General features: G+C 31.7%; 3 protein-coding genes and 1 pseudogene across 5 annotated transcripts; 3 read left to right on the top strand and 1 right to left on the bottom strand.

Annotated features, from left to right (window-relative positions):
- Positions 1–14,308: 14,308 nt before the first annotated feature.
- LOC123221812 (origin of replication complex subunit 3) lies at positions 14,309–29,397 on the top strand. 2 transcript variants are annotated; one of them, XM_044644729.1, is made up of 17 exons: positions 14,309–14,531; positions 14,798–15,016; positions 15,118–15,292; positions 15,883–16,052; positions 16,153–16,283; positions 17,069–17,342; positions 17,477–17,554; positions 18,345–18,412; positions 18,519–18,609; positions 20,181–20,386; positions 21,173–21,242; positions 23,593–23,678; positions 25,831–25,920; positions 26,407–26,482; positions 27,598–27,725; positions 28,049–28,225; positions 29,142–29,397. In XM_044644729.1, exons 1-17 carry the CDS (start codon positions 14,457–14,459, stop codon positions 29,245–29,247), a joined length of 2,220 nt encoding a protein of 739 aa, XP_044500664.1. In that variant the 5' UTR covers positions 14,309–14,456; the 3' UTR covers positions 29,248–29,397. The 2 variants fall into 2 exon arrangements, with proteins under 2 accessions (XP_044500664.1, XP_044500665.1); XM_044644730.1 differs by lacking the exon at positions 14,309–14,531 and having other exon boundaries at positions 14,903–15,016; positions 15,097–15,292.
- Positions 29,398–51,517: 22,120 nt separating this feature from the next.
- LOC123220127 (protein CDI) lies at positions 51,518–53,177 on the top strand. Its single transcript, XM_044642153.1, has 2 exons — positions 51,518–51,660; positions 52,114–53,177. The coding sequence occupies exon 2, from the start codon at positions 52,124–52,126 to the stop codon at positions 52,895–52,897; it is 774 nt and encodes a 257-aa protein (XP_044498088.1). The 5' UTR covers positions 51,518–51,660; positions 52,114–52,123; the 3' UTR covers positions 52,898–53,177.
- A 4,743-nt stretch (positions 53,178–57,920) lies between these two features.
- Positions 57,921–60,271, top strand: LOC123220265 (tocopherol O-methyltransferase, chloroplastic). 2 transcript variants are annotated; one of them, XM_044642366.1, is made up of 6 exons: positions 57,921–58,362; positions 58,702–58,868; positions 58,946–59,050; positions 59,227–59,430; positions 59,803–59,905; positions 60,010–60,271. In XM_044642366.1, exons 1-6 carry the CDS (start codon positions 58,002–58,004, stop codon positions 60,111–60,113), a joined length of 1,044 nt encoding a protein of 347 aa, XP_044498301.1. In that variant the 5' UTR covers positions 57,921–58,001; the 3' UTR covers positions 60,114–60,271. The 2 variants fall into 2 exon arrangements, with proteins under 2 accessions (XP_044498301.1, XP_044498300.1); XM_044642365.1 differs by having other exon boundaries at positions 57,922–58,362; positions 58,699–58,868.
- Positions 60,272–64,681: 4,410 nt separating this feature from the next.
- On the bottom strand, positions 64,682–70,162 carry LOC123221444 (annotated as a pseudogene).
- Between the last annotated feature and the right edge of the window lie 1,927 nt (positions 70,163–72,089).

Raw genomic sequence — 72,089 nt, 5'->3', positions numbered from 1 at the left:
AATTTATAACCCCGACCACCCAATGTGCGCAGTTGAAGTTTATAGGGATGTAAGTCTATAAATAGTGACAAAATACAATTGATTATAAACTAATTCAACGTAAAATGTTATGAAAATACATATATACTATACCTTATCGACTATCCCTCATGGTTTGTAAAACAACCCCGAGGTGTACGCTGCCTCAACCATCCTCGTGAAAAGGGCCAAAAACTCAAACTCCTCATATGGTGTGGTCTACCAACTCTTCCAGGCCATCTCAATATGGCCTCCAAAGAATGTGTGGGTAGTCATCCAGCGCTATGAAACAGTCGCACGGTGATCATCCTGGTGTCGACATAACATAGCTAAAAAGGAATCTACATGCTAAAATGGTATAAACAACTTCAAATGTGTTAGTTATTGGCAAATATATCAAATTTTTAACCGAATTTTATAGTATAAACAACTTACATCATCAGTCAGCCATTGACGCAAATCTACCACAAGCCGCCAAAAACTATCCTTCGACTTTGACCCGATGAAGTAAACATCATGTGCATCGGAAGCCACAACTCTGGTGTACCACATGAGGAAAGATTCCTCATGCTCTGGGGCAGTGGATGGAATGGTCCTGAGTTATCGTTTCGCCCTCCCTCTGAGTGGATTTGTATATGGGGTGCAAACTAGCAGACCCTTCCAGAGGATTCGACCGTGTGCTGTACGAATTAGCTACAAGTTCCAAGAAAGTAATAATTCATCATTTCATCCTACATAACAATTAGGCATTAATCGATTAATGTTACCTTCTTCATGTATGCGAGAGGAGGTTTGGTTGGAGAATCCTGAAGTCCACCGTGTGTGCTCCCTCGACGGACTGCAAAATTGTAATTTTGTTCATTCGTGACCAATATATATGAATATTTATATACTAATTATAAATACTCGATACCTCAATGTGGATGGCCTCAAAAACGTTCTCCTGGAAGTCCTCCTCTAGTGAACTAATATCCACTATCATTTTGTTTGAGCTCGGGATATCAACAAGTAACCATAGTCGTTTGTCCTAAAAAAGAGACAAAACATCATTAAATAAACATTATAATTGAAAAGAAAAATCAATCAATGCCATTTCTTAAAGAAACATAACCTCAACTTCCAGGGAAGGTATTCGGGGAGAACCCTCGATTGATGATATCTCAATACGGGTTCCCTACAGGCATGAAAAGGACAAAATGGTAAATGATATGTAGATATAAAATATAATATCTATAATAATTTTCATACCTCAAATGAATGATCTGAAGTAACCGAAGATCCGACTGAAAGGCCTTCATAAGGAAGACCCTATACGAATATATAAAATGAATTAATTGATAACAAAACAATCATAAAAATAAAGTTTCATCGATAAGTGACATATTTTAGCTCGGACAAATGATGCAACAGAAGGGTCAACCAGTGCCCCCTCCTGACGACTACCCTAAGGTAATAGTAATAATAACTTAATCAGTGACATTTCATATATAATAATATTATAATATAAAAACAACATTTAACATTAAATATAATTTTGAAATTACATACGGACCTCATGTGGCTGATGGGATGGTATTGCGGTATCAATGGGGGAGGTCATCCTAAGATCATCGTCCCTCTCCTATACAAATATAATTATAGTTATCAGAATAATAACGAAATACAATTTTTATAAGTAATAAATTAGAAGTGGTTTGACAACCTGAACGACGAGGGCTGGACATATGCGCATGATGATGTCCTCTAAACGAGTCATACGATCCTGTAATTGAGCCACATCGTCGCGTAATTGAGTCATATGTAAATCCACATCGTCACGTAATCGAGTCATCTGTGAAGACATATCATCGCAAAAACTTAAAATCTCACGCAAAATCGTAGTACCCTGATGCGTCAATGTAACATCTAATATAAAAATACTGGGTGATACAGATGGGGGACACTACTTGGTGGCATGATGGGTAGTACAAACCTCCACTCCAAGATAGTCTATGGTCAGTAGGCTCTGAACTACAAGGGGACATATAAGTTGCTCCACAACAAGAGGCTGAATAGGTTTTTCATGTGTCTTAGAAGTCTCAACAGGTACATCTAAAGGTCCTGAGGCTGGAGAAGCCTCGTCTCCTATCTTGAGAGGAACCGAAGATGATGAGGAGGAATCAGCATAGGGTAAACCGGTGTACTCACGAATCTCAGCATACTATGGTAAACCCTCCTTCATCGGTGATGTACGAAAGGGGAATGTGACATCCTCCTAATGATAAAGATATATGAGTCAAAATAATTACAACATTCAATGAATTAATCGACTTATTAATTAACGAGTACATACCAGATCACCATAAAAATATGACCTATATGAGTCCAACTAGGGACGTCCCGCATACGCTAACTAAATATCTATGGGGACGCATCATTGAGAGTTCCCAAGTCCAACAAAGAGGCTATTTGTTTTTAATAAAATAGTGAGAGCATTTATTTGATGAAAGATCATGCTAAATAAATGTAAAATAAAAATATGACTTTATTTTTGTTTTTGTAGAATGGACTTAACAACTGACCCAACCATTGAAAATATATTTGAAAATGAGTTTGGGTTGAACATTGGATATCTTGATTAATACTGACGTCAACGGACTATACTAGAAAAGAAATAAAATCTTATATGTTATAGTACAAGACTTACCTGTTGTACTCAAACATGGTGCTAAAATGAGAGAATATGATGCTTTTGAAAAAAATGAAAATAATGTAAAACTTGTATCGAACATCATATTATCTTTATTGACTCTTTATATGCAAACTAATGATTTATCTGATAAAGACATAATTGACTATTTGCATAAGATTTTTCAAGGTCATGTTCATTTAGAGCAATATCAAGGAATGAAGCAAATCCTTAATCAAAAAATGGATAACAAGGTGGAGACTAGAACTCATATGTTTAATATAATTAAATTGATCTAGAGAACTAAAACTTTAAGCTCACCTATAATAAATAAGATAACATTCAACCTTGTTATCTCGTTTCTACTTAAACCTCACACTAAGTTCTTCATGGACTTTCTAAAGGATAACAAATGAGAATCTGTGAAAGGACTATTAAGGATGATAGTGCTATAAAGATTTTAGGGCACTGTTAACCGGTAGCATAGCGAAATTAAAAATTTTAAAATTCAAACAATCTTTGAAAAACATTAACCAAGATACCTATTTTAGACATATAATTCATGAACAAGGAAAAACACTCATAAGGTGTTTTAGATTTATACAAGCATTGATAGCTCCTTCAAAACTTCATGTGGCTTGAGATAGTATGTTATTCAACCCTTGGGAAGTGGTATATTGGTTTCCATGCAGAGCACAAACATAAAAGAGGAAATCTAAGCGAAATCTCTATTAAGGCTCTTGATTGGATGCTTAGTATTCACGAGAAGGAGAAGATAGAGAGTTACTGTGGCTAAGGTTTTATGCATGTTTTGTATATTTAATCACAAATGCACGCTTTAATTTATATGCACAGGTATTCAAGCATGACTAGAAGTTTAATCAAACACGACATTTCTCAACACACACATGCACAACTAGCATGAATATGCACATCTGACATACCTCAAAGCTTGCACAATTAGCACCACATGTGTGTGCCAGTCGGCATCACGTATGTGCATGGTTAGCACTTACTCCCACCAAATGCACAATTGACATACTATATGCATGGTTGTGCACTTGGTCAAAACGTGGTCAAATTAGGTTTTTTTAACCCTAATAGGCAAACCCAGTTTATTTGAAATATTTCTCTCATCCCTAAACATCTGAAATGTCAACAAATAATCCTTACTTTTGGGTTTGATTTAACTCCTTTAAACGTATAACCTATAACCTCTCTATCAAGCTAGTAGTGTTTGAATTCAAGGTAAATCTAAATACATATCAAGATTGACCCCTAACAAAGCGTCATGACTACCTGGACGATAGAATATTAATAGATATCTATTAAGCTTTTACAACATTATAGTTACATACAATTAAATCTTTTCATCAACTAATATCTTTTAATGTTAAGACATAGAAAAGTGTCTATCTTAATGGTTCCTCAATATGAACTGACACACATCAACAACCAAAATAGACTAGGCTACAACCTTATCTTATTATGGCCACATATTTAAGCAATCATAGATGTCATTCAGTATTCTTGTGTGATATATGTTCTCTTGTGCTCAAAAGTGATAAATCATTTATTGATCAACCATAATCTCTATATATCTTATAATATGACCGTTTACTACATTTATGGTTACCCTAAATATGGTGACATGTTAGATAGTATCGAACTAGACTGATCCTTACATAAGACGGTCCAGGGACCTCGAGTCAAAGGATCACATGCATTCGTAGTGTTCAAAAGATTTATTTCATAGACACTAGAGCAACCATCCATATAGATATCCTTTAGTCAGGTCAGTTTAGTGAACATATCTACAAAGTGCACCCATGTATTACACCAAACTATCTATAAATAGTTTTGACACATGAGAACTATAGCCACCTTTTGGTGGGGTAGCTCAATACTATGATAATCTCATTATCATCACATGTGCCCTTGTTTATTGTAATGTCAGGATTATGAATGTTTTTAGAATGACCACTTATGTGTACATAAGGTTCCCATAATAAGTTGTTTGATCCCCTTGTTATATTTCTATCATTCTAAGGGTATGTTATTCGTACGATCATATAATTAAACACATATGAGTTGAATAACAGTAAATCCTTTTATTAATGATTGATATAAAATTACAAGAACAAATGTTAAATGTGATTGGCTCTAGGGCACTTACCTTAATAATCTTCCACCTGCATTATAACCAATTGGTCATATATCTAATGTCATATCTAGCAACATGTCTATCTTGCTTTTATTGCGACAGAGGCTTTGTCAATGGGTCAGCCAAATTGTTATCCATATCAATCCTCGCTATTTTTATGTCACATTGTTAAATGATCTTTTGGATCAGATGATATCATTTGTGTTTAAAATTGATCATGACTTGATTTACATAAATTCTCTGCAAAATGGATCTAGATATTCAAGATTTGTATCTTAAGGTACTTTGTTTTGATCCATAATTCATGTGTTTTATTGCATAGTTTGCAACTTCAAATTTCTTAAAAAAATCATATGTCAATAATTTTTTGCAAAATGTTAAACGTTTCTCAAATCGAAATTGCTACATATACACCCCTGTGTGCTTTTTGCTCAAATTTTTTTCAAAATTTGAAATACACAACCATGTTAGTTGAGTACATACTCATGTACATTTGGGATTTTTAAATTTCAAAATTTGCATGAACACACGCCCATGTATCACTCTTTTTATAAGAAAAATCTGTATTTTTTATTCTTCATTTTCGCACAAATTCACACCCTAGCAGTCGTTCCCTTTACCTCTCATCGTCTCCAGTAGCCAGTTTCCAACCAAATCAATTTCGACCAACACTTCTTCAACCTTATCCATTAGTAAAGTCAGCTTTACAAGTCACGATTCTTCAAAATCTATTGAAACTTCTCTTGACTCTAGCCGTCTTTCGATCAAATTGGCATTGAGCTTTGTGTCTCTAGTCACTAAAAGTCATAGCCATCATGAAAAATCATCTCCTTGCCTCGACTCACCCAATTTCATCCTTCATTGCTCAATTTTGCCTTAAATCCAAGAATTGAAAATAGGTCCAAGAAGAAAAATGGTTGCTCAATGGACGTGCAACAATTTTGGGATTGAAACGAGGAACACGACAAAAAGAAACAAGCTTCGAGAGTCCAAACAAGAGGTACTTTTAATGGTCGTTGCATTGATATGGATATTATGAATAATATTGGTGTTGGAAATGAATTAATTAAAATTATTAGAAGGATGAGATGAGAAACATTATTTTTCATGCATTTGGATGTTTATGAAGACTTGGTTTATGAATTCTATAGTTCTTTATCAATGTTTATAGATGAACATAATAATATTATTGGGTACACCATGAGGTTTAGAATGAAAGGAGAAGATTATGAGATAATGCTTGAAAATTTTGTTGAATGGTTGAATTGTGATAATAAGGGTATTTTGAACACTCCTATGGATTGTATATCGGACTTTTTGTGGCGTGATTTTGGTGGCATTGGGCCTTATTATATAAACATGACTAAATCAAAAGGGTTTAGTCATCCTATAGTAAAAATTCTATGCCAGATGATCACATATTCATTGTATGCCAAAAAAAGTAAAAGTAGGCATGTATTAGTGCAAGATATGGTTTTGTTGAAAGTTGTCGTAGATGGAAGGCAAGTGGACATAACTAAATAATTTATTTGTAGATTGCTCGAGATTTGTGATGATAAGGTTGAGATCTAGTTTGCCATGATTGTCACATTTATCACTTTGAAATTAAAGATCACTTTCGATGATAGTGATTGAGTCTATTTGAGGAAATTCAAAATGACCCATTGGATAAATGTCAATGCTCTATCAAAGATGAGAATGATTGAAAGAGTTTAAAATAGTGGATGGTGTTTTATTATGTTGGAGGAAATAATGAAGAAGGTTAAACAAGAGAAAATTAGATAGGTAAAGAGCTAATTAAGGAAGAATGAGAGTTGCCTACTATGCCCAATGATCCTACAATGTCAAAATCCAGCTCCATATAGAGTAAAAAGACAATGACCGATAAGGTTGATGAGGATATGCCTCCTAGTTGTGTGGATCGACTAATTAAGTATATTGGGAGAAGATTCAACATTATTGGGAAGATTTGATACAACTAAGTTATCCTAGAGTGCTATGAATATAGTGATCAATGATCTTTAGGGTCAGTTTTCTAGTCATAGAAGAGAATTCTATTGGGGATCTGACATCTAGACAAAGAGACGACTTTCCCCCTTCACAACCATGACACCCATTCATACATTTTATTTTGTTTTTACTCATTGCATATTACTACATCTTGAGGGACATGTTTATCAATTCTCAAACTTATTATCATGTTTATCTTGTTAATTATCATGCTTATCTTGGTATCTTGTTCATTTTGTTGATTATCATGTTTATAATTGTTGATGATATTGATAACTATGTATCAATTTTGGATTTTTGTATAAATACCTAGTTGACATAAATTTTAAACATATAAAATGAACATGAAATACTTATGTTATAATCATGTGAGGAAAATGACAAGATAAATATAAAAAATAAGTGATATAAACCTCTAATTTGTTGTATTATGTTTAATTTTTTAAGGGTGTAATTGTCATTTTTAAAACTATTGATAGACATTAGAATTTTAAAAAATTCAAAATTTTTTGAAAAAATCATTAACACCCCTAAAATTTTCAAAAATTACAAAACACCACTAAACATACAATTATGCGTCATTAACACCATTTTTCTCAAGTTTGACACAAATGAAAAATGATATAGTTCAAGTTTAGCTCGAGTTCATTGAGCCAAAATTAATGGTGGCTCAAGTTTGAATCGAATAAAAATAATTCGGCTTGATTTAGCTTGAGTTTGAGTTAAATTCATAGTTTAAATCAATTATTTGAATTTATGCCTCAGTTCAGTTTGAATTTATAGTTCGAATGGATGGTTTGAACTTTTGGATTGGATATGTGGCTCAAGTTAATAGCTCATTGACAAAACATCACTTTGTCCTACTAATAAGCAAAATCACCAATTTGAGTCATGCATTTAAGTAGAATCAAACAACGAATTTAAACCATCGATTCAAACTAAACAGTGCCACGAATTTGAACAATAGATTCGAACCAAGAATTCAAATTGAACTCAAACCGAACTGAGTTGAATATGTCCTAACTCAAGTTTAGCTAAGTTTAAAAAATAAGTTGAATTTTTCAGTTTGAATTCATTTAATTCAAATTCAAGATAAGACAAATCGAGTTAAGTCATCTTCCAAGAGTGAGCTAGCTGGGTTTATATCTAGCCTACTTGTACATGTAAATTTATTTCTATTTTTAATTATAATTAATATAAATTAGGGATACAAAAATTATTTAATAAAAATTTAGGGATAAAATGTTATTTAACTTAAGGGTTTTTTTTTTGGTGTCTTTTCAACAATTTCATAAAAAACCAATTAACAAAATTTTTAATAAATTTAACATATGAAAGAGAAAATGACCTTTTTTTTTTTCAAACTTAAAGGATAAAAATATGTCATTTCATCAAACCATGGGTGGGAAATAGTCATTGGCCTATATATATTAAAAAAATTAGATTTATAGTATGGTTGGATTTGGAAACCACCAAAATCGTAACTTAACCTGTAAACTGTCTTTTTCAAAATTTATCAACCTAAATTAAACTGTTTTATAAATCAAATCAAATCAAATTATAATTTTTGAACAATGCAATCTAGTTATACCGTGAGAACTGAATTATGCACACTCCTAACAATAACAAACTTCATCATTACTAGAATTTTGAGAAGACATTTTAAAAAACATATGACACTTTTGTCATTAGAGAAACAATATTTGAGACTCCAAAAAGAATGTCAATTTGAAAGAAATCTTACCTTGACAAGGAGAAAACAAAACAAGACTAAAGATGCTTGGATTGGAAAGATTAGGGTAGCGAATGTAAACATTCTACAACTCCCTTTTAGGTAAATGAGGGAAAAAAGGGGAAATTTTTTCACCATTCAAAAATGCCCACATATATGTCTCAATCATCAATCTAAAATAAAAAAATGTGACCTTCAAGAAATCATGATTTTTTAAGTGATTCGACTGGCTCAAGCATGCAGTGCATTAAATGCTTATCACCTTTTGCCATTCAGCTAGTTGAAATCTTGATCATCCATGTAAAGTCTTATTCAACAAAATGAAAGCTTTAGCAACTTTATTAGCATTCCTAAAACTAGAGGCTTAGTTAGTAAATACAGGAATGAGAAAAAAAATGGTATGAGAATTATACGGGTATGATACAACGAATAGTGAAAAATATGTTTGCAGAAAAAAACACCCCTAAATTTTGCACACAAGAAAAGTACAGAACATATATATATGAGTTTAATACGACATATTGTTAATAATACGTTTCTAAAAATATAACAATATTAATAATAATTTTAATACTTTTCACGAATCTCCTAATTAAAATCAATATAATAATTCAAATGTAAAGTATTTAATTAACTATTAAACCTAATATAACATAATATATAATCAAAATTCAAATTATTGTCTCGAAAGAGTCAGTTATACCAAAAGATAATATTACAATCAAAATCCTCTATATATAGAGCTTTCAGAATGAAACAAGGGAAGATATTAAGTTATCAACAAAGGAAATACTAAATAATAGAGAGCAAAACCAACTCTTTTTTTCAGAAATTGTATACAGGCACAATATAGACAAGATTCAATCATAGTCTCAACTCTCACACATATAATATAAATAAGATTCAAATTACAAGCACATAAAATAGACAAGATTCAAACTACAAACTCATAATCAAACAAGAGTTTCAAACATGTAAGACAACCAAGATTCAAATTATAACATAATCAATATTCAAATTGTAGTCCATAACAAGAAATATATAAAAACAAACAATAAAAACTTAAAAAGAGCATCATCCAATCAAGAAAGGTCATCATAATTTATCAAGTCATCAATCGTTGGTGTAGAATTAGAATCATCATCTATATTAATTTCTTCATGCTCTGAAAACTCCCCTAAATTATCAAGATCTATTGGTTCCAAATCATGAGCCATTGTGGAAGTGAACTTATCTATCATCATTGTGTTCATCCTTACATAGACTAGTGTGTCTAGCATTTCATGTGACAAGCTATTCCTATTTTTTGTTTGAGCAGCTTCAAAGGCACTCTAATTTCTCTCACATGATGAAGCGCTACAAGGTTGACTTAAAATTTGAACAACATACTTTTTCATCAAGGGAAGATCATCTTCATTGTAATCCCCCCATACTCTTGCAAATGACATAAAAATCTTCTTTAAATATAAACAGAGAAGCAACATAACAAAAAAATTTGAATTTCTTAAACTTACGAGGATGACTTGTTCTTAACATCATTTTTGTTATTGAAGTAAATAATGTGGGCGGCCTACTATGATATAATTGAACCTCTCTCATAAATGACAACTTTTCCTCTACTAAAAGCAAGTTTTCATGAATGTAATTGATGTTATCTTTCATCTCCTTGTCCGTTTTAAAATTTTCAGAAAAAAATATATATGATGGATTAAGAAAGGCAATTGCAGCATATATCTGATGAATGATTTATTAACCTGACAATTATTAAATAATTCCAAAATATGTCCATACTTGTTCTCATCACTATTACATCGTTCCTTAATTGAAACTTTTGCTCTCGTCATTGCTTCATATAAATAACCAATAGTAGATCCATTACCATAACCAAACGAAGAACTCGAATCAACAACTCAAGAATATTTGTAACATCCTTTCCTCTAACCCAAAAATCACTTTGAACAATTCCAGTGACCCTTTTACTTGAATTAGTCTTACAATAATCAAAACCTTTCCATTCAGATGAAGCAACAAAGAGGCAAAGTTTATCCTCCATATCCAACACAGATTGAAGCATTAAAAAGTTTGAGGCAAATCTTGTAGTACAAGGTTGTCTTAATTGTCTATCTTTGGTTTGAACTTTTTCATTGCTGCATGAAGAACTGTGTGCCATGTTATGAACATAACTATCAATCTTTCTTCATCAGTGGCAACTTTCACCCAATTAACTTCAACATATATGTCTTTTAATAGAAGTTGGGTTCCATGAGCAGCACCTAGTCTTATACATACAAGGATACATGCCAATGAGTATGTTACTTGCAAATGTGAAATTGCTACCATTGTCAGTTATGAATTGTACAACATTTTCCTGGCCAATTAATTTAATCACTAAGGAAACAATATCTTTCAGATAAATCCCAGTTTTTTTTCTCGAGAAACGTCTAATGATTTCAAAAATACTACACCACTAGGTGAATATGCAATAAGATTAATAAAATATTGATGTTTCAAATCAGTCCATATATTAAATATTATAGTGCAACCAAATGTCACCCAAGAATGTTTTACCATAACAATATACTCATCAACACTTTTCCTATATTTTGGAATTAATTTAGCTCGAAGAGTTGAATAAGATGAAAGCTTATATGCTGCACCATATTTAGTCACTGTCTTTACAAGATCACTAAAAACACTGGTTTGAATAATATTAAAAGCAATATTGTTCACCACAAAATGCTTAGCAAGCATTTTATCAATTAACTCCTTATCATTTTTCTTATTCATTTGTAGTAAGGATGCTTGACAACATGCTCCCAAATTCTATCTTTTTTTCGCACCATATTGGTTAAAATCTATATGTAGAAAAATTGAATTAGGCAAGACTAAAGTCACAAAACAAACAAAAACTATTTGTTAACCTAACTTTCATACGAAATAAAGATTCAAAATAACTTTTTGAAGCATCCATTCGCAATTCTAATCAAGCAACTACATAACCAATTAGTGAAATCAGTTAGACAAGGATTAACAATCAAGTTTCAAGACAAAAATATATTTAAATCGTTAGTGGTATAAAATGACATAACAGTGAATTTACAATCATGTGTTACTGGGTTTCTATAAGAACCATGGACATTAAAATTATTGTCTAGCTTGCAAAATGCTGCATTAGAAATTTGTAATAGAACAAACTTAAAAATTATATTACTGAAAACCCATATGTAACACTTTAAGCACACTACTAGATGGTGTTTGATAATAAGCCAAAGAACCAGAATCATTAAAATAATTTTCAAAATCTTTAATATTTTATAATGCACATAAAGCGAACAAATAATAATATAGTTTCATTAGCAAATTAAAGCCATAAAAACAAGTAATAAATCTCACAATCAAAACCATAAAACCAAATTCTATTGTCTTCTAAAGTCAGAGAAGTAAAAGAAAAAGGCCCACATGAAATAAAAGAAAATTTGGTTGAGTGAGGCAAAGTTACATCAAAATTTGAAGTCCAGAAAATAACTGCTATAAATGAAAAATAAACATAAAAGTTAAAACAACAAGATTCACAAATAATTGAAACAAATTTCTAAAGCCCTATCTTACAAATAAATAAAAAACAAAAGTTAAAAATTGAATCAAATCCATTTAAAATAAGCAAAGAAAGACATACCTATGAATATTGGTATAAACCATTTAAAGAGAATCTTTCAATAAATAAAAAAGTAAGAAAAGAGCAGATCCAATGAATATTGGTGTAAAACAACCATTTTTTTGTGTTTCGTAGAACGTGAATGGGAAGGAAAATGCACAATTAGGGATTGAGAAAGAAATATATTGAGTTTTTTTTTTAAATGACATTATCATAAATAATTAAAAATAAAAAGGATAATTTTGTACTTTAACCTTAGCAAAAAATTCAAAAATATGGCAAACATAAAATACGGTCAAATAATTCAGGTTTAATATGGGAAGCGCATAAAATAAGCGTATAATACGTTTTGGTATACTTCTAAATGTGTTTAATATATTAATAATATGGGAATACGAATAATACACATATTTACTAATTAGGGCTAGAGGTAATTGATATGCAGTCAAAATTTTTGCTTGAAGTCAACCCTCAAATATTATCTAAGAGGACAACAACTGAATGACTTGAGATTAGCATGAAGCAATCTTGAGTTTAGACAGGCAAAAACTCGAGGACCACTTACCTTCTAAAAGCCTTATAACAAAACGCCCATAACCACTATACCACGACTTCACTAACGGATAAGTTTTCAATTATCATGAAACCACCCCTCCTAGTATTTAGCAATAAATCAGCGTTAGTGTATTTACTCTTTCTTATGTTTCGACAATTATGATCATATTATAACTCTTAATTATTGTATGTATTACCCTCAATATAAAAAGAGAAGACAGTGAATAACTAAATATAGGACAAGAAAGAGAGAAAAAGTATCAACAATAAGGCAAGAAAAAACTCTTGTTATTTTTTTAAATTTAACTTATACTAACAGTTACACACTTTATTTAGTTCTTTGGCCAAATCATATAAAAAGTCATATATTTCGAAGCAGTATTATGTATAAAAATAATACATATAATTTTATATATAAATAATATACATAATTTCATACATAAAAAATAATGTATTACCACATGATTAAAAAATTTTAATTTAAAAATAAAGTAACATATATATCATTGTTTATAAATAAAGTTATACACATAATTTTATCATATGTCTTATCACTATATGTTTTAACTTTTCATATTTTGCATCCAAAGTTTACTTATTTAGTGTACTTCTTGTCATTGAAATTTTTTGCATCAACATATATTTTTAATTTTATTCACAAAAAAAAAATTAGTACTTTCGTTTTGTTTAGTTTGTGTCACAGTTAGTGTCTATGTCATTTCGATAACGAAAAAAAATAATGAATTATGTCATAGTTAGTATTATAATTTACCGTAAACATAAAAAGACATTTTCAGTAACATATTGTTAACCAAACACATTGATTAGTTATTTACACATAAGTAATATTATATTTAAAAACAAATTTTATTAATTTATCATGTGTTAACCTAGATTGAGTAATTTTGAAATAAAAAAATAATTAATCAAATCATTCAATTATATAATATTATGTAAGTTTTTACATATAGAATAGTAAATTTTATTTATACATATGTTATTATTTTTTATATATAAGAATTTTAAAAAGCAAATATTTAAAATTCTTTTTAGTAGTAATAAAAGAATATTCACAAAACTCTATACCAAGGATTTGAAAATCAAACCAGATTGATCAGTTGGATCAATCAGATCATCGATCAAAGGAAGAAGAGAAAATAGTTTATCAAAAAACCGTTTTGAGATTTGAACCGAATTTGCCCACAGTCAGATCGATGATTCATCACCGATTCACGATTGAATACTATTCAATTACTTGTTCATAACAATTCTAATAAAAAAATAAAATGAAAAATAAAGAACTGTTGTATTATAAAAAGAAATAATACAATTATATACACAAATATTGATATTATCTTATCTTAAATTTAAAATTATAAAATCATATAATAATATGTTATTATTTGCATACAAAATTATACATATTATATAAGAAATATTACTAAAAATAAAACGGCAACGTTTTCTTTTTATATGACATGTCACCCAGAACAAGAGGGCAGACGTCCGATCGGACCGGGAAAGTGGTCATGGTCCGGTCGGTTATTAAGACAGTGCCCTGTACTCAAAGCGTCTTCCCGCCTAAAACAAGATAGAGAAGATGGCTTAAACCCTGAATCGACGCAAACTGTTCTCTCTTTTCACTCCGTCTGTCATGGCGCCATCTGCAGAAGCTGCCGATTCTTCGCCTCGTCTTTCAACCTGTGGTGCCACGGAAAATCATCTTCAGGTTCACTTCCTCATTCACAACTTTCCTTTTTATATATCACAACTTGCACTTCGTTGGCAAGCCTTTTGTTTCTTTTTTTGTAATCTTCATCCATGTTTGAATTTTTTTATATCTCCTGGATGCCTAATCTATATATATTTGGATCCAAATATTTTGGTGTGAATTGCAGTTTCCGATTGGATAGAGGGTCTTTTTTTTTTTTTTAATTGCTTTTCTATGTATCCAAGCAGAGAACCAATCGGTTGTCCTTGTTTTCTCTGTTACAGCCAGTTTTTGTTCTTCACAAAGCTGCTTCTTGGAAATATGAAAGAAGATTAACGGGAGCGACAAAAACCAAGAGGAGGATTGATTTATCCCCATCAATATCAAATAATCTTGAGAAATCAGATTCTGAGAGTGCTGAAGATTTTGATGATGATCACTATTTCAACTTGCGTATGGAAGCTTTTGAGATTGTGTGGAATAAGATTGAGTCTACAATCAAGGTTGGCCAACTTTCTTTCATTCTTTGTAGATATTCCTATGATTAAATGGGGGCATGATCTATATGTGCTAAAGAATGAAGAATTTGTGACCATAATTGCAGGATGTCTTGAGGAATATCAATACCAATATCTTCAACGAGATTCATCATTGGGTTTGTGAGTCCTTCAATACAATTAAATCATTTGGAACACTTACTTCCCGTGAAGCAACTCAGGCTTTTCCCATTATGAACGATGTTTCTTCTAAGAAATTGTTCACTGGGCTTGTTCTAACCAGTAAGTTTTCCAATTGTCAGTTATGGTTAAACTGAGTTAACAGAGTAGCTCGTATCAATTGGATATTGGGATAAGATTACTTGAATGATGCTGTTTATTTATTTCACTGAGGAAATCTGAACTTAAACCATCTGAATATGCATTATTTCCAAAATTAAGAGCACTTAACCTTCTACAGTGTCCATAGTATATTCTTTAAATTGATATTCATGCTAATTATTAGTAGGTGCTACTATTGCAGGCCTGGTCGAGGTTCTCTTATTAAGCAGAACATTTGATTTCAAACCATCTAAGTTGCAAGGACTTAATAACTAAAGCTAACCCTCTATGTTTTAGACATTCAGCCATCTGAAGTTTGTAGGAGACATGCATAGCTTCCCTCCACCTTTGTTTGGCAATGCATTAACTCTATTTTATCTTTTGTAATGCTATATTCCTTGGAATATCAATCTTGGTCTTAGGTCACACTTTTACATGTAATACATGTTATCAGTGAGCTTAAGCTTAATTGCTTGGTCAAGCAGACTACCATAATTTTAAGGTCGTATCTTTTGCCTGTGAGGAATTTTTGATTGAGTAATGACTGGCAGAAAATATGGAGTTTGTTGATGATCTGCTGACTTTTGAAGAGCTAGGCAACTTTTTGAAATCTCAAGGATGCCAAGTGGCTAACCTTTCGTCGCTAGATTTTACGGCTAAGAGTGGGATTGGTGGTTGTCTAAGAAGTCTATTGAGACAATTTGTGGAGGCTTCTTCAGATGTAAGTTTTAACACCTGAACATTCCTTCTAAAATTAAACTTGGTTTCTCTTCTTATTACATTGTGATTCATACTTTTTTTCTTTTGCTGCTTTTGAGCAGGCCATTGACATGTCCATCATTGCATCCTGGTACAGAGAACAGGGAAACTATGATAACCCAGTTGTTGTAATTCTCAATGATATTGAGCGATGTTCTGGTTCTATATTGTCCAATTTCATCCTTATGTTGAGGTATTCTGATCTATCTAGACTGAGGATGATATCTGGCTTCTACATATCCTTTCATATTTGTTTACGCAGACCAAATTTGTTTTGATTTCTTAATCTCTTACAAACTTGAGCTTTTTCATGCTTCTTTTTTATCTTCTATAGCTTTTAAATTACCAAATGTTGCTTTGTAGTTGTTAAATGCACCAGTCTTGTAAAATTATGTTCCTTTTTGCTCTTGAACTTTCTATTTGAACATAAATGTTTATTGCATTGCGCATGAGTGTTGTTACGTTTCATCGATGAGATGATTCATTCTTTAATAGTCTTTTATGTGCATGTATCTACAACAAGCATGTAAAAATATCTTGAGATTTTCTAAATTGAAATTCCATTTGGCATTCTGGTCAACTGCCATCAAATCCCCACTTGGTGTAATTGTGTTTGACAATTGGAAAGCCATAAATCATTAAGATGCTTCATAATACTGCACATTAATCAAGATGATATATTTATCTGATGTCATCATATTTAAATAAGCAATCTCATTTTATATACATATCAATGCATTTTGCTGCACTGCTTAGAACAGAGTACTATTTACCTACCTAGAGCATTCATGAGATTTAATGAAATATAATAGCACCCATCAATACTGGTTGTAGCTAACAACTATTTTTTCTATAATAGCACCCACATCACTAACCATCAGCTTGCTTAATGACTGTTTCTTATTTTATTATATGTTATTAGAATTTCATCATATTTTGAAGTTTTAGCTTGTATCTAAGAGCTATTTTTTCTATAAGTGAGTGGGTACTTAAGGTTCCAGTCATATTGATCATGGGAGTTGCAACAACACTTGATGCTCCAAAAGGCATACTGCCTTCAAATGTGCTTCAGTGCTTGTCCCCTTATATGTTCACTTTGGGAAGCCCAGCTGAGAGAATGGATGCAGTTGTTGATGCTGTTCTTGTGAAGCAATGTTCTGGGTTCATCATCGGCCACAAAGTGGCACTTTTGATGAGAAATCACTTTGTGAGGCAGGATGGAACTTTGACCTCTTTTATAAGGGCATTGAAGGTTGGTGATTCAATCTCATTTGGCTTTTTGCCACTATAATTATTACCGTCTTTCTTTGATGTAGTGGCATCTCTCATCCTTCAAGTGAATGTGTTGAAATTTGTGCTAATATGAAGTTTTAAAAGTACTTTCAGATAGCATGTGTCCAGCATTTCTCCATGGAACCTCTAAGCTTTTTGCTCAGAGGGTTTTCTCTTGAAGAAGATGGGCAGGTTGGTTTTCTATCCCATGTTAATAATTTCTGAGCAGTCCTTTTCCTCATAACCTATTAATGATCTGAATTTACCATGTAGGAACACAGGAGTTGTGTTTTTTTTTATTTCTTTATTTTTCTTTTTATGTGTAAATCCATATACACACAACCTAGACAATATTTGTTCTTAGAGGAACATTGGTCTTTACAATGTTTCTTAGTTATATATGCACTAAGAAATTGGTCTTTAGTTATCCAAAAAAATTTGTGTGAGGTACTTTGTACAGATCTAAATTTTGTTTTTAATAGTCCAAATTAGCATAGCTTTCCAGTCAGATTTTTTCCCTTGGTTTATCGTTGGTTATACTAAGTATTAATGCATAAAATTCAGAGCAAACGGCTGGCCTCCCTGCTTATTCTTATTAAATTTGTATTGACACTTGACTTCATAAGTGGAAACTAGTTTTTTCTTTCGCTAATTCCAGCTTTGATTTGCTTTGCACTTCAATATCTATTGTTATGGCCATTCAAGTGAGCAAGCACATATAGTAAATCTCACATCTGTTTTCCAAAGGTGCATTGACTATGCTTTCCACGTGTTTTCTTGATTGTTAAAAGTGCACTGACTTAATGGTCAACAACTTGTGTTACAGTTTATGGAAGAATATAGTGCCATTGATTGTGTGTGTGTGACTGTGTCTGTGTATGCTCTTTTGGTTTTCTCCAATTTTTCTTGCTAAAACCCATGCCCCTGATAATATTAGCATCCTCCCTTTTTATTTTGTCTAATGTGTGTTGTATTTTTGAAGGTGTTGCATGATGGATTAATATCAAAAATGCTATTGAAGCATTTTTTTAACTTACCATCTTATGAAAGGTATTTAAATGCTTAAAAATTTACTGTAGTTCTTTTGCTCTAATGTATAGAAATGTGTTGAGAGGTGGAAGTTAATAGCCTAACTTTGTTGTTGTAATGTGTTTAGGAACAAAACTGAGGAGCAAAGTTTTGAAAGATTTGCTGTTGGTTTGTCGGAATTGAAGAGATTGAAGAATCAGTGGGGAACTATGCTTTTGGTGAGTCCTATATTTTTCTTTTCCTGTCCATACAAATATAAATCTAATAGCTTCAATGTTGCAAGTTGTAGGTTTTTCTCATCACTACTAAGTTCAAGTTCTTATATTTTGACATTTTGTTGGAATTGCTTGTCAGTGTAACAGAACTACTTTCATTAATCGTGTATTTAGCAATTGAGAGGCATGTGTAATTGACTTTTTATATCCAAGTGTCTAGAGATTCATCAAACTTTCTTGTTTTTATGTGTTCTAACTAGGTTTTTAGGAAATTTGTGGTATATAATATCCCAAGAAGTTAACTTGATATGTACCCGGGAATCAGTCTTCTAGTTCTACTTCTCCCTGCAGCTCCTGGAAGGTTACCTTCCTTGACTACCCTGCACAAAGCAGTCTACAGCCACAATGCAATGCACTGTTCTATTCAATGTCTAACCACAACACACAAACACGAGGCAGTTGATAGAAATCTGGATATTGTATTAATTCTCTTTCACCAATACAAAAGTAGAAATTCAGTGTTTCATCACATCAAAAGCATTACAGAAACTCCCTATCCCTCACCCAACATTCGAGAGGTTGGTTCTCTCCCCCTTTCCCTCTATTCTTCACAATTCTTCTCTGCCTTCTCTCCTCATTCCTTAGTCTTTTCTTCTTTTCCTCTCCATAATTGTTGCTCCTCTCCTTGCTTGCCACATCACCCTTGAATACCGTTGTGATCCCTTTTCCTAGTTGTTTGTCTACTGCTCTTTGCTATTTGTCTGGTGTTTGTTCCCTTGCCGTATACTTGCCAGCTGTCATTTCCAATATCTTGCCTTTGGTGCTCATTACTCCTTTCTTTCCTCTTTTCTTCATATACACGTGCAACCTAACATAACTCCATGGGAGTTTGACCTTTTGGTCAAAACCAAAAGTATTAACTACTCAACCAACCCTTGGGTTTTATGTTGTTCAGCTTTTTTAGTTGATTATTTAGGACCTTTATGAGATTCAAGCTTTCTTAATCTTTGTTGTGACATAGGACAACCCAGAATTTGTCTTCTAACATAGGATTCCTTAACTTCTGATTTTTAGTTCTGTTTTATGATTGATGGAAATTGTAAGAGAGAGAAAGAGATGGGAAAGTTTAGATAGAAACTTCGGTGAAAGACACTTCAATAATAAGCAAACCAATATCTGAATCTCAAAAAATAATAATAGTCAAGTTCTTTATTTTTGGTGGCCAAAGATCTGACTAAGGAGGAAATCAACCTCAATCAGAAAATAAAAAATAATCTTGAAATAGGAAATTAACATCTCTACCTTAGTAGGAGGTAAATCTTAAAAATCATAAAATAAACAAACCCACAACAAAGAAATCTCAAGGATATCATAAATCATGTTATTCTCTGCTTCTGTGCTCTTCAAAGTGTTAATAGTCATGTTTTTCGTATATTTATACAACTATATTTAACAACTAACTTATTCAATGGCTCTAGCGAGATGAAATTCCTTGGCAATCATAGTTTGTATTTGACCAAGATCGAAACTATTTTGAACCTCAATTCGTCTATTGGCAAATATTATTGTGACAGTGCCTTTATGAAGCTGCAAAAGGTGATAAAATTCAGCTGTTAGACCTTTTGTGTGAAGCGCTTGATCCAACATCATACAATTCTACGACTTCTGATTCTCACAGAAAATTAGAGAAAGATACGGGCGCATGTTCTTTAAACGATTGTCCACAATATCCAATGTTGAGAAGAGGCAGTTTTATATGTCAAGTTGTATGCAAGGTGAAGTAAGTAACATGAGTTCAATCTATGCATCTTAATTCCACAAAATAATGTTTCAGTGTTACTTTGTTAACATCATTTTTCTGGTTTCCTGAGTACCTTAGTACATTTCTGAGGCTTTTTATCTGCCATCGTGTTATGACCTACATTGTTTTCTCATCTTGTAGCTTTCTATTTAATAGCTTGCTTGTAAAGTTTACTCATTCACTATATTTCATTGAACAGTTAACACCTTAAGATTGATTGCTATTACCTTGCATAAGGTTTATTCTGTAAGATTTTCTACAAGAAAGAGAAAGTATCATGGATTGGGACAATTAAATTTCAATTTATTTTATAATTTTAGGTGCTTTCTTAAGTGAAAACTATCAATTTCGAAAGAAAACATAATGTAGCTCAAGAGGCAAATGTCAGTTTGCTACCTACAGGTTGGTGAACTGAAAATTGACTTGATGAAAACAGAGTGATCATAGCCACCCTCTTTTGCAAATATTGCTAAGCATGCCAAAGTTGACTGGCTAGAACAGAGATAATATTTAAATAGCCATTAACATTGGTCTTGCTTTTATGGTTTGTTTGTATTATAGATTACATGCTCAATTTTTTTTTGACTGCTTTCTAGAGATTATATCTATGACTGCCACTTTTAGTGACACGTAAATGTGCATGTTTAAACTTATTGGTATTTTTTTTTTGCAATCTTGCCTATAGGTATTCTTTGTTTTAGTTGGTTATTTTTACATTGTTTATTGCATTGTTTCAGTGTTATACTTATGTTTGAAAATGATCAGGGATCTTCCTGCAACTCAGTTGTGGAAGTTGCTTAAAAGATGGGAAAAGCTTACGATGAACATCAATGAGGTACATTTATAGTTTGGGGAATTTTATTGACCTCTTTCATGCAGAAAAATATATTTTCTTTGTGCTTCAAACAATGCTTGCTTAGGCACCAAATCTACTTGTTCTATAGAAATTATTTAGAGGTTTTGTTCACTATATTTTATTCTTTATTATTGTGTCTTGCTACAATTGTCTTTACAAATGAGTTAGTTTAGCTTCATGTTGGACCTTTTCCATAAATAGTTTTTTCTTATGATGTTTAAAATCTAAATTTATCTCAAATGAAACCAGTGTAGTCCTTTAGACGTTTGAAGCTGAATTTGGTGTGAAACATGGAATTTAAATATCTCTAAGTATTTCACATGTAAAGTTCCTCCTAGCTACCAGTAGCTTTTGCCTTTTTGTTGGAGTCGCATCTCAATCAACTTGTGTTTTGCTATATCAGCGTTATGCTTAATGATTTTTTTTTTTGAAATCCACTTTTTTGCATTACTTTAATGTGCTTTAATTTGAAGGATTGTTAATTGTTCGATGTTATTGTAAATAAGATAGTTCCAACTTCTCACAATTTAATGATTTGATAGGAAAGTTTTGCAATTTCTTACTCTCACTTAAACTATACAAGAATAAGTAAAGTACAAGAAGAAATCGACAATTTGATGAGCCGAAGTCTCCCAATTCCAGCATTAAGGCTGCCCAAAAATCCTAATTCTACAACCCTAATTACCCTTTATACAATAAGCCCTACCCTTTAGAATTGGGACGTGTGTCTCAAAACTCTAGTTCCTAGCATTACCTACTTATTTGAGATTTAATTTGTCCTAAAGGTGGGAAAATTGGAAGTTTATATATATATATATATAAAATATTATTTTTTTTACTGGCAGTCAAATATATATATATTTTTTCTTTCCCTTACGCAACTTCCTCTCCATCTTGTTTTTCTTCTTTCTTTTTTGGCCATTTTCCCTAGCTTTTCCAATGAACACTCGATGTCAAGTTAGCTCCCCCATCAACAAACATCATCAACTCATCTTTACATGATGGTGATTCACCTTCATGACAGCCTCCACTACGACTCTCCAACTTACCCATTATTTCCATTGTCAATACGTCTCCCTACACCCATTCAGAAGTCTTTATGTGTCCCTTAGCTTACACCCTATTTGATTCAACATCCCTTTGGCTATTTTGTTCGACCCAAGCTTTCATTGCAACACTTCAGCTTCCCACTGTCTATATACATTTTTTTATGACAATTAGCCTTCTCCCTTATCAATCTGCCTTTTACAACCTCCTTTCTTGTTGTTTTGTCTTTTGGCCAACTACCCAAATGTTGATTTGTCTTTCTCACCCTTTCTAGCCACCTTCCTCGTTGGAATCACATTAGGAACTCTAGATCTCACCTCTTTGATATCAGCATGTTAGGAATCCAGCCACCCTCACTGAAGCACAGCAAGAAACTAAAGAAAATGAATAAATTAAGTCCAATTTTATTGATATAAATAGGCAATTTAAGGAGTCAGGGCCTCCCAGTTTGGGCCACTTGAGGCATCAGAAACCTTCCAAATCAGCGCTAAGGCTATCTACAACCAAAGGTTGCCCAAAAGCCTTAAATTTCTTCCTCCCTTTTTTCACAACGCTAACTATCCTTTATATAATAAGTCCTACCCTCTAGAATTGGGACGTGTATCCTAAAACTTTTGGTCCTTACACAGACCTTTAATATTGTTTAATTTTTTCTCGCATCTTAACAACACTTGAGAGGCTTGACTGATCAACTATAAGTCAGAAAACAACTTTTAGCTCATTCTGACATTGGGAATTAAAACTCTGCATGCTTTGATGGTGATGCAGTAGATAAATTTAAAAAATTAGTTTGTTTTGTTGATTAGAATAATACCATAAATTAAAGGAAGTTGAAGAGATTTTTATTGATTAGATAAAAAATGTGGCAGTTAAATGATGTCAATTCCAATAAACCGAGAAATAACAAAATAATTCGTCCTTATTCGTTTGGAATCAATGAGATTTAATTGCTAGATTTCTGATATTTGTTGAATCAATAAAAATCTTTTCAACTTTTAATTTTAGGCGTTTCTTCAAATCAACAAAACTAAGGTATTTTTTATCCACTGCATTAAGTGGTTGTCATGAGAACCAACTTTTTGGAATTTACCATATATAAAGACTCACAAGTCTTTACTGGTGGTACCATTAATGCTTAAACAGAAGTTTGACACATAATATTTTGTCATCTGATCGGTTTTTCTATTAGCATTGTGTTTTGATACTACAACACAGTTATATAGATGATGAAAGCCTTAATTTGTGTCAAAGTAATGTTCATTGATTTATATCCTTGCCTTAGATGCGTGAAAAAATCAAGGAGTTGTTGTCTCTATTGAAACTTGAGAGTGGCAAGAGTTCAAAACAAGATATGGTTGACATCTCCAAGTAAGTTTTTCGTTGATTTTATCTTTTCTTTATCTTTTCCTCCTTGCTTACTTTTCTTTCTATTACTATTATAAGTCTTAACATAACTTACACAATGTGACTTTTTTTTAATTTCAAATATTGATCCTTTGAAAAGTCTTTAAGGAATTTCTGAAGTTTTTCAGTCCTATATTAGATATTTATTTTCTTATATTATAGATCATTTTCTAGTTTGATACAACTAGGTTGCTCACTAATATTTCTATTACAAATTTGTATGATATCCTAAAATCTCTTTATTCTATGTGTCAAGACTTAGATATTAATATTACACTCTTTTGTCCTAATTATACTTTTAGATTAAGTGGTAACTTACATGCTATCAAGGACAAACTAACTTGGTGGTTTTCTCTTTAACTCTGCCTATTATGCTATTTAAATTATAGGAAGGGTTGTATCTACATTGTGGTTGTGTTTGGTTCAATTGCAAGTGCACTAAAGGGGGTGCTAAAGCTTAAAGGTTGTAAAATTTACATATTAGCATAAGCTTTTAGGTTAACTAGTGACTTGAGACTATTAACTAAATTATAAGTGTGTTTGGATCCTAGTAATGAATTGGTTAGTGAAATTCAACCCTGCACATGAGTGGGTGAAGTAGAGTTTATATAATGGTAGTGCTTCTTTTCGTTATGAGTTTTGGCCTTTGGATCAGTAAACCTAAACAATAAGATTAAGTGGTTAAAATCTTTTGTTTCAAGCTCTTGTGAGGCCACCTAGTTGGGATAATATTAATCTGTATGGTTTTTTTTAAATTAAGTGGAATGAAATTGGACTAATCAGTTTGTGTTGGTTTATAGAATGGTTTATTATTTATTTTTTTATTATGCTATTTATAGAATGCACAATATAATTATGTACAACATTCAAGTCTTCCACTTTATACACAAGAACATCAATTTTTTGTTAGTATGATGTATAAAATATGGAGACAGTTAGAAATTCTTTAAAGTTTTATGTTAAAACATCCCAGCAACTTCCTGCAATTGAAACTTTAAAATTCACTCCACACTTTGACTGTATGGGGTTCTAGATTCATGAACTTTTTGAAAAGCTTGTTTTGATTACTTTACCATCATTTTTTCAATATCCAACTAATTTCATAGTTGTTAAAGGTGTGCTTAAGTGAGATGCTACTCAAGGCTATAATGCCATCGCCTTTGGTTATGTAAGGTGAGTGGAAGTCTAAAAGCAAAGCTATAACACACTTTTTTGGCTCTTTAGGAGAAGAAAAAAAGGCCTAAAAAGCGTGCTTTTACACTAAACCTAATGATATAAATATAGGTTTATTATTTTTATTTACAATCAAGCGTTGCAACATCAATATTCAATTAACAGTAGCTCATACCCAATTTTGCTTGATACAATTGATGATAGCAATGAATGGTTGATGGGGAAAATGGAGAGTGCAAATGATGTTGATCATATTGATGATAATGATGAATTGGTGTTTGAAAATGATTCCTTAACCTAGGATAATGTTGCTAGGGCTAGTGGGGTTAATGAAGTTGTTTATGCTATAAGAGTTACTACAATTTTTTGCATTGGTAGAGCTGAGCCTGCAGCCAAAAAAGTCAAAATCTCTCTTTTTTTAAAGTCTAACCTTGATTCGATGTCTAAGGATGAGGAGGTTTTATAATACAAGTCATCTGAAGAAAAAAAAAGTTTTGATGAAGAAATGGATAAAATCGAAGTTGAAAATTTTGATTATGAGGAAGAAGATTTTGCCTTTGATGATGAAGATATAGACTTGGATTTCAATTATAATACATGTTTGATAAAAGATTATGCAGATTGAGGAGTTTTAACATTCTTTTATGTTTTATTATAAACATCTATTTGTGTTTTTGAGACTTCATCTATGATATTATATTTTAGTATTTGAGTGATTAGTCTTTTTTAATTTTATTTTTTTATCCCTTTTGCTCTAAAAGCCCATCTTCACTTCGCTTTTTTCGCTTAGGTGATGAGACCCCTTATTGCTTTTATGCATTTTTCGCCTTTAACAACTCTGGCTAATTTCTATTATTATTAATTGAAGCTTCTAGATCTTTTGAACTTTGAGTTTCAGTGCACATAGATGATGTTGGCTTAATTTGGGTACTTCTTGTGATAGGAGACATGCCTCTCGGAGTCAGTTGAAGATTGGGAAAGATTCCCGAGCAGTAAATTTGAAAGCTGCCACATTAATGGAGTGCATGGTTTGGTGGGGACATTCATGTTACATAAACAGTTTAGCTGTTTTGGCCTTCCAATTTTATGCATGTCTTACTCTGATGTATTTCTTCGGATGTGTGTGTGTGTGTGTGTGTGTGTGTGTGTGTGTGTGTGTGTAGAATATGCACAAACAAGTTCTAAGTCTAGTTATATCAATCACCAATATCTTTTAAGCACCTAAAATGTGTTTATGGGTGGTAAACAGATCTATAGATAATTTCTTTCTCTAGTTAATCTTGTTTTTGTGTTTATGTTACTGTTCAGAGTTATACTTTTCTGCTTATATTACTTGACAGTCCCTGTTCTGGCTCTTTTTCTAGCCCTGAAATGCACTTAGAAATTATCAAATTAAGCTTTCTTGTTGTGTTGTACACTATCACAAAATTACGGTACTCTGATCTGCTATAATTTTTGTATTAACACTGTTCTGTAATTGATGATTATTCTGAGTTGTGAACATCTCTTTGCTGAACAGGGATTATATGCAACCCATTGAGTGCTTACCTTTTCATGAAATTGTCTGCTTTAAGAATGTCGAGACGCTTCAATTGGTAAGGAATGAAAGGATAACAACTATCATGAAAAAACACAGGCACTCCTGGGTTCTTTTTTTAATTCTTCCCAGGAGAATATCATTTTGTATACTGCTTAGTATAGTTAACAGAAAATGCAGTTTAATATAATTTAAGGGGGCTTTGGATTGGCTTGGTCTGCAGCTTCATTTGGCTTGTTATTTAGATTACTAAGACAAGCCAGCTTGAAGTCAAGCTCAGTCATTGCTTGGTTAATCCCAAACATTGTAAGGCTATGAGATTTACTAATATGAAGGTTGATTGGCGAAATAAATTATTTGGTAAACATGCATGACTTTAATAAGGATTTGTCCTACAAATTAAGAGTGTCTGTACTATTTTCCAGCTGGATAAATAATCTGATGTTTTTGTTGACCAACCCTAGACATATTTTCTGTAATTACTTAATAAGATATGACCATTTTTTTACCATGGGTCAATGGTTGATTCCCAACAAAATAGAATATTGACACATTAGGTAATGACTAGACAATATATAAGCATGATGTAAGGTCTTGGTTCCAAGTTGAAAGGTCATTTTGAATTTGCTGAGCAGTCTTTCCAGTACTGATGGAAGATTGTTTAAATGTATATTTTCTAATAATAGAAGATACAATAGAAGGATACATGGATGAGGGCCTTGGGAAATCAGTTCTTCTTTGGTTCTGTTGGATTTTAAGGTGCTGATAATATTTAAGATAAAATTGAAGTGGAAACTGTGAAGTGACAGTCTTAGTGTTATCACCTATCTGAGGACCCTTTTCTAATGTCCTTATCTCCCATGTTGTGTATTTGTTTCTTAACCCCTCTTGAATATGTCTAGATCTGCTACGACTTGTTTATTGCTTTGTAAAATCTTCTTCAATCAATTTGTTAAGTGTAGCCACAACCTGCTTCTACTATGAACTCCGTAAAACTTCAGTGCATTGCCAATGAAACAACTAAGCATGAGCAATAGTTTCATTATGTCAAGATTTTTGTTTCCTTATAATGGATGGATTTAACTTTCTTGCCACTATTGGAGTGGTTGTGATTTGAACAGTTTTGAAACTTGCTAAAAATCTGTGCACTATGTGTCTTCTCAATTGCTTTAGGCCTTAATTGGAGATCCAAGAAGAAGGATTCAAGCAGATCTTCTGGAATTCTACAATATCCTCAGATGTGGTTGCTGCAGCAAGAGTGGTGGTACCCTATTGCCATCGATGCACGACACATCAATAATGTAAGCACTTCCCCTCTATTCTGAAATAGAAAAACTTGGGAATGATTGGGTTCGAACACTGACAGATAAAACTTCAGGTGCAGAAAACTGTTTACCATTTCCATCTCTACCTTAGTCTATTAAAAGTGGTGGCTGGAATCAATCCTTTCTGTACATGCAATTTTTGTTATTGCTATCTCCAAACTGTCATATCCTATTCCAATAATTATCAGTTGGATATTCTCACACTTAGTGTGTTTTCCTAAAAGATAGTTCATGGTATTATGATTGATTTTGGAGTATTACATGGAAAGTTTGTAATTTGAGTTCATCTGTCTTTTTAGGTATAACCTATCCCAGGAGCATGGTGATCATATCAACCTCCATGACTGGTACAATTCATTCAAATCAACAGTTCTTTGCCCAATATATAAAGGGAAAAACAAATCGAAGCAGTCCCCAGTACAGAAGAAAAGAAAAGAAATAAATGAACCTAAGAAACACACTGAAGCTTCAATTCAGTATCCTTTATTATATACTATTATAATTTATTATCATTATTTTGTTTTGGGATTTTTCAACATGAATGCTATTTTCAACTATCTTATCAATCTTAATGCAAGGTAAAGAATTTTTCATGGTAAATGCTATTATATATTCAAAATCTTGACTGTTAGAGTTTATATCTCCTTTTTAAATCAAAAGATCACTTCCCTATATATACGTATACATAGTAAACAGAAATATTTGGGCCTTCTAGTTATCTCAGATTATTCCACATGCTCTCTTTGTTGGTAAAGTGATTGAAGTTTAGATCACCTTTCCATACCTCTGTATTGTGATGGCTTATATTTAGGTTAATATTTGCTTCATTCTAGCTTTGCCACTTGCCTGTGTAAATACTCTTAAATGAGATTACGACATCTTGACTGTTCATCTGATTTTATAAACTAAGAATTCATTTGCATGTACCATTTATTTAATCTCCTATGACTTCTAGTGCAACTGATCTTTCATCCGGTGTAGATTTGTGTTACGTCCTCTTTGTTCCTCTTATGTGATTGAATTATGATATAGTCATCCAGCTTTCGCATACTGTTTAACAGTGACCTGCAAGATTTAGTTTGATAGATTTCTATTGTTGTGAGGGTAGTTGTTTTTTGGCCTGCTCTACTTATCTGCCCATTGTCTGATCTTCTGTGTGTGTTTTATGCTCACAATCCTTTGACCTTTGTTGTGTTTACTGAGCTTAAAGCTTTAGTTGCATCATGACCCTGAAAGTGCGTCTGTTTCATGATTCTCAACACTGGTTATTAATCTAATGGGGTTCCTTTTTGAGTATACTTTAGCAATGGCTTTATCTTTTAACCTTCTGTCTTATGGAAGTCAGTGTAAAAGATGGATTTGCTTGAAGATCCTTGACCTTTGATTCTACAGAGCACGGTTTTGCAGAGCAGTTACAGAGCTCCAGATTACTGGGCTCATTCGGATGCCTACCAAAAGACGGCCAGACTATGTGCAGAGAGTGGCATTTGGATTGTAGGATATGTAACAATTGACATGGTTCAGTCTTTTGTTTAACCCTTAAAACCTCTTCTTCATGCAAATTGATGAAAATCTTTTTTGTTTTTTTTTCTGCAAATAAATATTTTTATTAACATTGATCAATGAAAGCAATGGATTTCTTTTAACATATTGACCATGATGTGTTAAAAAGGGCATGATGTGTCAAAACTTGGACATCTGATGTCCTGTAGTTGTTGTTGATTCTTCGCCTCGTCTTTCAACTTTGATGCCACCAAAAATCATCTTCAGGTTCACTTCCTCATTCACAGCTTTGCTTTGCTTTGCTTTGCTTTGTATGTATCAAAACTTGGACTTGATTGGCTTTTTTTTTTGTAATGTTCAGCTATGATTGAATTGTTTTATCTCCTAATCTATATAAATTTGGTTGCTAATATTTTGGAATGAATTGCAGTTTCTGATCATTCCTAATAAATAATGATATTTCATATGCTCTCATTTTGTTTTTGGATTTTTTATTTTAAAAATTACAAGCCAAATAGATGTATTGAATTGAAGTCATCTGGGTAAGGACTTTTTTTAAGCAGAAGTTCAAATTTGAAAATTGAAGATAGAGGGCTTTTTCTTTTTTTAAAAAAAAATTGTTGCTTTTCTTTGCATCCAAGCAAAGCAGCAATCAGATGCCCTTGTTTTCTCTATTACAGCTGGTTTCTGTTTATGATGATCACTATTTCAATTTGCGAATGGAAGCTTTTGAGGAAAATTTGTGACCATAATTGCAGGATGTCCCGAGGAGTATCAATACTAATATCTTCAACGAGATTCATCATTGGGTTCGTGAGTCCTTCAATACTATCAAATTAATCATTTGGATCACTTGCTTCCCATGAAGCTGTTAGCTAAAATGTAATTTCAAAACACCATTACAGAATCACAAACCCTATTGATTCTGTTTTAATTTAGTCAAACCACACAACAGGCTATAAAAAAACCCAAAGCCCTAAACTTTAAATCTGAAATCATAATAGTATTTTATATATATATATATATATATATATATATATATATATATAAAAAGAAAATAACTTTTTAAAAATTTTCCAGGTTAATAACACTTTATTATTCTAAAATGACCACTAATTAAAAAAACATAATTCAAAAATAACACTTCGACCAAAAACAATATTGTTAATATAATTGTAAAAATTGAATTAAGGTAATCTTTATATCCAAAAAACAATACAAGATGTTCATAATTATAATTATTTACAATTATACCACATAGATCTTTATTTTGGAAGTGTGACAGAAATAATATTCAAATGTGATAATAATAAATATATATTATTACTTGTCTATTCTCTTTATGAATTATTTTTAACTTTTTATATTTAAAAAGAAATAAAAGAAATCTCACAAATTCAAATCAAGTCAATAACTTCTAGTGAACTCTATATATTTCACCAATGATCTCAAAATATACAAAAAAAAAAAAAATACTCATATAATTGTTATAATCAAGAGAAACTTTATTCTTGAAACACATGTTGTATTTATACTATAATATCATCAACTATACAACTGTCTTACTTAAAAAAACCTTATATTTGAAATACTTATTGTATAAAACGGTATATTCAAATATATGTGTATATATTTAATATATTTATTTCAATCAATAAACATCATACAATAAATATGTATGAATGCTCAATCACAATAAAACTTTATTAAGGTAGCAAAAAATATATTAATGACTCCTCACTATCCTACGATATCAAAAGACTTCAAGACACCTATATTTTCTATATGTTACTTAAAAACAATGGATTAGGGGATAAGCCAACGTAAAATCTATACTAATGTATTCTATAACAATGTCACCTTTCTTTACTAAGGCCTTGATTGTCAAATATTTTATTTCCATATGTTTTGATTTACTACTAATTTTATTATTTTTAAAAAAGAACATAGTTGCATTATTATCACAATAAATCATCAAAAGCCTTGAGATTGAATTAACTACCTAAAGCTCAACAATAAAATTCTTCAACCACATTACACACATGTCTACACCATAGCAAGCAACAAACTTTACATACATGGTTGAAGATACTATCAAAGTTTGTTCTGCACTCTTCCATTATATGGCCCCACTAGCCGGCATGAAAATGAATCTTGAAGCAGACTAGTAATCATCCATGCAACCACCAAAATTTGAATCATAATACGTCACCATTTCAAGCTTCTCAACCTTTCTTTATACCAGTTTAAAGTCTTTTGTCCTCTATAAATATCTTATGACTTTCTTAGCTGCAATCCAACGATTAGTACTTGGATTAGAAAAATAAGTACCAAACACATTTATATCTGACCTAGTACAAACTTGAGTATATATCAAGCTCTCAATTGTTTTAACATAAGGAACATGAGACATGAATGCCCTTTCTACATCATTCTGAGGACATTGCTTAATACTAAGCTTGTCTCTTTTCACTATAGGGACCTCACCATCCTTACAATTGTACATATTAAACTTTTTAAGCACCTGTTCAATGTAACCTTTTATGATAATCCTAATAATTTGCAATCTCCATCACGTTGAATCTCAATATTGAGGATAAAAGATTCTTCTTCGAGGTTTTTCATATCAAAAGCCTTAGATAAAAATTGTTTCGACTCAAAGCAAATTACCATTATTGTTGGCCAACAAAATATCTTAACATAAAGCACTATAAAGATAAATTTCCTCTCACTAATTTTGATATATACACACTGATAAAATTTGTTTTTAACAAATCTATATGAAGTTATTACTTCATCAAATTTTAAATATCATTGCCAAGAAGTCTATTTCAAACCACATATGGACTTTTTTAGCTTGCATAGCATATGCCCTTTTCTTTCAGCTTTAAAACCTTTTGTTTGTCTCATATAGACTTCTTCATAAAGATTTTCATTCAAAAAAGCTTTTTTCACATCCATTTGGTGAAGCTTCAAATCAAAATAAATCACCAAAACCATAATAATTATAAATGAATCCGTAGTGGACGCAAGGGAAAAAATGTCATTAAATTTATACCTTCTCTTTAGGTAAATCCCTTAGCAACTAATCTGCCTTTAAATTTGTCAATTCTGCCCTTAGAGTTTTTTTTTTGTCTTAATAACCTATTTACAACCAATAGGTCTAAACCCATTAGGTAACTCTACAAGCTCCTATACATCATTGTCACTCATAACCTACATTTCTTCCTTCATAGCCATAAACCATTTATCTAACTATAGACAAGAAATGACTTCTTTAAAATTCACAGGATCTACAATCTAACTGAAATTTCAACTATAGCCTCATTAGGTACAGTATCAGACACTGGCAACTAAACTAATGAGGGGTATGAAATAGAATCATCAATAGTGGCTTCATTTGGAATAAACTCGGGTTTTATAGGATTCTCTAAAACTTGTTGCATAGGCTCCTCAATAGGAGTAGATAAAATACAATTGTATACATCAATCAATGATTTTCATCCAGATGAACTTTCTTCAAATTCCTTTAAAGGTTGAGAGCTACTACCCTCTGTTGAATCTAGCTCAAGAAACTTAGTTGTCATTGACTCAAACACTATGGTGTGATGAGAAGAGTCATAAAATCTATATCTTTTAGAATATTCAAGATAACCAATGAAGTATCCCTAAACAATTGTAGGATCCAATTTCTTCCCATTAGGATTACAAACCCTTATTTAGTTGGACAACCCCAAACTTAAACATGTTTCAAACTAGGTTTTCTTTCTATCTAAGCTTAAAAGGAGCCTTAGGCATTGATTTTGAAGAACCATATTTAGAATGTATAATATAGTTTTTATAGCTTAACCCTATAAATATTTTAGCAAATTAAATTTACGCATCATATCACTAAAGCTGTGATTACACCTCTTAGCTACACCACTTTGTTTAGATATCTCAGACATAGTGTACTAAAGAATAATCCTATAATTTAGCAAATGCTTGGCAAAATGATCCATCTATTACTTTGAACTATCATATCTATCATAATACTCTCCACCTTAATTAGACCTCACAACCTGAGTGATTTTTTTAGTCTGTTTCTCTGATTCTATCTTGAAAATCTTGAACTTCTCAAGGGTACCAGATTTATCTTTAATTAGATAAACATGCCCATAAATGGAATAATCATTAATAAAGGTGATGAAATACTTGTTACCATATAAGGTGGACAAATATGGCTTATTGATATCTATATGAATAATCTTTAGAAGCTTTTGACTCGGTTGACCCATATTTCTTAGTTTTTGTCAATTTACCCTTTATATCATCAACATAGATCCCAAGGTCTTAAAAATCTAGAGGCAATAGAATTTCAGTTTTAATCAATCTATCAACCCTTTCTTTAGAGATATGTCTTCTTTTTCTGTGTCATAATAAAGATGACTTCTTTATAATCAAAAGTCTTTTAACACCAATATTTTCAATATTCAAAGACCAATCAAAACTATAAGAGCCAAACAAAGTCTATACAAATTATCAAAAACAAAATAACCTCTAATAGACTATGAATTAAACCCGTGGTAGACCTAGAAGTAAAATTTTAGGGGGGTCACTATTAGAATAACAAAGTAAATTTTATATTAAAATAAAAAAATTATTTGTATTAATAAAATATTCATTAACTAATATTTTTGTAATTGTTATTGGCGTAATTTCATTTCTTAAAAATATTGTAAAATGGTTTCATTATCAAATACTATTAAATGTATTATTCTCTATATAAGCAACTAGGGTTGAATCCAAATCGAGTTAGTTTGGTTTCAAAAATCGGTTTGGTTTGGCTCAACTCAAATTCATTTAGGTTGAATTCAAACCAAAGTCAAATAGGAAGATTCAATTTTTTTTTTTTTTAAATCGAGCCAAACTTGAGTTTTGGTATTCAACTCAGTTTGACTCGAATTCATACTTTAAATATATAGTTTGGATTTGTGGCTTAAGCTCGATATGAATTCATGATTCGAATCGACAATTTGAATTCATGAGTCGGATTCATAATTCAAGTTCATGGTTCATTAACAAAATGACATTGTTTTACCCAAATAATGTGTAAAACAATGTTGTTTTGTAAATAAGCTACAAACTCAAACTATGAATTCAATCAATAATTCAAGCCATCGATTCAAATCATAAATTTAAGTTGAATCGAATCAAATCATTTTTTTCAAGCTAAGCTCAAGCCACCTTAAATTTTAGCTTGACGAACTCAAACCAAATTGAAGTTAGACTATTTTTTATTCGAATTAAACTCGACTCAAAAGGTATTGAAATTCGGTATAATTTATATCCACCCTTATAAACAAATGAGTTATCATTCATCTATTGATAAATTTATTAAACCACATAAATTTTGGATTTTAAAAAAATTTTAAGGAGGGTCAAATTGAAATTTTTCTAAATTTGTGGATTTTTTTGGGAAGTCAAGGAGGGTCAAGTGACCCTCCTTAACCCCACCTAAGTCCACCATTGAATTAAACCATAAATTAACTTTTTCATTCCCAAACATAAGTCTATAACCAGATTTATCCAATAATGAAACATAAATTAAATTCCTCCTAAAAGAGAGGACATAAAAACAACTCTTTAAACAAAGTTCAAAACTATTCTCTAATAATAATTTGACAATGCCAACATAAACGACTTCAATATTATCATCATTTCTTACTTTGAGTTTGGTCTCTTTATCAATTGGATTGCATTTGTTGATTACACCCCATAAAAAAGAAGTCACATGAACAGTAACACCACTATCAAACCAGATTCCTTTCATATGACCCTTCTTACTGCATAGAAAGCACTTGTCCTTCATCCATGTTTTCATTTGAGACTAATATGAATCCTTTCTTTTAAAATTGTATGTATTCTTAAGAGCATGAAACTTGCATTTCTTATTCTATCATTTTCCCTTAGCTTGACCCTTAGATGAACCAATCAAATTTATAGATTCCAACTTTTTTAGCTTCAACTTCTCTTCTTCAACCACACATCTAGTAATCAAGTCATTAACTATCCAATTCTCACTATGAGTATTGTAAAATTTTTTAATCTAATTGATCTATGTAGACAAAGAATTAAGAGTATGAGAGTATGATAAACAATAAAATTGTCATTAATGGGAATTTAATAATTCTTCAGTTTTGATTATATCCCCACAATCTTCAAAATAAATTCTCAAACTATTTTAAAATTGTTATATCTTACAGTTGATAACTTACTCATCAAGTAGGCAACCTTAACATAATTAGAAACCTGATATCTCTGCTCAATAATATTAAGAAAATCTTTGGCATTTGTGGACTATAACAGGTTATTTAAAAGATACTCAACAATAGTCCTTTTCATAACAATAATATTGAGTCTGTTAATTCTTTTCTATTTGGCATAATATTTTTTCTTAGTTGTTAAACTTTGATCAATGGGTTTAGGGCGTTCATCAACTCATAAGTTCTTATCAATATCTATAATACATAGTGCAAATTCAATATCAAAGTTCCATCTCTTAAAATTACTACCAATCAGGAGCTCAAAAGTAGCATTACTGTTGTTCACTATAATAGTAACTGAATTCACAAGTAAACAATGCAACTGATTAGTAATATAGACAATTAATCAAATACAATAGCCTCAAAACCTTATAAGTTACCCTAAATTAAGATCACTATTCCATCACCATCAACTTTCCTTTGGGTAAAGAAAATGACATGTTATTAGAATTTCAAAGCACAAGATTGTAAAATCATATAAGGATCTTTCAAACAAATGATTTTCGAAAGAAATATCCCCTTTGGGTAGATAAACTTTCTAGATCAATGTTCATTGTTCCTTTAAAAGAAAACACATGTCGATTGAATAAATACAACCATCTTTGGGCATATTTGAATTATTCATGACCATGTATTTCATATGATCAACTTTATGCTTCAATTAGTCTTAATACACACAATAACCCTTTGTGTGGAGGAAATTACTTGTATTAAAACTAAAAAATATATCATTAATCACTAATTTATTCCTATGATATTAAACAAAAATGTCCTAACAAAGATTTCATAAGATTTCAATCTTTATTATCTTTAACAATCTTTTAAAGTAAAGTTACATCAAACTCAGTGAAAAAACAACCATTAATGGAATTTTAATGCTCAAAAGCAACAATTTATAGCAAAATGGAGTCATATATGTGTTATAAATGAAATAAAACACAATAAAACAAACATATGCACTTCCAGAAAACAAATAAACACCCTTATGCACCAACACATGCTGAAAAACAATTGCCACGAGTTGTAACATGCAACTGTGCTCACGCTTCAACAGACACTAGCATGTGTTTACACATGTCAAAAAACCATATGCACGTGTTGGCACACACTTTCATGCGTCGACGTGTGCCCTTACACACACGCGTATCATATTCGGATTTGACTTGAATCTTGGGTCAATTCTATTATGGGTCAGCTCGCTTGATGAAACATGGATTGATCCATTGACTGTCATGTTTGGTTAATCTGTTTACAAAATGAGTTGGGTGATTAAGTTTTCCTAACTCAATTACAACCCTTGGTTCAATGATGAACCCTAGAAAATTCATCAATTTTGGCCAATAATCGCATGAGAAACCTTGCGGAAAATGGAGACCACTTGCCGACGACTTCCCCTAGTGCACTCCCAGTCGATGATGACGAGCAAATTAGCTAGAATTAAGGTAGAACCCATGACGGTTACGTGGCAATTCTAGCCCTAATTTTGGTCAACTTTCAATCAATTCAAGATTTAATAATATATTTAAAAACATATATGATGTTCAATAGATGCAAACACATGATTTTCATGCTAAATTTGCAAAATTTAATAAAAATCCATAAACCCTAATTTGAGAATTAATTAAAAAGTTATCCAATTTTCAATAGAAAATCACATATTTTTTAGCCTAAATGTGTCAGTCTGATACCAAATGTTAGTTAAAACGTAATTTCACAATGCAATTACAGAATCACAAATCCTATTGATTCTGATGTAATTTAATTAAACACATAATAAGCTATAAAATACTATAATTTATAAAATAAGGATCTAGACAAATCTGTTTGCACTACTTTGATGCAAAAATTGATGAAGAAACAATCAATTATCGATCTCTGGAGCAAATCTTTCTTTCTAAGTTTCAAAAGCGATAAGCAGAAATGGTGCTAAAAAAAATCGCACACTAGAAAGGGGACCTAGCCCTTTTATTTTTATTATTTACAATAAAAAGATTAATTAGACTCATTCAAAAGTCCAATAAATTTTATTAACCCATATTTATAACGCGAATTAATAATTATAATATAAAATATATCAAGTCATTTTCAAATAATCATATTAACCCCATAAAAAAAATTTTGGGTTATATATTTACCCGATTTTATATTAAATGATAAAAAAATTTAATTAGAGTATGTCCATATTATTCCAATAAAAGCAACTTAGACTTTTCCCATTATGAACAATGTTTCTTCTATGGAATTGTTGACCGGGTTTGTTCTAACTATTAAGTTCTCCAGTTGTTAGTCATGGTTGAACTCGGTAAACAGAGTAGCTTGTATCCATTGGATATTGGGATAAGATCACTTGAATGATGCTGTTTATTCATTTCATTGAGAAAATCTGAATTTAAACCATCTGAATATACATTATTTCCAATGGTTAGGAGTGAGACACTTAACCTTCTACAGTGTCCATAGTATATTCTTTAACTTGGTATCCATGCTAATTAACAGTATTGCTACTACTCCAGGCTTCGTTGAAGTTCTCTTAATAAGCAGAACGTTTAATTTAAAACTATCCTAGTCGTGAGAACTGAATAACTATAGCTTACCTTCTATGTTTTAGACATTCAACCATATGAAATTTGTAAGAGACATGCATAGCTTCTCTCCATCTTTGTTTGGCAATGCATAATGGGCACGTTAGGTTGGAATAATCTTTTATTAGAACTATCCTAGTCGTGAGGACTGAATAACTATAGCTTGCCCTTTATGTTTTAGACATTCAACCATCTGAAATTTGTAGGAGACATGCATAGCTTCCCTCCACCTTTGTTTGGCCATGCATAATTGGCACGTTAAGGTTGGAATAATCTTTTATTATTTTGATAATATATTTTTTATTATTTTTATTATTTTGTTTAGTTTGTAAACTAATAAAAGATTCTATAATTTTTCATTATCAAATGTGAAATAACAATAATATACGAGATACTCTAATTATCATATTTACCATAAGTATTAAATAATTATCAAGATGATATTAATTTTATTATTATTTTATCTTTACTTATTAAAATTTTAGGATAAAAATACTGTCAATTTTCAATTAATAAATATTACTATTTTGTTACTATTTTCTTTACCGATTAATCTCTATAATAATTTATATACACCAATTTTATCAAATATAATCAAACATAATAATAAATTGAGTAATTAAAATTTTCCACGCAAGGTTTGGTCCAAAAACACTCTTTCACTCTTAGTTTATATAAATAATATTTTTCCACTCAAACTCAAACTTAGTTTAAAAACACTAATAGTGTAAAGAAAAAATTGTAACATGCTATTTATTAATTTTAAAAATTAAAAGCAATAACTTTTGATTAGATCCAAATGTTCTAAACATAACAATTTGACCCTTAAAAAATTTTGTTGCATTTCATTCAATTTTTTAAGGGTGTAATTGTCATTTATGAAACTATTAGGGAACAAACTGACATTTTAAATTTTCCAAAAGACTCCCCAACTTATTTTTGAATTTCAAATAATTTATTCCCTAACATAACAATTTGACCCTTGATATTTTCAAAAATTAAATTATTCCCTAACATGTGATTATATGACAAAAACACCCCTATTTGTATGACGAGGGGAAAACGGGATGAGAATGAACTAAAAAGAAAATAAGTGACTTTTTATATGATTTGGATATTTAAAATGTTATTTTTAATTTTTGTTAATTTAGGGTTATAAAATAAATTTTGAAAAAAAATAGTAAGTATAAAATAATAATTTCACACCTTAATACTAATATTTCAATAACATAGTTTTATTTTGAATAAAAAATTATTATTTATGTTTTATTTTTTTATGAAAAAATGTTATTTATATCAATTAAAGATGAAAAAGTATTTTAAGGCTAAACATTGGATGGAAAAATGTAATTCACTCTAATAAATTTCTCTGCAAAGATGGAGACAAGAATGGGAGAAGAATAAAGAGAAAGTTTTTCCTCATAAAGTGAGAAGGGAGAATACTTGTCATTTTCGTAATAGAGACAAGTCAAAAACATAAATTAATATTCTCTGCGAGAACAAGAATGAGACTAAAGATTGAGATCCCCTCTTCATCTATCTTTATTGTCATCCTTAAATTAGTGATTGCCTAATAAGTCTATTAAGACAATTTGATAGATTAGAATACTAACTAAAAATTAAAGTATTAAATCCCTGTTTTCCGATTATATCCTAATTATCCAAATCCAATCAAAATTTGTTTTACATACATAAATAATATATACATATAATAATGTCAAATATTTTAAATTAGAGTTACGGTTTATTTAGATTACTGTTGAAAGATTAAAGATGGTGACACAGTTCTCTTTAATTAAGTTAATTGATTATAAAAAAGTACACTATAAAAGGATTAAACTTAGAATTAATATTCTTATATTTTTTAAAATATATTATTGATAATATATTATATTAAGTTTATATTATTATATATATAAATTTAATTAATATATTATTATAAATATATTATTTAATATTGGCCGAATTATACCCATATTTTTTTTCTCTATATTTACCGTCTAAAAAATATAATATTCAGTGACATAAAAAATAAAAAGATAAAAATTTTTAATATATAATAACATCAGTAAATATAATTTCTCAAACAAACACACGGTTTTACTATTAAAAAAAAAAACATAATCTAAAGTGCCGACACCTCTGAAATACGTATAAATGATCTCATTGCTGCTGATAACGCATCAATCAAAAGTTACATGTGATTTTATTAAAAATATTTTATTGAAAATAAAATAAGTGTCGGTGACAGTTGGAATGATAAGTAGAGACCAAAGCCGCTTGAGTGGTGTATGTCAACCCCTTCCACTCTCTTAGATATCTTTAATCAAAGCTCCATGATTTCCATCACCCAAAGCTATTTTCCATCCGAAATATCTTCTACTTTTACAAATTTTTATTCCTTAATTTTAAAAATTCTTTTTATCTACCTATAATTAATTAAAATTAATAAAATCTTAACTCTTTAAAATTTTATTTTTTCCCTTTTTAAATTTTAAAAACTAATTATTTCTCTCATAGATAAGTTTCAAAAAATAACATTTTCTCCCCAAAGTTTAGTTTTCAAACTCTAGCGTTATCTCCAGTGATCTCTCCCTCCCGAAGCTTCTTCTCTCTCAGGCAATCTCTCTCTACTCAGTTAGACATCTGATCGACATCGAATGAAACTTAAAAGATAAAAAGTTTCATCAGAAAAATGAAACTCTTCATTTGAAAAGACAAAAGAAGATGTCTAGAAAGACAAAGAGTTTCGTCTTCCCAATGAAACTCTTCTTCCCAATGAAGCTCTCCGTCTCTCAAGTTTTATTCGACGCCGATTAGATATTTACCTAAGTGGAGAGAGATTATCGGAGGAAGAGAAAGTTTCAAAAGGGAAAGACTATTGGCAATAGTGTCGGAGATAGTGTTAGAGTTTGAAAACCAATCCTTAGGAGAGAAATATTATTTTTTAAAATTTGATTTAAAAGGACAAATTTTTAGTTTTTAGGGTTTGAGAAAATTTTAATTTATTTTTAATATTATAGATGAAATAACAATTTTATCCTTGAAATAAACAAACTTAATTATTTATGAGTAGATGTTTGACATTTTTGTAATTAAAGAATAAAAATTTGATATTAAAATGATACTTTGGGTGGGAACAAGTGCTTTGGCCATTTCCATCACATCAAACTATATTAATTTTTTTATTATTATTTATTTATGTTGTGATAAATTATTAATTAATAAATAAAAGTAAAACAAAAACATGTCATTAATGAGTCTAATGACTTTATTGATATTGTTTGCACTGGAGTTTCTAGCAAAACATAAATGAAAGTCGTCTAGATATTTCTTATTTGTATTTACAAAATATTATGTGCAAAAATGTTTGATCGTGGGAGTGGTGAAACCTTCTCAAATCCTATAAGTGACAGTATTCATTCCTGGACGTCAATGTATATAGACAAAATTTTTGTCTGAATGATGACATATTCAAACAAAAAATTTTGTTCGGATATGTTAACATTCAAACAAGATTCGATAAAGATATCGATCAAGACTTCTACGGTAACAATTTATAATAGATTTAACAATAGATAGAGATGAAGATAATTATCTGAAAAATTAAAAAAAATTAAGTTTAAAAGAAAAAATATATTTTTTTAAAATTAAAAATTTTTACGTAAAAATAAAATTATTAATTTTTAAAATCTAAAAATAATAATATAATAAATTATATATTTTTTAATAATATTATTAAAATAATAATTTTTTCTTTAATTTTAATAAAAATTAATTTTAATAGAAAAAAGTGGCTCTGAAAATAAAAATAAGTGTCGGTGACTGTTGGAATGTGTGATTGTGAGAATGAGAAGTACAGTACAGGCCATAAATGGAATTAAAGAAAAACAAAAACATGTCATTTGTGAGTTGAATGGCATTATCGATATTGTCAAACCATAAATAAATAAATATGCTCACGATATTTCTTATTTGTATTTATAATATTATGTGCAAAAATATATGATTTTTATATATAAAAATAATAATAATATATTATTATTTAATTTTTATATTAATAATCATTATTCATATCTTCATCACAAAAAAGGAATTAACAAATGCATTTTAAGTAATTAGATAAATCAAAACACAACAATTCTAATTAGAGTAATAGTTAGTTGACACACCAATATAACCGAATTTTTTCTGGTATTTATTTTAAAAATTAAAAATTCTTAATTTTTTTATTATATAAAACTCTAAAATATTTTGATTTTTATTATTTTTTTAGTAAATTGAAAATAATTTAATTCCATTAAACTTTTTAATTAAATATTCTACTCTTGGTTAAAATTAGCGAGTACAATTTTTTTTTGTTACACGTGAGTGGTGGAAAGACAGGTTGTGGCAGCCGCGTCGTTTTGCAGCAGCCAGCAGATGATATGCTGAAAAAGCAAACGACATATTATTACAGACCATAAAAGAAATACATGAAAAAAATAATATCAATAATTAATAATACAACTATAAATTGTAGGTTAAATTACTGTTTTGCCCTCAAATGTTGGACAGGGTAATATATTACTATAGAACAAAAGACTGGGGAACAACTCCATTCAAGTAGCCTTTTGTTCATACATGGCCCACTTTGAGAAATCTTGTATCCTATAACCCTTTTCTTATTTTATTGATAAATTTGCTCTTGCTTATTCAACCGAACCCCCATATCTCCCATTCTGCTTTCAACGTCAAATCAATCCATTCACCATTAAAATAAGAGTGTAGAATAGTTTTTTTCTTCTTTTTTCTAACATAAGTCGTACTTTATGATATTTAATGCAGCGAAAATTATAGTTTAGCTTAAATTAGTGTGTACATGTCACAGATGTCACATTTTTGGATTTGGTATCTGTTTAATATTTTGAACTTTGTTTTTTTATTTTACATCGGTTTCAATGCTCATTTCAAAAGCTATTAAAATTCTAATACAATTATGTGCGTGTATATATATATATATATGATCTAATCTATTTATAATAGATTGACTCAATCTATTAAGATTAAAATATTTAATTAACTCTGACAAAAAAAAATTACTTTTTTAACATTGACAATTATAAAAGTTAATAACAGTTGATATTTCAAAGTTTGAATTCTCAACTGTTGTTTAATATTAAAAACAAAAGTTGTGTAACTTCTAGGAAAGAAACTCTGAAACGCTTTCTACTTCTTTTTCTCTGAAAATAACCAAAAAACTAAGATCATAGAATACAAAAAGAACGAAAAGAGCAAATTATGTTGTGGATTAATAATCGGAACGGGTGGATCATCAAACATCATTAGAGAACGTACTAATGAATTCAAGTATGAATTTTCTATCATCCTAGAACTATTTATTTCCACTTTCAGTGGTATCAAAGCCATGCCATATAGTTGATTGTGATGTTACTGATGCAAGCATATTTCTGGGAAATTAAATTGCTATAAATAATGACCAATTTTTATAAATACATATGGACCTATTTTCAATTGGTTGATGAATTTAATGTAATTGTGTATAAATACATATGGACCATGTTAGGGTGATTTCTATATGTGATATGCATGCTTAGTGATTACAAATTGCATCAAAAACATATCAAATTATCAAATTTTTAAAAGCTTATGTTCACCCAAAAACCGTGACATTCATGCCACAAATTTGTTGGATTCTAACAACTTTGACACTGGAAATTGCATTGATTAGAATCATCATGTTGTGGGCTTCAAAAGCCCTATCATATCGTCATCGATAGTTGGTTGAAAGACAACCAATTTCGTTGATAAAATTCTAGGGTTCATAAAGCTTTGCGGGTTGCAATTGGGTTGGGAAAACCCTGATTGCTCAATTTGTTAGTCAACGGGTCAACCTACCTGGTCAACTGAGCAACCCGCCCCGAGTCTCAACCCATGGTTCGAATGACTATCAAAGGTCAACGTTCGATTAGTCAATGATCAATGTTTGACCAATCAATGGTCAAAAGTTTGATCGACATGGGAAAAAGTTTGACACCGATGCATAAGGCCCTTTCTCCGACTTGTGAACATTCATGAGAACCTTTCTTCAATGCATGATGCATTTGCGTGAGAGCTTTTTGTCAACACGTGGCAGCTTGTGTGGACTTGCACTATTGTGTAGATTCAGATTCCATCGGTCATATTCAGTACAAGAGCTTCTACAACCTATTTTTTGCATGAATCAAACACTTATCGGTGTTTTCACTACATGGTTTTGAGTTATTCATTATGGAACATGTGAACATATGTTGTTTGTATAGTTATGTATGTGTAATTCACTATTGTCCATTTGTTGACATATATAAGGTGAACATGTTTACTAAAGACTACTATATGAACTATAAAATAAATCTAGAGCACAACTTCTTCACTCACATTTGGACCATGACTAGAAGAATATTAGAACTGAGAAATAAGGGCATATCATTAACTCATAATGAAATGATATATAGACTTTTGATATCGATGTCTTATCATTGGGCTTCTATAGTTGCTAATCTTATTTGGGACAACAACAAAAAAATAACCTTTTGGGATTGTTTGTATGAGTTACAATTCGCAGAAGAGCAAAACAATGTCATGAACATAAGAAAATCCACAACTCTTTTGATTTTTCCAAAACAGCTAAATGCGAGGCATGTTGGCTATCGCAAACAATGTAGTAGAGACTTTATCTTGGATAAAGTCACTTCGAGGATATTTGAAAAAACTGAAGAGGTTTTTTCTCCCCATGATTGGTATAGTGGAAAAAGATTGATTGTTAAAATATCATGTTTCAACAATTATAAACCATGGATCAATAATGGTTCAGATTCTAGTTTTAGTAAAAAATGGTCTTAGTCATTGAAATGTTTTGAATTTCTTGCTTATATTTTTTATTTTATCTTTATTTTTATCTTAGTAATGTTATTTTATGTATTTTTTTTTTTTTGAATTATGAATATATTGAACCATATGTTGATCCAATAATTGTTTAGACTATTGGTGAGAATTATGAGATTAGTAAAATTTAATAATTCTCATATAAAATATGCATTGTCGCAATTGGATTAATTTTAAAATGTTGAAAATTTGTGTCATAGATGATGATTAGGAATATAGTGAACTTTCAACTTTATGCATTATGTGAAATTTTTTAATTTTAATGTACAATTGTGACAATAAAATGTGTATATATCTTATTGTTGGTGTTGTATTGGCATATCTTTGTAATTATACAAATAATGGCTTCGAAAAATATTATTGCCGATTTAAATAAAGGAGAAAGATTGAATGAGACATTTATAAGATTTGGAGAATGAGAATGCATTATATCCTAGACGAATAGGATGTCTTAAAGGCTATTAATTAGGCTATGGAAGAGTCTCAGCTAGTTGAGAGACAAAATCTTAACAATGTCTAACATAAGCATGGACTTGGACACTTACAACGCCTTGAAAAAGATAGATTCAATGCTAAAGGAGTCCTTATTAGCTCAATGAATTATGACATTGTTTATCAGTGTGAGTAATTTAAAACTGCAAATGCTATTGGGTGGCATTGATGGTGAAGTTTGGAGAAACGATTGTCTCCAAACTTAGACGGTTGACTATCAAGTTCGATATATATAAGAAAGTTCATAATAAGATGATAAAGTAACATTTAAGGAAAATTTTGAACATGATAACTAAGCTAAAAAAGGTTGGGCATAACCTGATTGATGAACAACAAGTTTAAACCGTTATACAATCTCTGTTTGATAATTGGGAGAACATGACAATTAATATGACTGACAATAACAACATCAGGATTTTCATTGACATTGCTCACCACTTTAAGTTAGAAGTTGAGCACCTAGAAGCTGTTAGAGCAGGTGTCACGTATTTGTGGTTAAGTCCAATTCTAAGAAGTTTTCTAGCTACAAGCAAAAATGACAAAAATCCAGAAAAGAGAAAGAGATTGTCCAATGACATGTGAATAAGAACAAGTGGTTCAAACGCACTAGGAAATGAGATAAGACCAATCTGACATGTTACAACTATGAGAACAATGGTCACTTCATTTGTGAATGCATAGAGCCGAAGAAGATATTGCCTTATCTTGTCTCAAATTGTGAGATTTATGTTTTCAATACCATTTTATTAACTGAATCTCATCTTACGTGGACTATAAACTTATGCGTCACAAACCATGTAGCTTGTGAAAGAGAAACTTTCCTGGAATTTTGTTGAATATCAAGGGAAACATGATGGATTTATGTTAGCAATAATACTATAGTAGAACTAAAAGTGATGGGCACATGCAAATTGGTTTTGTCAAACCTTATACCTACATGATGTCTTGTATGCTCTAGAAATTTGACAAAATTTGGTCTCTATAATTGTTTTGTTAAAACTAGGATATTTTTAACTTTATCTCAGAACTTGGTTAAAATTTATTATGGTATTGTATTCTATGGATCAAGATTTTTGTTTAAAGGTTTCATGGTGCTAGACACTTTATTATGTAATAATGATAATTCTATTAGTTATTTGTTATTTGTAACTCATAATAGTCTGGATGTGGATGTAAATAAATGATATGTTAGATTATGGCACATTGGCCAAGACAGAATAAATAAACAGATCCGTGAAGATTTATTAAGACCTATCACAAAATTAAATTTGTCTATTTATAAGCATTGTTTAGTAAGAAAAACTACTAAAAAACGTTTTGACAAAACTGTTAGAATTGAGATTCCTTTATAACTTGTACACTCATATATTTATGGTTCTATGAATGTTACAGCTAGAAGATGTGTATTCTATTTCATCACTTTTATAAATGATTATTCATGTTTTGGTCATGGTTTAGACATTATATAAATGAGATTGAGAATCAGTTAGACAAAAAAATAAAAGCTTTGAGAACTAATCGAGGCTGTGAATATTTATCTAGTGAATTTAAGGAATTATGTAACGAAAAAGGAATTATATGAAAACTAATGATTCCAAGAACTCCACAACAAAACGATGTAATGGAAAGAAGAAACCAAACTTTGTTAGAAATAGACAAATCTTCTAATTTCGTATTGGGGAGATATACTATTGATTGTCACTTATGTAGTTAAACAAGTACCTACTAAGTCAATAACTTCCACTCTTTCAATAACTTTCACTCTTTATGAGTTATATACAGGTAAAAAACCTAACTTACAAATGATGTGACCTTGGGGGTCAGTTGCATACATCAATGACACATTCCATGAATTCAAAAAATTGGGACCAATAAGCAAGAAATGTATCTTTATAAGACATCCAAAACATTTCAAAGGGTGCGTAAATGGAAGAATGACTGAAATAAAATCTAGAGATGCAACATCCTAGAAGACGACTTTCTTAAAATGGGTGATATTGATAAAAGTCTTTATCTATATGAGACAAAAAAGGAATGTGGAGAAGGTACATCTCAATAACAATTTGTTATGTCACAAGAGATAATGTCTTTACCTATTTCAGATAGGGGGAGTAATAAGATTAAGTTCTAACTTATTCTGGATAGTAGGAGCGAAGATCCTCAATTACGTAGAAATGAACGTCCTAGAATCCCTAAACAATGTTTTGGAATTAAAAACAAAGTTTTTATAACTACTTCTTCTAAAGTTGAAGAGCATAAAAATATTAAAGATGTTCTATCATCCTTTAATAAAGAAAGGTGGCAAGAATCATTGGATGAAGAAATGAAATTTATGGAAATTAATGAAGTATGCAGTTTGACGAACTTACTATCGGGTCAGAAACCCATTGGGAAATGGATTTTCAAAATTAAATATAAGACAAATCACTCAATAGACAGATGCAAAGCTCATCTTGTGGCGAAAAGCTATACCCAACAAGAAGATATAGAGTAAAAAGAAACTTTTTTGCTTGTTGTGAGATTTACTTCAATCTATGCAATTTTGGCTATAATAGCACATTTAAATCTAAAATTGTATCAAATGGACGTTAAAACAACTTTTCTTAATAGAGAACTTGACGAAGAGATCTACATGTATCAACCTATAGGTTTTGTCTTAAAAGGCCAAAACCACAAAGTATATAAGCTCTAAAGATTGATATATAGCCTAAAATAGTTATCAAGACAATGATACTTAAAATTTCATAAGACTATAATGTCTTATAATTTTAAAAAGCTAGAGCAAGACTACTGTGTCTATGTAAAAAGATTTGATAACAAATTTACAATTCTATCTCTGTATGTGGATGATGTACTGATAGTTAAAAATGATTTAAAGTATGTGATGATCATTTGAAATACATGAAGGATATAAGTGAAACAAATTATATTTTAGGTATTAAAATAAAAAAAAAAGACCATTCTAAAAAACTTTTGGCTCTATCACAAAAGTCTTATATCCAAAAGATTTTAGAATGATTTAACATGGTGAACTACAAACCTTGTAAATAACCCTGTGTCAAAAGGTAATTTATTGAGCTAAGACTTGTGTCCAAAGACTTAAAATGAAAGAAATGAAATGTCTTTAGTACCTTATTCAAATATGGTTAGAAGTCTTATATACGCTATGATGTGTATTCACCCCAATATTTGCTTTATTGTTGGGTTGGTCAGTCGATATCAATCAAACCCTAAAAGAAAACATTGGAAGTTTGTTAAGAGGATGTTGAGATATCTGAAAGACATTGTGGATTATTATTTATGCTATCAAAGATCAGATTTGCTTATCATTGGCTATTCAAATCTTGGCTGGTGTGGTGATTTAGACTAACACAAATCAACTTTTGGCTATGCTTTTTTACTCTACAAAGGCGTCATATCTTGAAGTAGTAAGAAACATACACAGATAAGCTTGTCCATAATAGAAGTAGAATTCATAATTTATTCTGCAACTGTATAAGAGGTCATTTGGTTAAGAAGATTTGTTGAGAATTTGGGTGTACTGAACAAAGCAGTTGGTCTAATAGTTGTATGTTGTGATAATCAAACTCCTATAACTTTCATAAAAGATCTCAAATTCTATAATATAACCAAACATATCGACACTAGATATAACTTCATTAGATACATCATTTCGAAGAAGGAAGTGATTGTACAATATATTTCTACGCATAATATGGTTGTTGATCCTTTAACCAAATCGATTATGAGAGATTTATATCTTGTACATGTTAAATCTCTTAGTTTACGTAGAATATGATAAATGAATTGTTGAGTATATATTGTACTTGTAACATAACATTAGAAAATGAAGAATTCAAATTTATTTATTATTTACATGCTTGAATTCTTAGTGTTTTTCTATATGCACATTATTTTGAAAGTTTAACAGGATGATAATGTTAACAAGTTTGAGATTGACTCATTCACACGAGCAATAGCCTTTGAGCTAAGAAAAGAGTGCAAAAATGAGACATTTTTTGAGATTGATAATGTTGAGAGAGTGTACTTAGAAAATGAAAGTTACTCAAGAAATGAGTTATTAGACATGTCACCTTGATAATTAATCAAGATGAAGTTATGAATAGATAAATCTTATAATGACTGGTTTGGATTTTACACATCCAAATAACTTATGAATGCTAGATGTAAGTTCTTAATATTTAGTAACACTTGTAAAATTTGAGAGATGATTAAAAACTCAGGTTAAACATTGAGTATAGCTATTGAACTAAGAGTTGTACAATGTTGGTAATGACATTTAAGTAAATACACATTGTAGCACATGATTCATATCATGTATGCATAAGTAAGATGGCCATTTGAAATAATGAGAGGATGAATCTCTGTTCCCTCACTTTATAAGAATTATCTCATGTTTGTACCCATAGACTATTTGTTGTTATTTGATGTTTATTTTTAGTATTGTTATCTTAGCTTGACACCTATGACTATACACAATTCAATCTATAAAACATGAATAGAAAAGTAGCTAAGTTTAAATTGATAATTTTTAGTAGAAGAGGAAGACTTATATATTACGTGCGTCCATTGGTCGGTCGATCATGTCACTATATAGGAGAATAAACTTGATCATTAATGCATAGAAATATAACACAATAATAAATGAAAGGTTAAAGGGAGTTAATGTTATTGAGCAAGTCTGGGATGCTGCAAGACTAATGTTTTATCATTTTATTCAGGTTGAAACAATTATGTTATTTCTAACAGATGCATACTAAATTAGGTCATAAGTGTAAGTGGCTTGCAAGGTCGTAGACACATTTGTCAGTATGAATTGTTTTGTTCTATAAGATTTCTATGAAAGAGTTTTGATTGGAGCACCCATCATGTGTGAGTAAGAGATATTGGATCTGGTCTACCCATGATGGAATGACCTGATCCATTAGGGTTGAAATGTCTAACTAACATAGAAAATTACCTTTCTACTCTTGACAGTTATAAAAATTAATAACAGTTGAGATTTTAAAGTTTGAATTCCCAATTATTGGTTACTATGAAAAACAAAAGTTACGTAACTTCTAGTAAAGGAACTTTGGAACACTCTCTACTTCTTCTTCTTCTCTGCAAATAATCAAAAAATTAAGATCACATAATATAGAAAAAAACAAGGGCAAATTGTGTTGTGGATTAATAATTACAACGGGTGGATCATCAAACACAATTAGAGGACGTATGCATTGAATCCATGTACAAATTTTCTATAATCCTAGAACTATATATTTTCACTTTTCAATCATAATATAATTGAATAATTATAAATTAATGATATTTAATCATGTGATAATATATCAATATATATATATTTTTGTATAAAAAATATATACATATAATATTACTATTATAATAAAGATAGTAACGAAACAGTTTTGGAATAATTTTCAACACGTATTGATCTGGGGATTTTACTTTACATAGGTTTGAATGTGGTGAGAATTTAGACGAGCCTAAAAAATTGATTATCATAAAATTATATAAAGGGGTATTTTTGTTTAAATAAAATTGATAAGAGCACTACATGACGCAAGACTTCTCAAAGATATTATTTATAGATAAAAATAAGATTACTTAATTTTTAACAATAACAAATTTTAAAAATAATATTATGTGTATTTATATTAGATATATAATTAAATATATTTATATATGTTGTTATTTGATTAAGTGATATTTTATTATTATTTTAAAATTATTTAATTATATTTATAGTATTATTGAAATTTTTATTTCTAAAATTTATCTGAAAATAGAAAAAAAGTTGATTCAGAGGGGACATCTCGTAGACCCCATTTTAAGGGTTGATTACTGATTTACCAAAACTAACAAGAAAAGACAGCTCAATGCCCACCGTATCAGTAAAACGGTGAGATTATAAAAACAAAACGACGTCTTCGTCCACCTCCAATATCTCTATTTAAGCCACTCACTCTACGCGTTATTCCCAGGCTCTCTTTCACTAAAGTCTCTCGTTTCTCATTTCCCACTGTTTCAATTTTCAACAGAAGTCTTTGGCCCATTTACTTCCTTTTTCAAGATCTATCTCAGGTACTTATTTTTTTTAATCTTAACATATGTCCGCATTTTAGTTTTTTTGGGTTAATTTCTTTTATTTGATGTTCAGTTTTTATGTTTTGTTTTAACTCAGATTTCATGTTTTTCATTCTTTCTTTCTTTAATGTGATGGAATTTACATCCCTCATTGTGTTAAATTTTGATATGAAGTTACAGAAAACCAGAATTTTAAATCTTGTATGCTGCTTAAATTCTGCCTCCAGAAACTAATATAGGGTGTTTTCCAATAAAGCCCATTTCACTTAAGGATCTTGATGTGTTTATTTAGATTTTTGAATTTTATTTTTTGTTAAGCTATTGTAGAAAATCTTTGTTCATATCTTAATAACCAGACAATGTTTTTTTTTGTTTTTCTAATTTTGTTTATTTAGCTTCTAGTTTTTGTTGGAGTTGTTAATTTGTAACAGTTGTGCAATATTTTTGCAGATCTTATACAATGACTATGAGTAATGGTTATGGACACCCAGTTAGATGTAATGGAGAAGCGGAAACTGACAAACCCTTCAAGATCTTCGTGGGTTATGATCCACGCGAAGATCTTGCTTATGAGGTGTGCCGCCATTCAATCTTGAAGCATTCCTCAATTCCTGTTGAAATTATACCCATTGTGCAGTCAGATCTTCGAAAAAAAGGCCTATACTGGCGTGAACGAGGCCAAACTGAGAGTACTGAGTTCTCCTTCTCTCGGTTCTTGACCCCTTACTTAGCTGATTATGATGGTTGGGCTATGTTTGTTGATTGCGATTTTCTTTACTTAACTGATATCAAAGAATTAAGGGACTTGATTGATGATAAGTATGCTATAATGTGTGTGCATCATGATTATACGCCTAAGGAAACCACAAAAATGGATGGGGCGGTGCAAACAGTGTATCCAAGGAAAAATTGGTCTTCAATGGTGTTGTATAACTGTGGTCACCCAAAGAATAAGGTATTGACACCTGAAGTTGTGAACACACAAACAGGTGCATTTCTTCATAGGTTTCAGTGGCTACAAGATGAAGAAATTGGGTCTATCCCGTTTGTGTGGAACTTTCTTGAGGGACATAACAGGGTTGTTGAGAATGATCCCACTACATTTCCAAAGGCAATACATTACACTCGTGGAGGACCGTGGTTTGAGGCTTGGAAAAATTGCGAGTTTGCAGATCTTTGGTTAATTGAAATGGAGGAGTACATGAAGGAAAGAAAGAAGACAACTGAGAATTAGATAGCACCGATCGGTTGCAAATAATCTTTTGTTTTAAGATCTGTTAGTAATATTAACTTTTTTCTTGCTCATTCTTTGTGTTGAATCCGATATTTGTATTCTTGATTTGTTTGTTTGCTCTTCAATGCAAAGTTGAATAATCCTTTGGAGTAGTTACTAGATAGGCCCTGCAGGCAGGCATATTCCTTCCATATATTTATATATGTAATGCTTTATTGTTTCTTTATCTATAGACCAGATGAGTGTCAATTTTTACCATTTATATATTGTTTTTATTGTTTCTTTGTTGTAATATATTGTCACTGGTATGGATGTGTCTTTGAAGAGGACTCGTGTGAGTGATGCTGAGTTGATGGATGAAATGGGCTTTTGGTTTTCTCTGTTTGAAGGCATGTTTCTTTATCCTTCCTTTTCTATGATGGGTTCACTGTTTGTTTTAGCTTCTGCCTCTTCATTTGGGGCATCTTTAAAACTTTTACAATAACAGAAAGCTTCTTGTGGCTACTAGTCAGGCATTTGGTTCAAATTTGTAGCTTCAAGTACTTGTCTGATTCTGGGAACCGAGGATAAAAACAGTGAAGTTAATTACTCCATTAGTTAAATTTCTCAAACACATGATGACATGAATTCTAAAGATACATTTTTCTTTCAGGAATTTATCTGATAATTAATATGACAATGTTATGCTATCCTGTCATTTCATCTTGCTTCATTTCAAAATAAGATATGGTTTTACTAATAACTGCGTTAGCTCAATAACAATATTATTAGTCAAAATCTGATTATTTACTCTTCGAAGGAATGCAATTCAGTCACTGATATGATTGTAAGCAAGACAAAATACAAGTTTATATATAATTAGTGGTTAATATAATTAATAAAATCACAACGGTTGTTAACTAGTGCTCTGTATTAAAATTAACAAGACGTAAGAGAGCATAGAAATTCAAGAGAAAAATGAGTATGGCTAGTAATGGGTGATTGAAATGACAGTACCATGTGAGGGAGGGCATGTGGAATGTCGTAGTACAGTTCAAATATGTATTAGAGATGTTGGAAAATATCTGAGAAAGACCTCACAAATATCAAGAACATATACTAGTGAAACAGTAGGATGTTTAATTAAATTATTGTGGTGTATTGATTGATCACCAACTTACTGAATGTTGTAACACTCATGTATTCATTTTGGGCCAAACGACTATTTCCCATCCAAGGTTTAGCGTTTTCTCAAATGTCCCCCTTTTAACTATGGAAACACCAAACACCCACCCATAGCCGGTTAGATTTAATAAAACCCTAACGGTGGGAAGGGTAAAATCATCATTTTTGCTATAATATTAAAAATAAACTAAAATAGAATAGAATTTTGCCCCCCTAAACTTTAAAAACTAATATTTTTCCCCAGCCTAAGTTTTAAAAAATCGCAGTTTCACCCTAGGGTTTGGTTTTGAAATCTCCGGCGACCTCTCCGGCTCCGTTGCGACGGCCTCTCCCTCCCGAAGCAACCTCTCCTTCCGGCGATCTCTTTCCTCCCATTTGGAGGTCCGATCGACGCCCAGAGACGCCGTGGGAGACGAAGAACTTCGTCTTCGTCTTCCCGACGAAGTTTTTCGTCTCCCACGGCGTCTCTGGGCGTCGATCGGACCTCCAAATGGAAGGAAAGAGATCGCCAGAAGGAGAGGTTGCTTCGGGAGGAAGAGGTCGTCGGCAACGGAGCCGGAGAGGTCGCCGGAGATTTCAAAACCAAACCCTAGGGTGAAACTGCGGTTTTTTAAAACTTAGGCTGGGGAAAAATATTAGTTTTTAAAGTTTAGGGGGGCAAAAAGAGATAAAATTTTTAAGCGTTAGGGTTCTGTTAAATCTAACCGACCATGGGTGGGTGTTTGGTGTTTCCTGTTTCCATAGTTAAAAGAGGGACATTTGAGAAAACGCTAAACCTTGGGTGGGAAATAGTCGTTTGGCCATTCATTTTGTGTTGTTCTACAATTAAACGAGATCATTAGCAAGATATGTCGGGGGAACCAATGAGCCAACCATCAGGAGGGGCTCTAGTGTTATGTTTATGTTCGTGTGTTGTTTTCAGTTTCAAACTCAAGATGTTTGTATTATGTTTTTGCACATTTCAAACTTAGTAATCAATGGTGTATTCCTGAAACATGTTTAAGTTTATATTAAATGTGGACGAGGTTATTCAATTGTGGCTTTTGACACCTTCATGCACACAATTTAAGGAAATGCTTATCATGCTTGTATGTTATATATATGTTTAACTCTATTGTATGTTTGTGGAGAAATGCTTTAAGCTAATATGTCTCTTCATATTTATATTCCTTTTAAGGGTGTGTATCCAAAGAGAAGAGTTACAAGATCTCACATGTCAAGATTGTTGATGTCAATTAGATGTAACATATGGGTGTATATTTACTAAATTTTCATAATACTAACTTGCAAAGAAGATTTCATATAGATTGTAACTTTAGTATTTATGGGATAAATCTTTTTAATGGACAGTGGTGCATATGATCTTTTGACTTTAAATTGACAGTAGTTTAATGTAGCCTTTTTTGGAGCACCATTAATACAATAGTGATTGGCTATGTAGTGTAGCAAGACTATGCTGCATCGACAAGAGACATTACTCTTGAGTACGAAAGTAGATATCTTACCACACTATTTGATTATGGTAACATACAAAAATCTATGACTATTGTGAGAACGAGTTGATGCTTGATCAAACGTTAACTTAGTCATTACTTAACTAACCAAATATTAATATCAAAGGGAAAAATGAGATAGACACTACTTATGTGTCTCAGACTTGATAAAATGTCGATTGATAAAATGATTTAAATGCATAGTAATCAAACCATTGAAAGATTAATACTGATTTTTTGTTGATTTGTTATCGGTTAGGTACTCATGATATCTTACTAGAGATTAGTTATGGTTCATGAATAACTAGTTGATTAATTGTAGATTAATCACAAATTTATTAACTATTAACACTATAAGGAATTTATAGGCTACATGTAATGGGGGGTTGATAGTCATGATTCAAAAGGTGTAGACTGATTATTGAGTAAATATGAATCTAATCATATTATGATAAATGTTTTACTCATTATTAAATCTAAGTGTATAAGATTAATATATTATAACCCAATGATAATAATCCAAAAGTTTAAGGGTTGAAAATAATTATTGAAAGTTTATTTTATGGTTTAAATGCACAAAAAGTGAATAATCCCATGTCATGCCAAAAGTGGGGAATTTAAATCTCCTATAGTTTGCTTTAATATTTATGACTAAGCATTAAGGATATTAATAATTTAATCAATATAAATTAAAGGATTGGGTCAAAAGTGAAAATACTATAAGTTTAAGGATGAAGAATATAAACAAAGTATTAGAGTTATGAAATGTCTTTATGTAAAATGAGATATTTTTTCACAAGCCTTTGAGTCTTTATAAAACCTAGGTAGACATGGTAAAGGGCTCAACCCAACCCAAGGTCCTATTCGAGTCCCTTATTTTGGCACGACCCTTTACTGTAGTGGGGTCATGCCTAAGCCTAGAAACCAAATCCATGGGCCGACTCAACTAGACATAACATTATTCAACTTTTTAAAAAAAAAAAAATTAATATTATATATTTAGATAAACAAAAGCACATTAATGATTATTGGTGTATTTTATGTTTTGTATGATATTATATTTATTAATTATCAATATCTTTTGAGGTCTTATATTAATGATTAATATATTGGGAACCCAAAAGATATTCTAAAAAAAATAAAAAAATAAAATTATATTTTTAGGAAACTAAAAACGGATTGATGCTTATTAATGATTTTATTTTTTCATGATATAATATTTATTAATTATTAATATATTTTAGGATACCTATGAAATATTAATAATTAATAGTTAGGAAATTAAAAGATATTATCAAAAAAAATAAAAAGTAAAAAATATATAAATGATATAATTCAATGAGACAACTCATAAAAGCATGCAAGTCGACTTATTAAGAGTCTAGTATGACAAGACTCACTACAAAGTAAATCGTATCACAGGTTTTCATTAGTTGGTAGGCCAACATTATTTGTAGGGTCTAAATTGTGGCAAACTTTGTTGAACATGACCCTCATCTTTATGGGTCAAATTGATTTAGACTTGTTGACACCTCTAAGCTTAGTGGTCATCCACACCTAAACAAAGAGAGAAAATTTTCCCTCATCTTCCAATAACATATTTAATAAATTATTATATGATCTAGCAATTTTAAAAATTCCTTAACATATTTCACAAATAATTGTATTTTTAATTACTTCTCTGTGGATGAGTAAACGTCATATTAATTTGTAAGAAGTTGTGAAAGAATTTCGAGATAAATTTAGGTGGCTCTGGAAAAAGAAAGTGTCCAAACGCAAGTTTGCATTATATTACCCATTTAATTATATGTATAATGCTCGTAGATCTTAGGAATAAGATTTTTGTGATTAAATTTTTAATATTATAAATAATTTTGTTGCAATATAATGATAGATTTAGGATCACAAAATCCCTAGAGATAAATGCTCTTCAACCATGATATGGTTGAAGTCATAATGTATTTGTGGGATTTTGGATACATGAAGATTAAAATACTTAAAAATTTCAAACTACTTGACCTTTTCAAAAATTCAAATTTGAAAGATATCGATGAAAAAGATTATGATATTTAGTTTGTAACAATTTTAATCATTATTTTATTTACTTGTAATTTAAAATTTGTAATTTCGCATTTTATCTTTAATCTTGAAACTTCAAATCAATAATAAGGATGCATTATTCAGTTATAACTTATGTTAAACATGTTTATTATTCCTAATAATAAATTTTAAAAATTTGATATTAAAAAACAAACCCTAAAGTTCGTCCTGCTTGGTGGTCCTTGGGCCCATTTGGATGGTCCGCTTGGAGACAAGGCCCGGTTGCCCAGATATGAATCAGAGGTTGTATTTATTTCCCAATCACTTAATGTAACTCCATCAAAACTCACGACACCGGTGCTATTCCTCTCTGCACTCTAACGTAAGCTCTCGCGAACAAATTAAAAATGGCCACATGGCTCCGTTTTTCTCCACCGTCCCCCACACTCCTCCCCTCCCCTGCCTGCCCAACTAGCCGTCAGCCTCCACGTTCGACCGCCTCGTGGACGTCACGAGTTGCACTCCGAGTTTCACTGAACTTATCCAGGCTGCTGACACCCGTGAGAGCCACGACTGCCAGTGACACACGTGAGTTGCAGCAAGGAATAGCCGAGTTCTACGACGAGTCGTCTAAGTTATGGGAAGATATATGGGGCAGTCACATGCACCACGGATTTTACGACCCGGATTCTAGTGTTTCGGTTTCGGATCATAGGGCTGCCCAGGTCCGAATGATTGAGGAGTCGCTTCGGTTCGCCGCCATTTCGGGTACTCTAGCGCCTAAAAGATATTGATGTTTGATTATTGTTTCAGATAAGCACTATCGTGTTTTTTAGAAGCGCTTTTTTGTTGAATTTTTTATGTTCGGTGAAGTGCTTTGGATACGCTATTTTTGTGGAAGATGCATCGGTAGGTTTGAAAATCAAAAAGTTTGATTCTGGGTTCTTAAAATTTGAAACTCTTGTTACTCCTGGAAAATAATTATATTCTAATCTGAGTAGATGTTGCAAATGATAGCTATGTATAGTAATAGTTAGAAGCATTAATTTTGGATTTCTATGTACGTATAACAGATTCTGACAAGTTATTTTGATTGAAATGCAGAAGATCCTAGCAATTGGCCCAAAAGCGTAGTTGATGTTGGATGCGGGATTGGAGGCAGTTCTAGATACTTAGCTAAAAAATATGGGGCAAAATGCAAGGGCATAACTCTTAGTCCTGTTCAAGCACAAAGGGCAAATGAACTTGCTGATGCCGAAGGCTTAGCTGACACGGTACTTAATTCTTCAAAAATTTTCCTTCATTCTAAGGCGCATATGTTTGTGGAATTAAGTGTCTGAAGAATTAGCAGGTTTCTTTTCAAGTCGCAGATGCTTTGGATCAACCATTCCCTGATGGGCAATTTGATCTTGTTTGGTCCATGGAGAGTGGGGAACACATCCCTGATAAAACCAAGGTTTGGTTTTTGTTTGTTTCATTATATTCTTCAAGTTCAATTGGACCACAGACATAGTAAAAAGAAAAGACCTTTTGACTATGAATGGTGGTCCCGTAAGTGTAGACTTCTTTCTGTTTGGTTAGTTTAATGGAATAAGATAATGGGATATTTTCCTGAATTTTGTCCTTATGCAGTTTGTGAATGAGTTGGCAAGAGTCGCAGCCCCGGGAGGGAGAATAATAATCGTAACATGGTGCCATAGGGATCTTGGGCCTTCTGAAGAGAGTTTGCAGCCATGGGAGGAGGAAATCCTGAATAAGATATGTGATGCGTATTATCTTCCAGCCTGGTGTTCTACTGCTCATTACATCAACTTGCTGCAATCCCTTTCTCTCCAGGTAATTACATTTAGTCTGTTTCAACATCATTAATAAAAAGATGATTGATTGACAACTATAATAGACAAATTAATCTGAATCATAAATAAAAAAGAAAAGTTTCCAAGAAAGGTCACATCAGAAGAGGATTTAATTTCAGAAAACACTTAAAGCATCTTATTCATTCCGGATCTAAGTTTTACCTGTACAAAATACGTCCTTATATGATTGGTGAATGTTATGAACACTAGAGCATCTGCCGAAAACGACAGCGTGAAACAAAAATATGTATGGGCAATATTATATGTATATATTTTTTAATATAATTAGTATACAGTACGATTTGAAACTATTTTATTAATAAAATATTATAAAATGGAATTCGGGTGGCAGGATATAAAGGCAGAAGATTGGTCCGAGCATGTAGCCCCATTCTGGCCAGCTGTGATACGTTCAGCATTGACATGGAAGGGCCTCACCTCACTGTTGGCCAGTGGTAAGTTTGGCTTTCTTTCTTATAAATAATTCACTTCTTTTGCTTTTATGATCTCATCATTTAGATTAGAATTTCATTTTTGATAAGTTGAATTGAATGGTCAGGATTAAAAACCATGAAAGGAGCATTGGCAATGCCGTTGATGATTGAAGGGTACAAGAAGGGTTTAATAAAGTTTGCAATTATCACATGTAGAAAGCCGAAGTGATGAAGGAAAGGAGCATCGGCAATGGCGTTGATGATAAAATGAAGGGTATTTTGCCCTTTAGTTTTTTGTCAATACGTAGAACAATCCTGAACAATTAAATTACCATGCGCCCCCAATAATGTTCAGAAATTACATTTTAAGTTCGATTTGAATTTTAATTTATGTTTGTTTTAACAAAGAAACCGGGTTATGACTTAAATTCATATTATTTTAATTATTTATTTATAAAGAGGGAACCTTTTTTTTAATTATGATTTACAAAAAATAAAATATAAATTAAAAAAAATATGTTTTAATTTTTATCTATTGTGCCCTACACGTTGAGTATCTTCTCCAAGGTGCAACCATACGTAAAAAGAACAATTTGTGCCTTGACAAGCAAGTATAGACATGTCTTCCTTAAATAGTACAGTCTGTGGTTTGGCATTTCTTTTGTATTTACCGTACACTATAAATAATAATACTTTTTATTTTATTAGTTTTTTTTATCTTTATCTTAACCTTTAAATACAGCTGATTAATAATTTATTATTTGAATTTTAAATGTAAGTGATAGGATTATAGGTGTCTTCTCTCTAAATAAATAAAATTAAGAGAGACAAGGAAAGATAATGATTAAACATAAGAAAATAGATATTACATAGAATTAGATAAACCTCATCTTTAGTTAGATAAGGACACTCCAAAATATCTAGTAATCCTTTTCATGACTCTGGTTCATAATTGACTCATTTTAGGGTTTGACTTTTTTGGGAATCTTAGGATGGTTACACAACAAAAAATAAATAAATAAATTCACCCTAGAATCCCTAGCTAGAAACATGGGTATGATTGGATGCAATTTTAATAACGGGTGTTTGGATGAATATATGCTTCCACTTGGTGGCCCCTCTTTCAAGTCTTTTCCAAAAGCCTTTCGCATAGCAATCAAATGTAAGATAACACCTAATTGTCTACACAAGATAGCGAGATCCAACCATGTAATACGGAGAGTGTAACACCCACAAACATGATCAGGGAGAAAATAGTCATTTTTAATTATGTATTTTGATTCTTGTTGACTATGGATTGAATGTGGGTTGAAATTAAATAGTAATATTTAATTTTAGCTTATGCATGACCGTCCATGAGTCCATGGATGCCCTTGCATAACCTTCCATGTTTGCAGATTAGATAAGGGCCACATAGGTGAATTAAAATGTAATGCACAACCATGCATTCAGTTACGGAGTTTTCTTTAAATTAGGTGTAATCATGCATTATGTGATCCTTATCCTATAATTCTCAACTATGCACCTCCAAAGAGAGAAAAAAGTGAACTTTGGCCTTGATTTTTGTGTTTAACCAGCGCAAGAGATGATTCTGACAAAGGAAAGGAGAGAAAAGAAGCATTTTGCAAAAACTTAAGGGATCAACATGTAATTTGACATTTGATTAAATAATTAAAAATGAGATATTAATTAAAACTAGCAAAAATTTTTCTGTATAAACCTTTTTAGGCAAACATATAACGGTTTCACTTTTATAGACAAATTTACTTTTAATTTCAAAAATACCCTCTCTCAGCTTATTGTATAACTTCTAGCTATTTACATCACACTCGACCGCCTAAAATTTTCTTAACATATTTGATAATTTTTTATTCGATCTATCACTAATTCATGTTCTAAGGATTAAAAATATATTTAAAAATTGATAATTTTTTGTTTAAATTTCAAATACAGATAGTAACGAAAAAATAGCATAGATGAGGAGAATGATAAGTGCTAACTGATACTATAAACGTAGGGTGCGTGCAGAGTGCGTATAGGGTGCGTGAGTGTATAAAAAATATAAAAATATAAAAATATATATAAATTTATTTATATATATAATATATTTATATATAAATATATATATATATATATATATATATATATATATATATATATATATTTATATTTATAAATTTATATTTTTTACGCACCCATGCAACCTGCACACACCTACGCACCCTACACGCACCCACTTACCTTGTACGCACCCTACGTACCCTGCACGCATCCATGCACCTTGTACGCATCTACTCACCCTGTACGACTCTTTACACCCCACACACGGAAGTTGTTAAAAGTGATGTAATAAGCCAAGGAGGGTATTTTTGGAATTAAAAATAAATTTGCTTATAAAGGTAAAACCATTGTACGTTTGCATAAAAAGGTTTAAGCGGAAAAATTTTGTCGATCTTAATTAATATCCATTAATTAAAATCGACAAATTTTTTTTCGCTTAAACCTTTTTAGGGAAACGTACAACGGTTTTAACTTTATAAGTAAATTTACTTTTAATTCTAAAAATATCCTCCCTAGCTTATTACATCACTTTCAACAACTTTCGTATACAGGGTGTAAAGGGTCGTATAGGGTGAGTAGGTGCATACAAGGTGTGTGGGTGTGTGCAGGGTACGTAGGGTGCGTGGGTGCGTAAAAAATATAAATATATAAATATATATATATATTTATATATAACATTATAATATAATATTTAAAAAATATAATAATATAATATATATTTAAAAATTATTATTATTATTATTTATATATATTATAATATTAAATATATATTATAATATTTTTTAAATATTATATATATATATATTTATATTTTTTACGCACCCTACACACAACCATGTACCTTGCACGCATCCACGCACCTTGTACGCACCCACGCACCCTGTACGTACCCTGTATGCACCCACACACCCTGTACGCACCCACGCACCCTGTACGTACCCTGTATGCACCCACACACCCTGTACGCACCCACGCACCCACACACCTTGTACACACCTACGTACCCTACACATACCTATGCATCTTGTACGTACCCTGCACGTACCCTATGCTTACAACATCAGTTAACACTTATCATTCTCCTCATCTATGCTATTTTTTCGGTACTATCTGTATTTGAAATCTAAACAAAAATTTATCAATTTTTAAGTATGTTTTTAATCCTTAGAACTTGAATTAGTGATAGTTCGAATAAAAAATTATCAAATTTGTTAAGAAAATTTTAGGTATTCGAGTGTGATGTAAATCGTTGGGAGTGATGCAATAAGTTGAAAGAGGCTATTTTTGGAATTAAAAGTAAATTTGCCTATAAAAGTGAAACCACTGTACGTTTGCCTAAAAAGGTTCACGCGGAAAATTTTTTGCCGATTTTAGTTAATATCCCATTAAAAATTATTTTGATTACATATGGTTTGTTTATGCATGATGCTTAATATACAGCTCAATGACCTATGTATATGTGCATTGGGGTGTAATTTTTATTTTTGGAAAATAGGACATGCGCACCTTGCCTTCTCTTAATTTTTCTCGATTTACTTTTTTTCTCATTTAACTCCCTTCAAATGTAACTAGAAGTTTTTGATTTTGGTGTAAAATTAGGTTTAGGTTGTTTATTTTCTCTTCTTAGAAAATATGTAACTTGCTAGGAAACAAAGTCATGTACTCTTGAAGAATGAAGGCGAAGGAGCAATCTCAAAGATCTTGAAGAGCCGGACCTAGATTGACTATTCAAACCCTTTATGGCTCGAGAGGCTTGACATTAGAATAAAATTGTATACTGACATGTTTTATCTTACATTGTAGAATGCATGTTGGGTTTTATTTTAATAACACCTCATATGTAGACTAAAAATGGTGAGACATTTAATTAATACCCTAAATTGAGATATTAAGTGTAAGATGATATTGGTACCTTTCAATATGACACCCCAATTAAAACCTTATTCATCGAAACCTTTTTCACCAAAGCAAAGATACAGTTCTACTAGACGAAAAATTGAGTGTTCATCATATTGGGTTCAATTTAACTAATGTGTTTTGCATGTTTGCCACAACGCAGCTAAAGTATGTTAGCAACATGAGTAAGGAATACATATGTCGATGTATGGATAATGTAGTATCTATTCTATTGATACTAAGAGTCGTGCTATAAGGTATGATCTTTTGAAAATATGTGTTTAGTGGATTGTCATAACATGCAAAATTAAGAATTTGTAAACCATGATGTTGAAAGATATGTTGTGATGGGTAGATTCTATAATCTAGAAATTGTATGCCAATATGTAAACCATGGTTATTTGCTTGTGGATTTAGGTTAATCATCATGTTTATTGAATTGATTGAGATATACACATTCTGTGAGATGGTTGTAATAGCATGAATAATTCTTCTGGTTTGTGTGGTTGGGACTAGAAGATGATTATGACTTATCATGCATGCTTGATGTTATTAAAACCTTTGTTGGTGTTTATTGCAAAGTATAAACATACTACAAATACTTAGTAAGGTTAAGGGACTATTTTGGGTTCATATGTTGTGTTTTGGATGGTTGGAAAACACAAAAAACCATAGTTTGAAATTTTATAGAAACGACGCACCACGACTGTGTAAGGTGGTTGACATGCCTGTGTGTATTTATGAATGAATAGTCCCTATGTAAGGAGAATAAATGAGCATTTAGAATTAGGGCAAGACACACACGTGTTTGGTATGGGACATATAGTTGTGTGTGCTGCCTTAGGATCCCACGCTCGTGTAGGTTTTCAGCATGATTGTAGGTGATGATTCAAGATTACATGCCTTTGTAAAGAGAGACAAATGACCAAGTGTGATGCGAACCTTGACGATTTGACACAAGACCTAACACTCAAGAAGATATTTTCCCAGGATTGAATCAGTTTCATCACGTAATTAAACCTTGACCCGAATCGATATGGAATCGAACGAACCTTGGTATTGAGAATGGTGAACGCCACAAGACAAGCTGGATAAGTTCAAAGATTGTAAACTCAATAGTAAGCAATCTATTCGTGAAAAATCAGCCAAAAAGTTTTTATTCATCATGAAATGTTTTGTTTTTATAGTATAATGCCAACTTAACCCTAAACTACCCATGACCCAATGGACTTCCAGACTTCCCAAGCCTATTACCTAAGTAACTACCCAAAACACTAATTAAATTAAAAGAAAAGATGTCACTTGGGCCCAATAAAGTCTAGCCTAATCACAAACAAGCTCAAAATCATAAAACTGAAAATCCTAAATTTGGGTAAACAAAAACTATGAAATACGGACTGAAATGATGTTATTTGGGCCTCCAAGTTGGGTGCAACCAGCAAAGCTAGTTGTGGTTATAGAGCTCGAAACGAGCTTCGCGTTGATATATTACAGGCCCCGTAACTCCTCCTAGATCAAAAGTTATGACCGTTCAAAGTTTGCTCGTACATAAGCTTGGGCCTGAATCAAGTTGATCTCTCTGTTGGCTCCTTCAAGCATCCAGTCGTCCTTGAGTGAGCTGATCTTAGTCTTCAAGTCCTCCACGAGTCCAACTAAGGCTTGTTGCATCTTCTTAGCTATGCTTCTCGTAATTGGCCCAATCGAAATATGTAGCGGATCTCCTTGATGGCTCGATGCTTCTACGATGCCTCTATCATCCCCTCCCTCTTGAAAAGGATTTGTCCTCAAATCTGCATCATCAAAAGGAGATAAGTCAAAAACATTAAAAGTAGCACTTATATTATACTCACCTGGAAGATCCAATCTATAAGCATTATGATTGATCCGCTCGAGTACTTGAAATGGACCATCGCCTCTCAGATGCAACTTAGATCTGCATTGGGATGGAAACCGTTCCTTCCGCATGTGCACCCAAACCCAATCACCAGGTTGGAAGACCACCTTGTGCCTTCCTTTGTTAGCTTGTTTGACATATTGCTCAGTCCTTCTCTCAATATTTTGTCTAACTTTCTCATGAAGCTGTCGAACTAACTCTACCTTCCTTTTGCCGTCTAAACTGGTACGTTCCTCAACAGGCAAAGGTAACAAGTCCAAAGGTGTAAGTGGATTAAAACCATAAACAACTTCAAAAGGTGAATGACCAGTAGATGTATGCACCACCCTATTATATGCAAATTCTACATGTGGCAAGCTATCCTCCCAAGTTCTCAAATTCTTTTCTAATATAACACACAATAACTGAGATAAAGTTCTATTAACTACCTCTGTTTGTCCATCCGTCTGTGGGTGACAAGTTTTAGAAAATAGTAGTTTAGTACCTAACTTACCTCACAATACCTTCCAAAAATAACTTAAGAACTTCACATCACGATCAGATACAATACTTCTTGGAACTCTATGCAAACTCACGATCTCCCTGAAAAACAAATCAGCAATGTAAGTTGCATCATCAGTTTTACAACATGGAATAAAGTGTGCCATTTTTGAAAACCTATCAACTACGACAAAAACTGAATCACTACCCTTCCTAGACCTAGGAAATCCTAAAACAAAGTCCATAGAAATATCCTCCCAAAGTACAGTAGGAATAGGTAAAGGTGTATATAAACCATGGGATAAGACTCTAGACTTGGCCTATTTACACTTAATACAACGAGTACAAACACGATCTACATCTCGTTTCATATGTGGCAAAAAAAAATGCTCTTGTAGTACGTCTAAAGTCTTAGCTATATCGAAATGACCTATTAATCCACCCCCATGTGCTTCCCTTACAAGCAATTCACGTAAGGAACTCATAGGCACACATAATCTGTTTTCACGAAATAAATAACCATCATGCCTATAAAATTTACCAAATGTAGTCTTCTCACAAGCTTCATAAATACTGGAAAAGTCAGAATCATTCACATACAACTCCTTTATGTACTCTAAACTAAGTAATTTAGTATCTAAAGTCGAGATTAAAGTATACCTGCGAGATAACGCATCTGCCACAACATTTTCCTTACCTTGTTTGTAATGAATGACATGAGGAAAAGATTCGATGTATTCAACCCACCTTGCATGTCTCTTGTTTAACTTACCTTGTCCTTTTAAATGTTTTAGGGACTCATGACCTGTCCTGATGATGAACTCATGTGGCTAAAGGTAATACTGCCACGTCTCCAATGCTCTCACCAAAGCGTACAACTCCTTATCATAAGTAGGATACTTCAAAGCGGGTCTGTTGAGCTTCTCACTGAAATACGCTATGGGTCTATTTTCTTGCATCAAAATAGCTCCAATACCAATACCTGAAGCATCACACTTAAGCTCAAATGGTTTAGAAAAATTAGGTAGCGCAAGTAAAGGTGTAGAACTTAACTTATCCTTAATTAATGCAAATGCACGCTCTTGATCCTTACCCCACCTAAATCCTACATTCTTTTTAATAACTTCAGTTAGTGGTGCCGCTAGTGTACTAAAGTCTCTTACAAATCTCCTATAAAAACTAGCTAAACCATGGAAACTCTTAGCCTCAGTCACAGAAGTAGGTGTTGGCCACTCTCGGATAGCCTTAACCTTCTCCTCATCTACCTTAATTCCGTTAGATGAAACCATAAATCCTAGGAACACAACTTGGTCAGTGCAAAAAGAACATTTCTTAATATTACCAAATAACCTCTCTTTCCTAAGCACAAGAGAAACATCATGCACATGTCCTATATGCTCATCTAGACTACGACTATAAATGAGAATATCATCAAAATAAACAACTACAAACTTGCCAATAAATGCACGCAAGACATGGTTCATTAATCTTATAAACGTACTAGGCGCATTAGTAAGCCCAAATGGCATTACCAACCATTCATATAGTCCATGCTTGGTTTTAAAAGCAATTTTCCATTCATCGCCCTCTTTCATCCTAATCTGATGATACCAACTTTTTAAATCAATTTTTGAAAAGATAAAAGATCCATGCAACTCATCAAGCATATCATCTAACCTAGGTATAGGATAGCGATACTTTACAGTGATTATGTTGACGGCTCAACAATCAATGCATATTCTCCATGTCTTATCCTTCTTAGGTACTAGAATCATTGGTACGACACACAGACTCATGCTTTCTCTCACGTATCCCTTCTTCATCAACTCCTCCATTTGCCTTCGAAGCTCTTTTGTCTCATCAAGATTACTTCTATAGGCTAGTCGGTTGGGTATCGCCGCTTCATGTATGAAGTCGATCTGGTGCTCGATCCCACGAATTAGAGGTAGTCCATCAGGAATCTCCTCAGGGAATACGTCTTCAAACTCCTGCAAAGGAGAAACAAACACACTAGGAAGAGAATTATCAACATTAGTGAAAAATATAAAACTTTCCTTGTAAACTAACAATAATGGATATTGTTTAGTCACAAGGGCAGTCCTCACATCACTCATCTTCCCATAAAAACTCTCTTTTTTTCACTCTTTGTTTTCTCTCTTGTTTTTTCTCTCATGGCCAAATTGCTCACCCTCTTTTTCCTCTACCCTCTTTTCGGCCTTACTTTTTCTTCGCTCATCTTCATTCATATTTTCTCTCTTTTTGTTTTCACTCTTACTTTCTTTTCTCTCTTCTTTCGTCTTTCTTCTCCTCACTTGATCCTCAAAAACTTACTTTGGTGACAATGGTACAAGTGTGATGAGTTTATGGCTCATCATGAAAGAGTATCTATTCTTAAGTCTATCATATGTCACCTTTCTATCATATTGCCATGGTCTCCCTAACAAGATGTGTCCAACATGCATGGGTACTACATCACACAACACTTCATCTTGATACCTACCCACAGACAAAGCCACCACTACTTGTTTGTTCACCCTAATTTCTCCACAGTCATTCAACCATTAAAGCTTATAAGGTCTAGGGTGTTTGATTGTGGTTAAACTAAGTTTTTCTACAAGTTCGGTACTGGCTACGTTCGTGCAACTACCCCCATCTACAATTAAAGTACACACCTTACCCTTCACATGACATCTAGTATGGAAAATATTCTTTCTTTGCTCGTCATTTTCTTCCTTATAGTGTAAACTCAAAGCTCTTCTAGACACTAATGCCTCACCCTCTACTGCATACTCCAACTCTACATCACTAGCATCCTCTATTGGTGGCATAGACTCATCACTAGACTCTTCCTCTGTCTCATATTCACCATCCTCTCTCAACACCATGGTTCTTTTGTTAGGACATTGGGAAGCTATGTGACCCCTACCCAAACACTTAAAACATTTTATCTCACTATTCTTCTTCGATGGTTCGGGTTTAATACTAGACTTTTCTCGGCTAGACTCCTCTCCTTTAGGTTTAGAGTACTCAGTTTTTGGCTTAAAAGATGGCCTATCATCTCTCTTTGACATACTCGATTTTCCAAGACTAGAATAGGAAACTACATCTCTTTTACCTTTACGCTGTAATTGTCTTTCTACCTTCATCGCCATATGTACCAAATCCTCTAACTCTACATAGTGTTGGAGCTCTACAACATTTGCTATTTCCCTATTCAACCCATTTAAAAACCTAGCCATAGTGGTTTCCCTATCTTCCTCTATATTAGCCCTAATCATGGCTATCTCCATCTCTTTGTGATAGTCCTCCACACTCTTGGTCCCTTGCCTAAGCCCCTATAACTTCTGAAGTAAATCCCTATGGTAGTGACTAGGAACAAAACGCTGCCTCATTACACTCTTCATATCATCCCAAGTATCTATGGGTCTACCCAAGCTCCTACGTTTACTTTTCAACAACTGGTCCCACCAAATGCTAGCATAATCAGTGAATTCTATAGCAGCCAACTTCACCTTTTTCTCCTCGGAATACCTATGTATATCAAAAACTTGATCTACTTTTCGCTCCCAATCTAAGTAAGCTTCCGGATCGTTTCTACCCTGAAAAGGTGGAATTTTCATCTTAATGCTACTAAGGTTACTATCACTCTGTCTACCCTCTCTATACATACTATTTCTATGACTTTGATGTCCTCCTTTACTCCTTATATTATTCAACCTATCACTTATTCTATCATCCTCACTGTCGGTAACTATCCTATCCTCATCCCTCACTACTGGTGTTTTTCTCCTACCTTTAGTTGTACTATTTTCCCCTTTATCACTCTGTTGCTGCTTTAATTTGTCCAATCTATCGTTAACACTCCCTATTACATTAAAAAGTTGCTCAAACTGTTGTTGGATTGCTTGCAATGTAAAAGCCTCGGTTTTACCCGATTCTTCTACCATGTTATAATTTTTGAAAACAAAATGTGTTTGTGAACAATAATCCTCACACGCTCCCTCACGTGTTTACACTCGCGCTTGTGTTTTCACTCTAATGTTCTCACCAACTCTCTAATCAAAATGGTACTTGTGGCAAACGACCACCAGTCAATCTAGGTTATGTTACGATTACTGACAACTAAAATAAAGAGACTAAGATTCAAGAAGAAAGAAAATTTTCAGAATCGAAAAAAAAATGAACACAATTTCAAGAATGAATAGTCAAGGGAAAGAAATTCAAAAGAGATGACAAGAATAAAGGAAATCAAATTCAAAGGAGGTAAGTGTGCTAACTTTCTCCTTGATCTCACCCTTTTTTTTTTCTTTTTTTTTTTTTTTACGTTTTTTTGCTTTTTTTTCTGTTTTTTTTTTAGCTACTTGCCGAAAATAGAAAAGAAAATAACTTCTTTAGATCACACAAAATCCCCTCCTAAAAATAAAATTCAAAGCAATTAAGGGAATAACCAAGGTCTAATCCCCTAATTTAGGACTACCAAAATTTTCAAGGAAAAATTAAATTTTTAGGAACAAATCAAGAACTCAATCTCCTAACTTAGATAATTACAATGCTTCTCCTAAAGATTAAAGGAAACAAGGCAATCCTAATCCAAGATTATTCTCCCCAATTTTGGACTCCCACTTTTTCCCACTGTTTTTTTTTTTTGCTACTGTTTTTTTTTTTTTTGGACAATCAAGGCAATTTAAACTAAGGCAATCAAACAATAATTTCCACCAAGAACTACCCTTGCACTTTCGGCAACAACAAAATCTTTCCCAAGAGGTCAAGAATCCCACACAAAGCCAATCCCTAATTCACTCCCCAAAAGATATATATTTTCGGCCTCAACAATATATTTATTTCGTTTTTTTTTCGTTTTTTTTTCTTTTTTGGATCAATCAAGAAGACAATTAGACACCTACATAACTTAGAATTTGACTATTCCAAGGTTAATCACAAATTCAAGAATTTGATGGAAACAAGGACACTAAAACACAATCAAGAATTTAAGAATTTGATGGAAACAAGGACACCAACACAATCAAGAACTCAAGAATTTGACGGAAACAAGGACACCAAAACACACTAAAAAAAAAACGAAAACAAAATCACCAAGAGAACGAAATCACGACAAATGAAGAAGAGAATTTCTACTCGAAATACAAGAAAAGATAGATACGGAACCTGATTTGACTTGGCTCTGATACCAACTGATGCGAACCTTGACGATTTGACACAAGACCCAACACTCAAAAAGATATTTTCCCAGGATTGAATCGGTTTCGTCACGTAATTAAACCTTGACCCGAATTGATATGGAATCGAATGAACCTTGGTATTGAGAATGGTGAACGCCACAAGACAAGCTTGATAAGTTCAAAGATTGTAAACTCAATAGTAAGCAATCTATTTGTGAAAAATCAGCCAAAAAGTTTTTATTCATCATGAAATGTTTTGTTTTTATAGTATAATGCCAACTTAACCCTAAACTACCCATGACCCAATGGACTTCCAGACTTCCCAAGCCCATTACCTAAGTAACTACCCAAAGCACTAATTAAATTAAAAAAAGATGTCACTTAGGCCCAATAAAGTCTAGCCTAATCACAAACAAGCTCAAAATCATAAAACTGAAAATCCTAAATTTGGGTAAACAAAAACTATGAAATACTGACTGAAATGACTCTATTTGGGCCTCCAAGTTGGGTGCAACTAGCAAAACTAGTTGTGGTTATAGAGCTCGAAACGAGTTTCACGTTGATATATTACAGGCCCCGTACCTCCTCCTAGATCAAAAGTTATGACCGTTCAAAGTTTGCTCGCACATAAGCTTAGGCCTGAATCAAGTTGATCTCTCTGTTGGCTCCTTCAAGCATCCAGTCGTCCTTGAGT

The sequence above is a fragment of the Mangifera indica genome, chromosome 7 (genome assembly GCF_011075055.1).
Source record: "Mangifera indica cultivar Alphonso chromosome 7, CATAS_Mindica_2.1, whole genome shotgun sequence".
NCBI lineage: Eukaryota > Viridiplantae > Streptophyta > Magnoliopsida > Sapindales > Anacardiaceae > Mangifera > Mangifera indica.
This window is presented reverse-complemented; position numbering and strand designations above follow the sequence as displayed.

Coding starts and splice junctions, on each gene's coding strand:
- LOC123221812 (XM_044644729.1), top strand. CDS start 14,457: ATGGCGCCATCTGCAGAAGCTGCCGATTCTTCGCCTCGTCTTTCAACC. Junction 18,610..20,180: donor AGTGGGGAACTATGCTTTTG/GTGAGTCCTATA, acceptor TTATTGTGACAG/TGCCTTTATGAAGCTGCAAA. Junction 21,243..23,592: donor TTACGATGAACATCAATGAG/GTACATTTATAG, acceptor TCCTTGCCTTAG/ATGCGTGAAAAAATCAAGGA.
- LOC123220265 (XM_044642365.1), top strand. CDS start 58,002: ATGGCCACATGGCTCCGTTTTTCTCCACCGTCCCCCACACTCCTCCCC. Junction 58,363..58,698: donor TCGGTTCGCCGCCATTTCGG/GTACTCTAGCGC, acceptor ATTGAAATGCAG/AAGATCCTAGCAATTGGCCC. Junction 59,431..59,802: donor TGCAATCCCTTTCTCTCCAG/GTAATTACATTT, acceptor TTCGGGTGGCAG/GATATAAAGGCAGAAGATTG.
- LOC123220127 (XM_044642153.1), top strand. CDS start 52,124: ATGACTATGAGTAATGGTTATGGACACCCAGTTAGATGTAATGGAGAA.